Source organism: Heteronotia binoei, chromosome 15, assembly GCF_032191835.1.
Source record: "Heteronotia binoei isolate CCM8104 ecotype False Entrance Well chromosome 15, APGP_CSIRO_Hbin_v1, whole genome shotgun sequence".
NCBI lineage: Eukaryota > Metazoa > Chordata > Lepidosauria > Squamata > Gekkonidae > Heteronotia > Heteronotia binoei.
In genome coordinates this window covers 23,800,500-23,868,990 of record NC_083237.1, presented here as the reverse complement: position 1 = coordinate 23,868,990, position 68,491 = coordinate 23,800,500, and the positions used below count along the sequence as shown (strand labels likewise).

Here is a 68,491-nt window from a genome sequence, read left to right as displayed (position 1 = left end):
AAGGAGGATAGAGGGTCACACTCGGAGAAGAAGAAGGCGAAGAAAACTCAGAAGCAGAAGCACAGCAAGCCTGTTTCTCCAGTTTCTTCAACATATCCATTGGACCCAACGGCGCCGATCGTCCCTCCTCTGAAGCTCTTTGCTTCCCCGCGCCGTCGGCTAAGCCCTCCGATCCTGGTGTAGACTTAATTTGCGGGCTCATCTGACTCCGATTGCGACATCGACCCGGCACAGCGCTCCAGTACCGAAGGTAGCCCTCCTTGGACTAGTGCAGTAGCTGAGACGCCTCGATCCCGAAGCCCTCATCGAAGCCGACAACAGGATTCACACAGGGATCAATCTCCTCGAAGCCGCTCACCGGGATTCAGGACGGTTGAAGGCTCTCCATCGCGCCGCTTACCACCTCGGATTCCCTGGGATCAGCGCCAGTGGCAATACCTTTACTGGGCATACCCGATGCAACCATCCTTCCCTTGGTTTCCTCCGCGTCAAATGGAGTGGGACCAGTACTTCGAAGCTTCCGTCCGATCCCGAACATCTTACAGGATGCCCAGATGACCTCCTTCGAGGTCTCTTTCCAAACCGCTCGACACCAAACCTCCTCAACACCAAGCACCTTCGGAACCAGTGAGAATTCCACCTGAGGAACCTGCTCCCTCACCAACACCGCACCTGTCGGAACGTTCAGAGTCCCCTGAGGTCTCGCCTGGATCGGTCGAAGGGTCGGTACCGGAAGAGCAGGAGTCATCTTTTCCTGAAGAACGATCCCCATCTCAAAAGATTTCTGAGGAACAACCCATCTCACCCTCGGAAGACTTAAAGTCATACGGAGACCTGATTAAGCAAATGGCTCAATCTCTGCCACTTCCTACCGTCCAGCCGCAACCAGTAATCACCGATATGGTTTTTTATATAATCCAGATGGATGCATCTACTGCAATAGCCTTACCGCTCACTTCGGTCATGCTGCACACTACCAAGTCGTCATGGGAAAAACCAGCTTCTACTCCCATGTCATCCCGTAGGCTCGATCACATGTACAGAGTTCAAGAGTCCAGCGCAGACTTCCTTTTCACGCACCCAAAACCTAACTCGGTGGTGGTGGCCTCATCATCTAAGGCTAAAAAGACACATTCAACACCACCAGATAAGGAAGGGAAGAAGCTCAACGGTCTAGGAAGACGTCTGTACACTGCTGGCTCCTTAGGCGTTAAAACTGCCAATTACTCTGCATGTATGGGCCGTTATCAATATGCCCTCTGGGAACAACTTTCCAATGTCCTGCCTAGTCTTCCTGAACAAGCCAGGAACACCATTAAGAAGTTGCAGAAGGAAGGGATGTCTTTAGCCAAGCAGCAACTCAGCTCGGCCAAACTCTCTGGCGACATCTCTGCCAAGACCCTCACTACTGCTGTCACCCTCAGAAGGCATTCTTGATTGCATTCCACAGCTTTGCAACCAGACACACAACATATATAGAAGACCTACCCTTTGATGGCAACAGCCTCTTCAGTTCCAACACAGACTCGGTCTTACAGGAAATGGATAAAAGTATCTGAACCCCCAGGAATCTGGGAGTTCCTTCCTCCTCTCGTCCACAAAGCAAACGCCCATGGTCCAAAACATGGAGCAAGAAGCCTTATTCCAAGCCACCTATGGATCAGCCTTGGTGGCCGAAGGCTACAACATCCTTCTCCAAGCTGCCATATAGCAACAAGCCTAAATACTCTCCTACATCTACTCAATCTTCTCATAAGAAGGGCCCTAGACAGCCCAAACAGGGATTGCCTTTTTTGATTGCCTTTTTTCTTCTGTCCCTCTCCACCAGTCTTCTTCAGATCTTACCCGTCTCTTCCCCTTCTACCAGGCATGGTCCAAGATAACCTCAGATCAATGGGTCCTCTCCATAATCTGGCTGGGTTATGTGATCGAATTCCATCAGAACCCTCCAACTCCGACCTTCGTCTCCACCAGTCCATCAGACACACTATGAGAGGAAGTCCAATCACTTCTTCTCAAACAGACCATAGAACACGTTCCACCAAGTCAGGTCGGCCTAGGTTTCTACTCAAGATATTTCACAGTCCCGAAAAGGGATGGGGGTCTGTGACCCATCATGGACCTTCGAGCCCTAAACCTGTTCATCACATATCAGAAATTCAGGATGACCTCTACCCAACATCTTGCCTCTTCTCAATCCAGGGGACTGGATGGCGACTCTGGATTTGCAAGACGCTTACTTCCACATCAGTAGTCACCCATCTCACAAAAAATACCTCAGATTCACTATCGGAACAGCCCGCTACCAATACCGGTCTCTACCCTTTGGACTTTCCACAGCCCCCAGAGTTTTTACAAAAACTATGGTGGTCATAGCAGCACATCTGAGACTTCAAGGCGTTACGCTATTCCCGTACAGAGACGACTGGCTACTCGTGGCAGATTCCAAACCTCGCCTTCTGCACCACATCACCATCACTCTCTCCCATCTTCAGCAGCTGGGGTTGCGAGTCAACCAGAAGAAATCTCATCTTCTACCCTCTCAAAGGGTTCAATTCATTGGTGCCATAATCGACACTCTGGCCTGCAAAACTTTCCTTCCTCCAGGCAGGGCAGAGGACATTATATCCCTTGTTCAGATCTGTCTATGCAATCCCACTGTAAGAGCTCATCAGATCCAGCGTCTCCTTGGCCTTATGGCTGCCACCACTTCAGTCCTTGTCTTTGCCAGACTTCACATGAGGATCTTACAGCTGTGGTTCCTCAGCCACTTCAATTGCAACATCGACCCTCCCTCGAGGCTGCTGACCATCCCTCAGGGAGTGCTATCTTCCCTCACCTGGTGGCTTCAACGACATCATCTTTTGGAGGGAGCGCCGTTTCACAGACCGTCTCCATCAGTCACGATAACATCGGACACGTCCCTTTGGGGCTGGGGAGCACACATGAATGGCCTCTGCGTCAGAGACAAATGGCCCGAGCATCACTCACATCACCATATAAACTTTTTGGAACTGTTGGCCATCTTCCATGCAATTCAATCTTTCCAACATCTTCTCAGGAACAAAACTATAGCCATTATAAGAACATAAGAACATAAGAGAAGCCATGTTGGATCAGGCCAACGGCCCATCAAGTCCAACACTCTGTGTCACACAGTGGCAAAAAATTTTATATACACACATACACTGTGGCTAATAGCCACTGATGGACCTGTGCTCCATATTTTTATCTAAACCCCTCTTGAAGGTGGCTATACTTGTGGCCGCCACCACCTCCTGTGGCAGTGAATTCCACATGTTAATCACCCTTTGGGTGAAGAAGTACTTCCTCTTATCCGTTTAAACCTTTCTGCTCAGCAATTTCATCGAATGCCCACGAGTTCTTGTATTGTGAGAAAGGGAGAAAAGTACTTCTTTCTCTACTTTCTCCATCCCATGCATTATCTTGTAAACCTCTATCATGTCACCCCGCAGTCGACGTTTCTCCAAGCTAAAGAGTCCCAAGCGTTTCAACCTTTCTTCATAGGGAAAGTGCTCCAGCCCTTTAATCATTCTAGTTGCCCTTCTCTGGACTTTCTCCAATGCTATAATATCCTTTTTGAGGTGCGGCGACCAGAACTGCACACAGTACTCCAAATGAGACCGCACCATCGATTTATACAGGAGCATTATGATACTGGCTGATTTGTTTTCAATTCCCTTCCTAATAATTCCCAGCATGGCGTTGGCCTTTTTTATTGCAAACGCACACTGTCTTGACATTTTCAGTGAGTTATCTACCAGGACCCCAAGATCTCTCTCTTGGTCAGTCTCTGCCAGTTCACACCCCATCAACTTGTATTTGTAGCTGGGATTCTTGGCCCCAATGTGCATTACTTTGCACTTGGCCACACTGAACCGCATCTGCCACGTTGACGCCCACTCACCCAGCCTCAACAGATCCCTTTGGAGTTCCTCACAATCCTCTCTGGTTCTCACCACCCTGAACAATTTAGTGTCATCCGCAAACTTGGCCACTTCACTGCTCACTCCCAACTCTAAATCATTTATGAACAAGTTAAAGAGCATGGGACCCAGTACCGAGCCCTGCGGCACCGCACTGCTTACCGTCCTCCACTGCGAAGACTGCCCATTTATACTGACTCTCTGCTTCCTATTACTCAGCCAGTTTTTGATCCACAAGAGGACCTGTCCTTTTACTCCATGACTCTCAAGTTTTCTAAGGAGCCTTTGATGAGGAACTTTATCAAAAGCTTTCTGGAAGTCAAGGTAAACAACATCTATCGGGTCGCCTTTGTCCACATGTTTGTTCACCCCCTCAAAGAAATGTAACAGGTTAGTGAGGCAAGATCTTCCCTTGCAGAACCCATGCTGAGTCTTCCTCAATAACCCGTGTTCATCAATGTGCCTACTCATTCTGTCCTTGATAATGGTTTCTACCAACTTTCCCGGTATTGAAGTCAGACTGACTGGCCTGTAATTTCCCGGATCTCCTCTGGAACCCTTTTTAAAGATGGGGGTGACATTTGCTACCTTCCAGTCCTCAGGAACGGAGGCAGATTTCAATGAAAGATTACAGATTTTTGTTAGAAGATTCACAAGTTCAACTTTGAGTTCTTTCAGAACTCTCGAATGTATGCCATCCGGACCCGGTGACTTATTAGTTTTTAATTTGTCTATCAGTTGTAGGACCTCCTCTTTTGTCACCTCAATCTGACTCAGGTCTTTCAACACCCCTTCCAAAATTAGTGGTTCTGGGGCGGGCAAAAAGTTCTCGTCTTCCACAGTGAAGACGGAGGCAAAAAATTCATTTAGCTTCTCAGCCATTTCCCTATCCTCCTTCAGTAATCCTTTTACCCCATGGTCATCCAAGGGCCCCACTTCCTCCCTGGCTGGTTTCCTACTTCTAATATATTTGAAGAAATTTTTATTGTTGGTCTTTATGTTTTTTGCAATATGCTCCTCATAGTCCCTTTTTGCCTGCCTGATCACAGTCTTGCATTTGATTTGCCACAGCCTGTGTTCCCTTTTACTAATCTCACTTGGACTGGTTTTCCACCGCTTAAAGGAGTCCTTCTTACCTTTTACAGCTTCCATTACTTTGTTTGTTAACCATGCAGGCCTTTTCTTATGCCTGTTTGTGCCTTTCCTAACTATGATAGACAACACGACTGCAATGTCTTACATAAACAGGCAAGGCAGCACAGTCTCGCGCAAACTATGTCTACTGGCTCTGAGAATATGGGAGACCTGCAGAACAATGGGTGCATCGTTGATAGCAGCACATTTGCCCGGGGAGCAGAACACTTGTGCAGATTTCCTCAGTCGGGGGGGGGGGGGAAGCCTCCCTCCATGAGTGGGAACTGAACTGGGAGTTCCTCCAGCCCATCTTCCTAAACGGGGGGTTCCCGGAGATAGACGTTTTTGCCACATGCAGCAACAAGAAATGCAAGATCTTCTGCTGCAGGGGAGGGGCGGACCCATCGTCCATGGGCGACGGCCTTCTCTTTCCATGGCATCGACGTCATGTGTACATGTTTCCTCCCATTCCCTTGATTACCAGCGTTGTGCAGAAGATATCGAGGGAGCGGCCGACAGTAATTCTCATTACTCCGTGGTGGCCCAGGCAGCACTGGTTCTCCCCGATCCTTCACCTGTCCAAGGGGATCTTCCATCAATTTCCTCCGGTCTCAAATCTCCTCACCCACCAGGGTCGGGTGGTGCATCATGATGTACCCCATCTGAAACTAACAGCATGGCGTCTGCAGTGAATTCTCTGTCTGATATAGCACAACATAAAATTTTAAACAGCAGGAAGCCGTCCACTCGCAAATCGTACGCTTCTAAACGGTTGAAGTTTGTGCAGTTCGCTTCATCTTGTTCTCTAGATCCGCTGACAGCGGGTTTACCTGTTATTTTTGATTTTTTGCTTTCCCATCTGGACAAAAGGTTGTCACTTTCATCTTTACGAGTGTACCTGGCCGCCATTTCTGCCAACCATTCTCAAGTGGATGGTCGTTGAATCTTCACCCATTCAGATACAAAGAAATTTCTCAAGGGCCTTTCCAGATTGTATCCTTCCACAAGACTGCCTACCCCGGCCTGGGATCATCTTCTGTTTCTCCATGCGCTCTCGGGAAAGCCCTTCGAACCCATGGCCACGTGCTCACTTCAGTTGTTATCATGGAAAACAGCTTTCTTAGTAGCTATAACGTCTGCTAGTAGAGTGGGTGAGTTGGCTGCGCTACGATGTGATGCTCCATACCTGCGCTTCATGAGCGAGGGAGTATTGCTTCATCCTGACATCATCTTTCTCCCTAAGGTGATTTCTTCTTTTCATTTGAACACTGACATTTTTCTGCCTGTGTTTTTCCCGAGTCCAACTTTGGAATCTGATCGGAGACTGCATGCTTTGGACGTTAAGCGAGCACTCTCCTTTTACCTCCAGCGTGTAAAACCCTTTCGGAAGGATTCTAGACTTTTTATTTACTATGCTTCTACTTTGATGGGTCAACATACCTCTTCTCAGAGACTTTCCAAATGGATAACTGAGGCTATAAGACTGTGTTATCTTCTGAGCAAGAAACCCCTTCCAGGGCCTTTGTGAGCTCACTCTACCCGAGCTATGGCCACCTCTGCTGCGTTCATGAAGGGTGTTCCACTTCAAGATATCTGCAAGGCAGCTCCCTGGTCTTCTCCACATACCTTTATAAAGCACTATGCACTGGACTTACGTCTGCACCAGAGCTCTGTGGTGGGCCGTGCTGTTCTTCAATCTCTAACCTGCTGATGGACCGTCTCACCCTCCTCCAGGTAGGATTTTGGGTTTGCTAATCTCCCATAAGTGTGATGCACAGAGACCATGAAGAAGATAAACAAGTTTCTTACCTGTAACTGATGATCTTTGAGTGGTCATCTGTGCAGTCACACTACCCGCCCTCCTTCCCCTCTACTGCCGGTCCATCCTTTGGATCATGCAGCGTTCAGAAGGAACTGGTGGGATGTCCGCTCCAGTCTCGGTGGGCCTGCGCAGTGGGGCTTCTGCGCATGTGCACTGGGTCCTGGGCGCGGAAATCCGCAGCTTTCAAGTTTACCGATCGTGATTGGCGCCGGCGCCTATATCCCATAAGTGTGACTGCACAGATGACCACTCGAAGATCATCAGTTACAGGTAAGAAACCTGTTTTTACAGGTGTTTCTGCAAGGGTTATTTGCCCCAAGTTTGATGCTGTTGGGAAGTATTCCCTGCTCTCCCAATGTTTCCCCATAGCGTCATGGTGCATTTGTACACTTCCCCTGCTTTACTCCCAAGTTTTCTGAAATAGCACAACCTGGGTCACTTTCCTGTGAGTGGAAACGGATTTTCTAGACTGACCAATACTTTGGCCATTTCCTCTCCCTACTTTTCTTTCTTTTGTAAAACATCAATTAAATAGGATATCACTGTAATGTTATACCAAAATATGCATCAGGTTCTCTGTATTTTCACCTTCAATTTTTAAAAAGTAAGTCTCTAGCATCTTCCCTTTCAGGACCTATATGGTATAAAAAGGATATTTCTGCAACAAAATGGGCTAAAGACTTGTTTTTGTTTTAAAACTGGGATCTTCGAGAAATCTATATTAGTGCGGGCCTCATTTTGGGCAGGAGTGGAGATCTGGAACCTCTAAATTTTATTATGGTCTTTCTTTCTTATCCCCCCTCCCACAAAAGTATTTGCTTCTGAGCTCCATTGTTCAAACCCCCTGTGAGAATTTTGCTGAACTCTTAAGATTTGACAAGCTTTCTCATACTTTCCCCCACACACAAAAAAGGAAAAATAACCAAAACAATGACAGATGGAAATCTTCCTCATGCCACTGGCCACGTAGGAAAAAGTAATTTAAAAAATATGATGGAAGTAAGGGTTTTGTTTTTTTTAATGACAATTATAATTCAAGAAGCATCTGAAGGTAGATGCTGAGCTGATATAACTTAGTACACCTTCCGGTGATGTCAGGGGTGTGTGACATATGTAAAGTAGTTGTGCCAATGAGCTCTAGCACCTCTTTTTTCTATGAAATGACTTGCATTAGTTTAACTAATGAAATGCTAAGAAATCACTTAAAAAAACAACAACTACCAGATGGGCTGTGTGGAAGCTCTATTGCCACTGCACAACCACATAAGCCTGTCTCGGAGTGAAAAACGCCTACGTGTACTTTTTATGCTTTATTTGATAAATTGCCTCCAGCAGATTCTCTGATTCAGCATAGAACTTTCCATAATACCGTAATAATGACAAGAACATAAAACATGTCCTCTAATTATCATTAACTTAATTAACTGTGCAGCCCATTATCCCAATACCTTTTTATTTATTTTTTTATTTATCTGAGATTTATATCCCGCCCTTCCCACTAGGTGGCTCAGGGCGGCTTACAACATGTAAAACTAACATGAAATATAAAATTAAGCATTAAAATTAACATTACATAATTTATAGTTAAAAATCTAAACATTTGTTATATACATAAAACAGTAATGTAGTTTTGTATGGCTATTGTAATGTAATTGTATGCCTTAGTAATGTATGGCTATGATATTGCTGATTGGTGTTGAAAGGCTGTTTCAGAAGGACATCTGAGACTGGTTTAGAAGCAGTGGAAACTGCAGGGCAGTAACTGAAATTACACCCTCCTTATTGCATTGGGCACTGGGCACTCCTGTCTTTTATTCTCACAACATGCTTGTCCCCAATTTGCGACAAGATGAGCATCACCTGTTGAATGTCTGCCTTGATGCCCCAGCAAATAAAAAAACAGCCACTCCCAGCACTGACCTGGATTCACATGGATTAAAAACACCTCAGAGCTATGGGCTGAGGAGAAACGTTGCTGTTTTGTCTTTTCTACTTTTTGTAATGAAAAACTGAAGCTTTCCTCCATATGCCTGCTTTCCCTCAGCTAGATTTGTCAGCTCTGGGTTAGGAAATGCTGGAGACTTTGGAAGTGGAGCCTGGGGAGAGACCTCAGAAGGATATAATGCCACAGATGCCATTCTCCAAAGCAGCAGTTTCCTCCGGGGGAACTGATCTTGGCTGTCTTGGAAATTTTGGAAACTGGGAAATTTGTCTTGGAAACAGATCTTTTCTCTTGGAAATCTCCAGGTGTTACCTGGAAGTTGGCAACTTCAGCTTTTTGTCCAAAGTAAATATGACACTGTTCTGATCACACTACCAGTGGCATTTATTTCTTCATTTCATTCTCTTGACTTACCGGTGGCGAAACAAAAATTTGGCGCCACCTTGAACCCTAGAAGCAGTCAACCTCCTTTACCCAGGCCACTATGAGGGGGCCTGTGGGGGCACAGCCCCCCAACTTCTGTAAGAGGCCCTCTGACTCTGGGGCCTCTGCCATGGCTCCAGGGCAGCGGAGAGGCCGCTTCTGAGGTGGGGGGGGGCATAAGCAGTCCCAGCCTCTGGCCTGAGTTAAAGGGCCCGCCCATCAGCTGTTTCACGGGCCCTTTAACTTGAGGGGGCTGGGGGGCCCTTCTGCTGCTGGCCCACGTTTTAGTGGCAGGAAAGGGAGGGCTGTGGCAGCTCCCTCTCTTCCCCACCAATAAAATAATGTGCAGGCCAGTGGCAGAAGCAGCCCCCTGCCCCACCCAAGTTAAGGGCCCGCGAAACAGCTGATCAGCGGGCTCTTCAGTGCTGGGGGCTGCTTCTTCCACTGGCCCAAGCGTTATTTTACTGCTGGGAAGAGAGCACTGCCTGTGGATCAGCTGTTTCACGGGCCCTTAACTCCAGTAGGGGAGGGCTGCTTCTGCTGCTGGCCCATGCCTTATTTTACTGGTGGGGAAGAGAGGGTAGTGGTGAGCTCACCGCTGCCCTCCCTTCCCTGCCACTAAAACAGCACGTGGGCCAGTAGCAGAAGCAGTCCCCAGCCCCTGTGCATGTTAAAGGGCCCGCAAAACAGCTGATCCACAGGCCCTTAACTGTGGGAGGGGGGGGCTGGGGGCAAGTTGGTTGGGGGGGGAGGGGAGGGCGGTGGCAAGAGAGAGGCAGGCAGGCAGGGAGAGTGCCACTAGAGGGAAGGTCGTTTGGGGCACTGGGCAGCAGTGCCCTTAAAAATGTAAATGCCACCCCCACCTTCCAAATTCTGGCTACAGCCCTGCCTTTACCCGTTTCAAACATGGCGGGGGAGGGGCATGTGGCTGTCCCAGCAGCAGTAAAGATGGTGCCTTCCCTCAGTTCTTTGCCCAGAGCACGGAGGGGGGCTCTCGTCCCGCCTCCCTTTGCCAGTAGTAAAGATGGCACCTCGATTTCCGCCCCCCCCCCCCTTTATGCACGAAACGCTTCCCGGCTTAAAAACGTTGAGAATCGAAGATTTACTGCTGCTATGAATTTCCGTGGATCGAAAGGCTAACCTTTTATCGCAGTCTGAGCAAACATCCCACCCCATCCCCCCTGCCCACACTAAAAATGGCATCTCAGCGAGGTTCTCCGATGCTTCCCCGTCCCTTACCACTTGCCCACAATAAGGATGGCCACGATGCGACCGTTCATAGTCCTCTTTACCTCTTTGCCCACAGAAAAGATGGGTGCAGAGAGGGGGGTGGGGTGTCCTGTTAACTTCCACAGGGGCTGGATTTGAGGGTGGCGGGGACGCAGGCTGCAGCGAGAGGTCAACACCCCCGCCCCCGGACCGCTTGCTTCTCTGGGGGGTGGGAGAGGCTCTGCCCCCTTCCTCTGACGAGAAGCGACTCCCTCCGCTACGATGTCGGCACCTATAAGAAGTTGTGAGTACCGGGAGGTGGGGGGCGAAGAAGGATTCGGGGAGCGAGTCTCCTCAGCCTCAGGAAAGCAAAGGGACAACAGGGAGATCTCCCTTCTGTCATACTCATACGCACTATACAGTACACGAGAGGCGCTAAGTGGGACAGGCAGGTAGAAAGGATGCAGGGGCCAAGATTCCTGGGTTCTTTAGGAACGGGGCAGCATTAGAAGGGGTTTTTTTTATCGGGGGGAGGGACGTTGCTGCTCAAAACCACTTAATTCAGATTTGACACAAACACACTCCCTTTGCATACTTCTTTCATTGATGTAGCCCGGGGGGAGGGCAAAGGAATGATTTCCTCCATATCCTATTAATGTGTGATTGTAGTTAATGTGAATAGATTAGCGATCATGATCTCAACCCTCATGTGGCAGTAGTTATTCTAGAATAATGAACTGGAGGTGCCAGCAGGGGTGGCCTTAACGGAGCAAACAATGTTAATAGGATCATGACAGATGCTGGGTCTTTTGGATTCTTCTGAGGGAGAGGAGACTCTCAGGTACAGGTTTGCAGATGTCCTGACCTCTTCCCGTCCCTGGGTTTTTATATTGCTACCTCAATAAATGATTTAAACAGTGCCAGAACAGTAACAGTTACCTAGTCATCTGTTAGTACATCCTTGTACTGTTTTGCTCTGTCTTGTTCTGTTTTGTAATCCGTAGGACACAATACTGGCACTGCGAGCTGTTACTCCTGAACATATTTTTGTAGCGTTGCATCTACTGATAGGTTGCTGGAATATATATGCCTTGGGTGAGGGCATGTGACTTGGAACCTGGGTTCTTTGAGAGACAGTTAAAGTAGGATAATTTGGGAGTAGGGTGGGAGTCTGGACTTCTCTGTTTCTTGGACGAGATAGAGAATTTTGTTCCTGGTTTTAATCTTATAAACACAAAGCTCAGTCTCCTGTCTACAATCCCATAGCCTATCAAAGATATCAGGAACTGCTACCCTCAGAAGGTTTCTTAGCATATTGTTTTGCTCTTGCTATATTTTTATTCGTTTTCATCCTTACCCTATCCCTATATTTAGATGGTGTACAAAAAAAAATCATTGTCCCAATTAATTTCATACCAAGCTAGTGAAATTCCCTTGGGATCTCAGAGGGTGATTTGCCTGAAGTTAATTCCCATGGTGACTGGACATAGATTTGAACCTGGGGTCACACATGTTCAAACCCACTCCTGTATTTACTGACGCATACAGAACTGAGAAAATGAGAGAATTCCCCAAAAACCTTTGACTCAGCTTCCAGTTTTAAGAAAAAAAGCTGAAAGTGTAACTTCTTCATCCCTGGCCTGTACTGAAACAGGCTAAGAATATGAAACAGAAACAAACTGCTATCTTTTCCTCCGTCTCTTTCCCCCATGTTCTTGGATCCCTTGCATCAAATTATAGATTAGGGTAGGAACCTGGCTTCTTGTGCTTTGTAAAGTATTAAACCATCTCTTAACCAGACTATCCTGATGTATATTGTCCACCCCAATCCCTATCCCACATGAACAGCCATTTTCACATACATGCAAACTCTTAAAATTCCTGCCTTGGCCTCTTGTGTTAGTCAGCTAGAATGGTTCCCTTTCAACTACTGCAGCTACTGCTTTGCCTCTGCTGATGTGGATTGTATGGGTTAATGTGGGGGGGGGGGGGGGGCGGTGGCGATATGTATGCTAAGGATTGGGATCAATGTTCCCTCTAAGCTGCAGAGTCTTGTGAGCAAAAATTCTACTTTGTGAGCTACTGGCATTAAAGTTTTGAGCTACAGTGTAATATAATTTGCTCTGGGGCAATTTTTCCTGAGCTAAGACAAAAATGTGTGAGCTGGAGGCTAAAAATCTGCGAGCTAGCTCACACTAACTCATCTTAGAGGGAACATTGATTGGGATTCACTGGCTTTTCCCTCCCTTTCATTGCTATGATTCTATTACTGTCCCCTTTCTGCTGTTTAGAGGCACTGTTGGGTAAATGGAGAACTGCGATGAACAGTGGCCAGAGGGCCAGCGCCCCCTTGAGGCACCGGGAATTGGCACTGCCACCAGATCTGTGGAAGAGTGTGCGGTTCTGTACTCTGATACGGAGGACGATCCGTCGCTCCTGACAGACAACGGAGGCGGCGCCCGGGCCCCTTTCCACTGCTCTGAGTGTGACAAGAGTTTCCGCTACCGCTCAGACCTACGCCGCCATTTTGCCCGGCATACTGAACTGAAGCCTTTCCAGTGCCCTCACTGCATCAAGAGCTTCAAGCATTCCTTCAACCTGGTGAACCACATCCGGAGCCACACAGGGGAGCGTCCCTACCGCTGCACCATGTGCCCGAAAGGCTTTCGGGACTCCACTGGACTTCTCCACCATCAAGTGGTCCACACCGGAGAGAAGCCCTACTGTTGTCACGTCTGTGAACTGCGCTTCTCCTCCCGCAGCAGCTTGGGCCGCCACCTCAAGCGGCAGCATCGGGCTTCCCCTGCTGCCACAGCCCCTCAACCCCCTACCCCTCGCTGCCTAGCCTGCGGCAAAGAGCAAAGTCCCCTGGGACACCTCTGTAGTGCTGGGCGAGGTCGGGCTGCCCCTTTTGGTTGTGGGGCCTGTGGCCGGCACTTTCAGCTGGCCTCTGAACTGCGACGCCATTGGCTGGCTCATACAGACATCAAGCCCTTTAAATGCCCAGAATGTGAGCGGGACTTTAACGCCGCGTCCTTGTTAGAGCGCCACAAACTCACACATGCCAAGGACAGGCCCCCGCCTTGCCCAGTCTGTGTAGGGAAGGTCCAACAGGCTGACAAGGGTCTAGAACTAGAAGGTTTGGAAGAGGAAAAGAAAGAGGAGGAGCCAGAAGAAGGGGCCCTGCAGCACAGCAGAGGTTGCCCAAATCGCCACTCACCAGACACCCGGCCCCCAGAGACCTTGTACCAATGCGAATGCGGGACCTTTTTTGCTAATGGCAACACTCTCGCGGCTCATTTGACTGCCCACGGAGGTGAGCCCTCCTTCACCTGTGGCATCTGTGGCCAGCCCTTTGTGAATCTGCAGTCCCTGGAGGAGCACCAGCTGAGCCACGCTGTGGCCACACCTCCAACCCCTGGCTCGGGCAGCGAGCTGGAGCGCCACCTTTTGCCCCAGCTGGACCTCCGAACGTTCCCAGCCCGGCCAGGCAAAAAACTCTACAAATGCAGCGAGTGCGAGAAATACTTCCGCAGCCCCCGGGATCTCGACCGGCATGTCTTGGTGCACACCGGCGAGAAGCCCTACCAGTGCACCGAGTGCGGCAAGTTCTTCCGGCACGAATGCTACTTGAAACGGCACCGGCTGCTGCACAGCGGCGAACGGCCTTTCAAGTGCACCGTCTGCCACAAAGGCTTCATCACTCTGAGCAACCTTTCCCGGCATCTCAAGCTGCACCGTGGGATTGACTAGTGGGGGACTGGGAGCTCCTGAAACTATAGTCCTGCCCTGCTTTCCTCTACCTCCACCCTAGGGGCAGCCAGAAGTGATCCTGTTGTGGAGACACAGCTCTTGCCTCATGCACTCAAAACCCACACTCGCCTACCCTTCCCTCATGGTCCGTTAGCTTAGGGTAGAGGCCTTGCGATGTAAAGATGACAGCAATACAAGAAAGTATTACTTACTAGTGTTCCGTTTTGCAGCTGGTAAAAATATCTTGCACATACTCAAGAGCTGTTGAGTATTAGTGGTGCTTGCTTGGACAGGGAATTGAGCACTTTGGATTTGTTCCTGCAATATTCCAGGTGGAAGGAAAGGAATGCCAGGGACTTAACCCCTTCAGTCAAGGCGGTTGTCTCCAGGAGTGCTACCCAAGTGAGCCTACCCATGCCAAGGTTCCTTTATCCCAGATTAGTGTAAGTGCTCTAGGACAACTGTTCTTAGAACATGAGGATGACTTCCCTAGGAGGGTCTCCCATTGGTCATGGGAGACACAAGCTCCTCCCGGGGATGTGTTGAGCTTTGGACCAGGAGACCCATGACTAACCTACCACCAACACTTCCTTACCACCATCATGCAGGAGGCCTAGCTTTTGTGTTCATAGGCAGCACTATTGGTCAGTGTAAATGTATTCTTTTGCAGGAACCTTACATCATGCTGTTGGACTGCGTGATTCTGTTCCTCCCTCTCCCCCCCCCCCACCCCTTGATCTTCTCTGCCTCTGGACAAGAGTCACTGCAGTTAGGACAGACTTCTGCCTTCCCCATTCCATCTCTAGAGGCATAGCAGCATCCTGAACCTCAGACTGCCAGGATTTTCACTCCCCCAAGGAATTCTGGCCATGAGAATGGATGAGTCAGGTTCAAAAGATTCTCAAGATCCTCACAGAATTACATTTCCTGAGGCTTCCAGGGGAAAGGAAGGCTCATTGACCTGATGGAAAATCCATTTGTAGGATAACTGTGCCCAGCGTTATTTATAGAGAGGCTTGAAGGTTTAATTTAGGGAACCCCTGCTTAACAGCTGTAATATGTCTGAGTGCAAACACTTTTTTTAAAGTATCCCTTTTAAAAAATCATCACGTGTTCAGCTTAAAAATGGCAAGGTTTAACAACAAAAATAGTTTCCTTCAGCCCCCCCCCCCCCCCGCAAATTTCTTAGCTTTAGACAAAAGGCTGAAACTCTTGTTTTTCTTTTTTTCCCTTTCCTTAGCGGTCACGAGGACTAGCCACTTAGTTTTTCAATGAAGCAGCTCACACATCACAGTCTTTGCCCATTAGCCAGTGGAGCACAATTGTCTGAAAGAAAAAAGCATGCTGCCTGTAGAGTGTGCAGTCCTCATGTCTGCTTTAGGGTGCCTCATCTGCTTGCCTAACAGTATCTGTAGGCCTTCTGACATGGTTAACTCAAGCAGTTTTGATTAGAGTGCTCGAAGGTAGGTTGCTTCTGATCAGAGGTGCAGCTTGTTTTTTGGCTTCACTTTTTCTCTTTGCTTCTTGTTCACAACTCAGAAACACTTTCATTTCTAACAAATTTACTTTTTGTCTCTGAAATTTGGTTCAATGCTTAAAAGGATGTGTTTGCCTTCATGTTAAGGCTCAGCTGTTGGGGGGAAAGGTTAAGTGTTACAGTGTAAGGGCAACTTCGAACATACAATATTTGGTGAAGAGAGAATTACAACTTTTGTAATGCTCAATAAATTTCTCCTTTGTGCTCGGATACATGGGTTGGGGGACCGGTCGACTCTAGAGTAGATCCAGACTTGCCCGTCTGTATTCAAAGGAGTCTCCCAGAATGCCGAGCTTGTTCAGGGGGTTGGTTTTTCAGAAGCCATGAAGCTGTTGAAGAACAAGCTGGAAAAGAATGGCATATTCTACATACAGAGGCATTGTTGATTACTTCAGCACATCAGAAAGGAAAAACAGCTTCCTGTTCCCCTTGGCTTCTCTGCTGTCCACCTGTGTCTGTCTTGGTGGCACCTGGGCCGGACAGATTGGGCTCTGTGTGTTCTGTTCAATAATTTAGATTTCAGTACAGAAACAACTCTCTCCACCCTACACCCCCCACGAAATAATTTACTGACAAATAGTTGTTTTATTCTCTCTCTCTTTTGTTTGCTTCGATAAGCCCTTGGTAGGACCTTGAAAATAATCTAATAAAAGCCAGCTCCTGACCAAATTCCAGTTCCTTATCTTCTGTGGAATGCAAGCCTCTTGGCTGGGCATTTCTCTACAGCATACGTGTCTGTGCCCTTGTGTGTTTCGGAGGACAAGGCCATCCTATAGCAAAAGCCTTGCAGGGGCAGATGCCGAGCCGTTGCACACATGAGGCTGAGATCAGCTAAAGCAAAAACCACACATAGACTGAACCACACACCTGAATTAAAGGAGGATCTTGTACAAACTGAAAGAGTTGCTGAGGCAGGTAGCTGAGTCTTCTAGCTCTGTATTACTGAATCTTCTGTCTGGTAGCAGCTCTCCGTATTTAAAGGCCTTTTGCTGCCTTGAGATTCCTTCTCAAGATGCCAGGGAGTGGCCCTGGGACCAATATGTACTTTTGGGGCCCTCATCCTGCACAAATAACTTCTGACCAGTGTTCCTTCTAAGCTGAGTTAGTATGAGTTAGCTCACAGTTTTTTTAGCCTATGGCTCACACATTTTTGTCTTAGCTCAGGAAAAATGGCCCCGAAGCAAACTAATTTAGCTCACAACATTAATGCCAGTAGCTCACGAAGTAGAATTTTTGCTCACAAGACACCACAGCTTAGAGGGAGTATTGCTTCTGACACACTGCATGTAGGCTTTTAAAGGAACATTCCCAGTATATCTCAGACTGGGAATTGGATTCCAAAGTTGGGGCTCAGGTGTGCACTATCCTGTCACTGAGTGGCTTATTCTAATATATGTAGCTTCCAGGGTTTTACAAGAAAATTGGAATAATTTTAAAAGGGTTGTTCTTGCTGCTTTAAGCCCCCCACTCAGCCCCCGGAAATTCCTTAAAATAGAAAAGGTAAACCCATGTTGTTTCAACTGTGTACAAAATGAAGGACATTCTTCTTTGCAGTAAGTAAATAATTCTGATTAAAGATAAGATCACATATTCTTGCCTGACAATTCTCCAAGGCCAAAAAAATGGGTTCAGATGTTAATTACCATAATATTCCACAAGCTAAACATCCAGCGTTCCAAAGTGATAATGCAGCTGCTTCCAAAACCCATCAACAAGTTTGCCACTGATTACTGCTTTATTAAATATTGGGGTTTCTTGCAATAAGTACTTATATGCAGTGAAACGCTAAGGATTATGGAGCCACGGTCCCAGGGGAATAATAAGCTATCTGAATTTGTTCTCTCCATGCAGCCCCCTTTGAGCAATCTTTTCCCCCAGATTCTGCTATTCCTGTTTAGAATTCTGTTGCAGAATGCAGAATAGAAGGCTCTGGAGACGAGGAAGAAAGAGGTGTGCAGAAGAGAGCCTTTAAGGGTGGGTGTATGCTGTAAGCAAAGGGAAATCCTTAGAGAAATCTGAGGCAGCCCATGCACTTCAAAGTGTAAGCATCCCAGTGCCATGGTTGCCAACCTCTAGGTGGTGCCTGGAGATCTGCTATTACAGCTGATGTCCAATTGACCAATATAAGTTCCCCTGGAGAAAATAGATGCTTAGGAGAGTGGATTCAGTGGCATTGTTCCCCGCTGAGGTCCCTGTCCTCCCCGTGGTCCAACTCCAATTCTCCAGGAGTTTCTGAATCTGGCAACCCTACCCAGAGCATGTGTACACATGCAAGGCCACTGCACCTGGTATATACATATGAAGAGGGTATGGATTCATAGTACAAGGCTCCAGTGGAGCTAGTACATATGTGGGGGGTGGGGGGGAGAACATATGCACAGCAGAGCAGGACTTGTGTAATTTTAATGAACAGGTAAGTTGAGTCATGATGAGCCAACTGTCCAAGCCCCCTTGTCTTACAAGAAGGCTTTGGGGTGAAGGTCAAGAGAACATACACAACTGGGGTGTGAATCCTCACTGCGCAGGGTAATGAGCCACCACCTGTCCTGAACTGGCCACGCAGGAGACCCAAGTCTCCAGCCCTATTGGCTGTTAATCAATAAGTCCGCCCTGCAAGATAGGTCACTTGCAAGTTGAGTTCCACTGCTACTTGGTAGCTGGAGCCAAAATAAGCCAAGGTCGTGGGTTTTGACTGAAGCCCCAAAAGCCAAGTGGCACCACAGGAATATGATTAATAAAGTATATTAAAAGAAATGTGCAAAAGCATACAAATATAAGAGTTGTGCAAAGCAGGGAAGATAATAAAGCTAAATAACTATCCTAAAGTACATATTCAGGTATTAGTCCTCTGATCCAGATGTTACCTGATCAGACAGAAGACACAGATCCAAAATCCAGGAAGCAGGTGTTCCAACTGCATAAAACCCAACCTATAGCCAAAAAGATGCCCAGAAACACCAAATGGCCTTGCTTGAGGCCAGACTGCCTGCAGCTGGCTTGATCCTGTTTGGCCAATCAGGTTTGTAGCTAAGACATGTGACCAGGTACCTCTGTAGATGACCCATGCTCAGAGTTCCTTGTGCTATTGAGATGGAACTCCCTCTGGGTCTCTGACCAGCTCCATTATCTCACATGCGGCTGTGGTGGGCTTCATCTCATCCCTTGCCTCTTGGGCAAGTGCAAGTCATCGAGACATTAATTTCTCAGAGGGGAGTCTCCTGTAACTTACTAGTCTCACAGCCTAAAAGTCCAAGAAATGGCTAAACAAGGCCAGCTTCTTGACAGCAACTGAGTACACATAAAACTGCCTGCAAAAGGGTGGAAGAGTCCTGTCCCATCATAGAGGATAAATGGCCTTTTATTTAGGAGGCGCTGCTATCACTGTGAAAAAGCTTCAGTAGCCCATTCCCACATATTAAGACTCTGTTTAAGGATGATCCCCCCCCCCAGGCCAATTAGCAACCCGAGAGGCAAGGGACATAGGCTGGTGGATTGGAGAATGAGCGTTCACAATATCCTGGTTAACCCTTTTTTGTGTGTGAGGCCCATCCAATCACCCCTCTGCTTGAGGTAAGTAGGTGGTTTTTGTCACATGCCTGATGGCTGAGATAGCTGCAGTGCGTGCAGCCTGGTACAGTGGTTAAAAGCGTTGGACTAGTTATCTTAGAAACCTGGGTTTGAATCCCCACTTGTGCTATGGAAGCTTTCTGGGTGACCTTGAGCCAATTGCTTACCAGGTATAGGCTGATTCCGCATTTGCTGCGTCATGCCTGCTCCTTGTTCATGCAAGTTAGTTGTCCTGTGTGACTGGGTTTGCACGCAGTATGTGCCTTGGTGTAGAAGCATCAACCTCCTGTATGCATGGATAGATTGTATAACCCCCCCACACACCTTAAAGTTTTACAAGGCAGGGTTTTGCGTGTGTGTGTGTGTGTGTGTGTGTGTGTGGAGTTGCCTTGTGGGTGTATCTGATTTTATTTACATACACTCCCCCCGCCCCCAGCCACTGCCCTCAAAGCATTGTTCATATACCAAAGGCAGAAGACCAGGACTGATTTAGCACTAGGGCTTGTTCCTGGGGGAGACCCCTTTTGCCCCCGGCACTTCTCTCAGTTTTCGCACAAACTGCCCTGGAGCTGTGAGTTGGCATGCTGCTTTTCCATGGCAAGCAGAAACAGCTTGTAAGAGGATCTTGCTTGCTGCGGAAAAGCAGCAGACCAACTCGCAGCTCCGGGGCAGCTTGTGCAAAAATAGACAGAAGCACCAGGAGCAAAAGGGCTCTTCCTCCGGAACAAGCCGAGTGTGAAATTGGTCCAGGTATAAAAAAGAAAAAAAAAATCAAAGGCAATCTCTGCAGTCTGTATATATAAAAAAAGCACCAAACCTGGCAGAATCCAGGCAGGCTACCTCCTCCTCAAGCAAAGGTTCTCAGTTTTTCGGCCCTATGGGCACCTTTGGGATTCTGCCAAGGGATGGTGAGCACAATGACAAAATGGCTGCTGCAAGGGGTGGAGCCACATAAACAGGAAACCCAAGTGCAGGGCAGTAGAGGGGTAATTTAAAAATACACTGGGAAGGATGTGGGAGCATGTTTTATGTGGCAGCTACCCCTGAACCTATGTCATTTTAATCTGCACAGCCAATCAGATCTTCAGAGCCAAATTAGTGCCCTGTTGGGCAAGAGCCCCACCTATTTTCTAAAAATGCTTGGTGGGCACCAAGTAAGGTCCTGGCGGGCACTCATGGGCATCCTGTTGGAGATCCTGTCCTAGCTTAAGGTTTCCACCCAGAGTTTTATTTGTGGGAAAGCAGCATCTTTTGGGGAGGGATGGTGGCTCAGTGGTAGAGCATCTGCTTGGTAGGCAGAAGATCCCAGGTTCAATCCCCGGCATTACCAACTAAAAAGAGTCCAGGCAAATAGTGAAAAACCTCAGCTTGAGACACTGGAGAGCTGCTGCCAGTCTGAGTAGACAATACTGACTTTGATGGACCGAGGGTCTGATTCAGTATAAGGCAGCTTCATATGTTCATCTTGAGGTATTTGTGAATTTCCTGCATTGTGCAGGAGGTTTGACAAGATGACCCTGGAGGTCCCTTTCAACTCTATAAGGAGAGCCAAACCAACAGCCAGCAGAAGAGCATTCCAAGGCTCAGGGCCGCCACCGAAAAGGCTGTGCTTCTTGTAGATTCCCAAGCTAGCATCTACACAAAATGCTGTTTAGACCAGGACTTAATGGAACACCATATAAAAGAAGACTGCAGAGTGCTCCTGGGTGGGGAATCAGCTCACACGGTTGCGTTTCCCTGCTGCGCTGCTGCCTGCGCCCATGGCGCAGCTGTAGGGGAAGGGCTAGGGCCGGATGTCAGCGTTGCGAGGCTTGCGCACGTCGCGTAAACCTGCTTTGGGTGCCAACCGGGGGCTTCGGCGCACACGTGAGGGTGTCCCGGGCTTCGCCAGTGCTGCCCACGGCGGTGCCTGCCGGGAGGGGAGGGGTGGATCTGGGTGCCTGGATGTCTCGCCGAAGGACGACGACGTCTCTTGCGCCACTGGATGCCGCCACCCTCGCCGCTCGCTCTCCCAGCCCGGGCGCCTCCCCCTCCGGGCGGCAACTGCGGAACCAGGTACTGAGACGGGGACCTCGGCGATGAAACGTAGGGGGGTGGAGGATGGGGGGGGGGGGGTGCGGGGCAGATCGGGGAGGAGGGCTGCCCTTTTCTCCAAGAGCAGCCGCTGCGAACAAAGCCGGGAGAACGGCCGGGCAGGAGAAGGGGAGCGATCGGACAGGCGCCCCCAGGTGGCCTCGGGCTCCTCCAAAGATCCCTTCCGCCCGCCCTCTCTCTTTCAGGCTGAGTGCGCAGGTTTGAGGGTGCCGGATTTCTCCATCCAGGAATAGCTCCCAACACCCACCCTTTGAAAGACGCCTGAGTATAGGCGGGCGGAGAAAGGACCCCTGAGGGCCATGGAACCAAAAGAAGTCCTGTGGCGCCGTAAAAACCAACAGCTTTTGGGAAGAAAGCAGGGCGTCCGCTTTCCTCAGAGGCATGAAGCGTCAGGTATCCTCAGTGGTGGGCTTGCAGAGGCCAGTCGTGAATGGTGGGGACGCAGTTCCCTCGTTCTGTCATTTTGTCTGTGTGTATGCGCCTGTCTGTGTGAGCACAGGCGTTTCAGGCACCCAAGCTGTAGTCCACAGAACCGGTGGGCCGCAGCAAATCCTGTTACACTGCAATCCGTAACAGGGCTACACCCCTCTAAACCCCTTCTGAAGCCAGCAGATGTAGAAGGGTATATATACCTCTGCTTAAGATGGCACTGCAAGTTTTTCAGATGCCACACAGAGTTCCCCTTTTGGACATGCTCCAACAGCACTTGAGCCACCATTCCAAACCAACCAGGCCCCAGTCCTTTGTTAGATCATTCTAAGGCCTTCTCCTAGGATCTCTTTCCTTGCCCTTTGGGGCCCTCCCTTGTGTCTCCCCAAACAGCCTTTTCATCTGTGTAAAGAGGATAGAAGCCTGGGATTTCAGCCCTTTGCCCCAGAATCACCAATGTCTACACCAGACTTCATCTGTATCCCTCCCTCTCCTCCCTTCCCTTGTTATTTCATTTCCCTTTTTAGGCTGTAAGCTCCTTGGGGACAGGACCTCTGTTTTGTCTAAAGACCAGTGCATGATTCTGTATGTATTAACAAACAAGGGTGATAATTCCAGTGAGCCCGAAAAGGTTTAGTTTCCCATCTCTTTGGAAACCCAGAAGTTGTGGCTCCCCGTCTTCCTTTTTAAATGTGTTTTCTAACCACTCAAGTCCCTGCATTTCCATCAACATAAAGAGGCCTGATTCCATCCTGTAGCAGCAGAGTTTATCTTTAGAAGAGTGAGTGAACAGGGAGACCAAATGTCTTTGAAAAGTTGTGCCTCAGAGATGAGCGGAAAACCATTTCTCTTGTTCCAGAACGAAGGGAAGGGTCGTTTGGACCAGGGGAGCAGAGCAAATCTATGGAGCATAGTTGGTTCTGAAGGGACCCCACTTACACATAAAGGATATTATTTGCTTGCAAATTCCTTCTCCAAAAGATGCTTGATTGCAGTTGCTGCCATTGCACATGGACAGTTTCAGCAAATTGTGGAATTGGATTGTTCATAGTTTTCTCCAACCTGCATGTCATCTTATTTGCCCATCAATAGCTTGGGGTGTGGGGGAAATTAACTGCCTGGCATTATAAAATCTTTCCTGCCTGGTTGTCTAAAGGCAAGTGAGACTCACCCCAGGTGAGTTGGGGAACCAGCTGTTTGCAAGCCAGAACTTTAAAAAGCCTTAAAGGTATGGAGTGGAGGTTTTTTTTAGTAAGCTGGCACTGTATGCCTGTATGGTAAGTCTAAATGTAAAGGGGGGAAATGCAGTGCATAGTCATGTTGGCCCCATAAAACAAGAAACTCAGCGCAAGAGTGAAACAGGAAGGGAAAGGCTTAAATTCACAGGGCAGTCTGTACCATAATTTAGTGCCAGTGCAAAAGAGGTCTTGGTGCATTAAAACAAGAAAGTCTGAATGCAACAAAATTAATACCACGTTCCTCCCCTTGCTGTCATCTCCCACCCCCTCAAAAAAACCAACACATTTTGAGGAATAGTTCTACATAACTCAGATGACTGGGGAAGGCAATGGCAAACCACCATGTAAAAAGTCTGCCATGAAAACATTGTGAAAGCAACGTCACCCCAGAGTCGAAAATGACAGGTGCTTGCACAGGGAACTACGTTTACCTACATAACTCACAAGCTGGCTTTCTGCATTTTAAAATACTGTATCATAAATACAGCTCAGTGGTTTTGCCTTTTTCTTTCACAGGGATAACTCATGGAGTCTCCTAAGCTGCCGGACTCACCTGAACCAAACTCTTTGCTGCCACCCCCTGAGCCTGCCATGCTTGAAGCTCACCAGCATCCCACCCACCGGTGCCCAGCTTGTCATAAAGCCTTCCTTTCTGCAGCAGCTGTGCATGATCATCACTGCCAGGCTGAGAGCAAGAGCCAGAATTCCTGTCCCGTATGTGGGAAAGTGTTCAAATTTGCATACTACCTGGCACGCCATCGTCTGACCCACGGCAGGCAAAAACCTTTCCGCTGCAAACTTTGCCATAAAACCTTCAGCCGTTCGGCACATCTGGCCCGCCACAAATGCCCCGAAGCCACCAATCATTCTCCAGGGGGCACTGGCAGATCCCAGCCTTTCCAAGAGCCAGGTAAATTTCTTCCACAACAGGAACCGCATGAAAATAAGGTAGCGGCAGTGCAGATCAGCACGAACAATGGCAGGATGCCTGTCTCTGCTGCCCCAAATCAAAAGCAGGTGCTCCTGCAGGAAGACTGGACTTTGCTATGCCTCGCTTGCAACGAGGCTTTTGAGACGAAGGGTGAGCTGAAGGCCCACAAGTGTTTCAAAGAGGTGGCGAGCCAAGATGACCCAGATGATCAGGAGGGAGCCAAGCTGCACCAGTGTGGCGTGTGCCACAAGAACTTTGCTCGCCCGTGGTCTCTCTCGCGGCATTACGTGGTCCATACCGGCGAAAAGCCCTTCTCTTGCCCTGAGTGCGGAATGGCCTTCCGCCTCGCCTCCTACCTCAGACAGCACAGCCGGATGCATGTGGTCAATGGGGACTGCCCTCTGCTCGGTCAGGCCGACTCCCAGGAGGCGGAAGTGGTGTCTCCTGCGATTGCTTCCTCTCCCCCAGGGCCATCCCCAAAGAAGGCCTACGAATGCAGTATTTGCTATAAACTCTTCAAGAGTAAATATGATCTGGCCACGCACTTCCTCATCCACACGGGCGCCCTGCCTTTTCAGTGCAGCCGCTGTGGGAAACGCTTCCGCCGCCTCTCCCACCTCAAGCAGCACGACGTGACCCACACGGCTGCCCGCCCCTTCCAGTGTGTCATGTGCCAGAAAGAGTTCAAGCGCCTGGCTGATTTGGCTCGCCACCGGCAGGTCCACGAGGGAGACAAGCCACACCAGTGTGGGGTCTGCCACAAGTTTTTCTCCCGCTCCTACAGCCTCCTGAGACACCAGCGAGGCCACTTGCCAGAAATGGCCGCCGTCACCCATTCTGAAGACTACCTCAGCAGTTCCTGCTTTGACAGTCAAGATCACTCAGCCTTCCTGCCTCACCAGGAGGGGGAGGAGGATGAGGGGGAGGATGGGGTGGGGAGCTCTACAGAGGCTTCACATAGCTTGTGATGGGACCAGGAACTGGGGGATAATGTGAAGTGGTCACCTCAGCTATGAGGAAGGAAGGCAGCAAATAACTGACAAGGCCAACCAAGCGAACAGATGATTCTGGACAAACAGCACTCCCTCTGAGGACTGCCGTGCATGTCAATTATAAAAAAATAAACATGTGTAATTACAGATTGATTTTACCAATGTCAGATGTACTACCCCCAGTGAAACTGCAGATACCTGAACAGAACAACCTATGAATTGGGGAATATATTGCACTGCATAAAATGAAAACACAATTAAGATTATAGAGCACTATCCAACTTCACCTTGGCTCCATGATGAATGTTAAGAGATGCACCCGCTTCAAATGCCACTTAGAGGGTAAGAGGATTAAAGCACAGGTGGTATTTTGTAGGGTTAAAGTACTGGGCTAGGCTTGGGGAGGGCCAGGTTTGAATTCTGTCATGGAAACTCACTGATTGACTTGGGGCCTGTTCTGTCTTTGCCCTACCTCACATGGCTGTTGTTAGGATAAAATGATACTGAGAATGTTATAGTATTTCCATTTGGGAGCAATCAGGATATCCTTTTCTAAGAATATGGATAGATGGATGGATTTGGAACAGGTTGATGGTGTTGTCCTGAGCACAGTTTCTCCTTTTCTAAGTCCACCAAAGTCATTGAAAGTTAGAATTCTCAATGTTGCAGAGTAGGCTTGCCAATCCGCAGGTCCCAGCGGGGGTTCTCCCGCTTTCCCAGGCTCCTTCCCGCCCCCAGTCAGCTGGCCCACAGGGGAAAACCCCGCCCTCACAGCCCCCATGTGACTTTCCACTTCTGGAGGCTTCAGTCTTCAGTTGAAAGGCTTCCTCTTGGGATGGTGTGTCTATGTTACTTTGAAGAAGTTGGCAGCAACTCGTAATTAGAGATGCCAATCCCTCGCTTCAGAGTCGCCAGAAAGGGGGGGGGGGGAGGGAAATGTGTGCTGGGCACTACATTATTCCCTATGTGGAGATCGATTCTCTTAGGGTATAATGGGAAATTGATCTGGAAGTATCGGGGGCTCTGGGGGAGCTGTTTTTTGAGGTAGAGGCACCAAATCTTCAGTATAGCATCTAGTGCCTCTCCCCAAAATACCCCCCAAGTTTCAAAACGATTGGACCAGGGGGTCCAATTCTATGAGCCCCCCAAAATGGTGCCCCTATCCTTCATGTATCCTGGCTCCACCCCCAAAGTTCCCAGATATTTATTGAATTGGACTTGGCAACCCTATTGCAGAGCCACATGGTATGACTTGGATTGTGTTTGGATTTTATAGTGGGTTCATGTCATATTTTGAACTTGCCATTTTCCAGAAACAGATTATGGCTTCATAGGACCCTACAGTATGAAATGTTAGAAAAGGAGCCCCCAATGTGGTGCCTATGGACACTATGGTAACTCCTCCCCTCCCAACCTGAGTGCTCACAAAATGGTTTTAGAAAGTGGCTAGGGCCAGGTGGGTTTTTTACACAGCAAGGTTTCTCATTAAGCACTGGAGATTTCATTGGCTCTACAAATTTCAAAAAATTGTGTTTTGGTAGTAGCTGCCAACATAGCACTAGGATCTTCACTGCTTGACTGAAGGTAAGCCTCAGCAGCCATTTTGTGGCTGGTCCCGCTTCCTGCAGCGCCCACGTGGGAGCAGCCATTTTGTGATTGCACCTATCACACTGTCAAAATTCCAAAGGTGACCCCCAGGCTCAAAAAGGTTGAGGACCCCTGCATTAGAAGAACTTTAAGAGGGAGATTCTGAGGAAGCAGCCCGCCCCCCCAGGAATGCCAGCTTCCAGGTAGTGCTTGGGGATCCCCTGGAAGTACAGCTCATCTCCAGGCTACAGAGATCAGTTCCCCTGGAGAAAATGGATGTTCTGGAGGGTGGGCTCCTTGGCATTGTCTCCCAGAGATCCCTGTCCTTCCCAGGCTCCATCCCCAAATTTCCAGGTGTTCCCAACCTGGAGCTGGCAACCCTGTCCCCACATTCCATCTTGGCTTTCTTGGTACCACAGGATGCTTGTATCGGAATTTTTTTTTTTTGAGCTGAACACTCCTTAATAAAGGGACATGGTTGCTGTCAAGAAACTGGGACAGTAGCCGTACCAGGTGCCAGAACTAATGCAAGATTTGCTCCTTCTCTTTGTTTGCCTCTATAGCTGGTGCTGATTTTAGTCAGGGAATCCCTAGGTCCACACTCAAACTATCTTGTCAACTGGAGACAAGGCCAACACAAGATAGTGATTGGACTAGAATCAGGGGAAACAGATCCCTGCTCAGCCATAGAGCTCTTCTGGGTGACTTTGAGCCAGTCTAGTTCCTCTCAAACTAACCTACCTCATAGGGCTGCTGTGTTTGTAGAGTGAAAAGAGAACCATACGTGCTGCCTCAAGCTGCTTAGGGGTACAGTGGGATAAAAATGTGATAGAACACACCACTTCAGAAATCGTTACGTAGTGGATGTCTATGGGGGCAGGGTGTGGAGAGGGTGAATATGATTATAGGGCTATCTTTGGACAGCAGGCTTGCGGAAATACAGATACAGGGGTGAAGGCAGATGTGGAGGGGGGAACTGCCTTTCCTGGGCTAAGAGTCTAAAAGCATTCTCAGCAGATGTGGAAACAGCTGTTTTTGTTTATGCCTGTACAAAAAAAGCGAGTGTAATCTAATAAATTCGGGACAGAGTAACCTCACGGTGATCTGGTTAAGCTTCACTTGAACTGCTTACCACTGTCGTTGTTTTGAAAGTGTCAATAATTTTGCTGTTAAAACCTGAGTGTTGGCAAAATCTAAAACTGTGTACACGCTTAGTCCAGCCAAAGCACTTGGGCAGAAACTCAGGGTTTTGTTACTGATATCTGAATCCGCAGCAGATACATACACTCCCATGATACTGAATCCCAAAAACTGAAATGCTCATCCAAATTTTGAATTGATTTCATAGAATCATAGACTTGGAAGAGGTCTCCAGGGTCATCTAGTCCAACCCCTGCACAATGCAAGATTCACAAATACTTCCCCACCTGCAGTGACTCCTGCTCCTTGCCCAGAAGATGCCGGGGGGGGGGGGGGGGGTCCAGGATCCCTCATCAAATTGGCTTGAAGAAAAATTGCTTCCTGACCCCAAAAGTGGCAAAGCATTTCCCTGAGCATGTAAGGAAGGGCCACAAGAACTAAGCACTGATGCAGCCCTTCCTGCCCTCCATCTCATGATCTGCCTAATTTCACAGAATCAGCATTGCTGCCAGATGGCCATGTAGCCTCTGGTTAAAAACCTCCAAATAAGGAGAGATTTATTTATGATATATTTAGGGCATTTTTCCTGGGGGGATGTGGCGGAACAGAGTTCCAGAACCTCTTTGTGGAAACAAAATTATATTTTAAAAAAAGTTTAAAAGTTCATGAGGGGCACCCATGTGTGTCTCCTTCATTTCCCAAGAGTTCTGGCACCTCTTTTTCCAGAAAAAAAGCCCTGGATATATTTATATTCTGCCTTTCACACAAAGTATAAATCAGTACAAGAGAGGGTCTGGATTTGAAATCTGAAAAACAAATCTAATAGCGGAAATAAGAATGAAACAAGTCCATATATGTGACATGTTAAAACGAGGCAATAAAGTACAGCCCAAATTATAGTCTCACAACTAAATCAAGGGTAGCTGCATTATACCACTCTTCTCACTATATATGCCTTTTAAAAAGGAGCCCCGTGGCGCAGAGTGGTAAAGCTGCAGTACTGCAGTCTGAACTCTCTGCTCACGACCTGAGTTTGATCCCAGCGGAAGCTGGTTTCAGGTAGCCGGCTCAGGTTGACTCAGCCTTCCATCCTTCCAAAGTTGGTAAAATTGAGTACCCAGCTTGCTGGGGGGAAAGTGTAGACCAGGGGTAGCCAACGGTAGCTCTCCAGATGTTTTTTGCCTACAACTCCCATCAGCCCCAGCCATTGGCCATGCTGGCTGGGGCTGCTGGGAGTTGTAGGCAAAAAACTTCTGGAGAGCTACTGTTGGCCACCCCTAGTGTAGACGAGTGGGAAAGGCAATGGCAAACCACCCTGTAAAAAACGTGAAAGCGACGTCACCCAGAGTCGGAAACGACTGATGCTTGCACAGGGGACTTGTTCAGTCACACAGTTGACTCCGGCCCTCCACGACCCCATGGACAAAGTCACGCCAGGCCCTCCTGTTTTCTACCATCCTCTGAAATCTGCTCAAATTCGTGTTTGTTACATCAGGAACACTGTCCAGCCATCTCATCTTTTGCCATCCCCTTCTTCTTTTGCCTTCTGTCTTTCGTATCATCAGGATCTTCTCCAGTGAATGCTCCCTTCTCATTTGGTGGCCAAAGTATTTGAGCTTCATCTTCAGCATCTGACCTTCTAGGGAACAGTCTGGGTTGATTTCCCTTAGGACTGACTGATTTGATCTTCTTGCAGTCCACGGAACTCTCAAGATTCTTCTCCAGCACCACAGCGCAAAAGCATCTATTCTTCTGCGCTCAGTCTTCCTTATGGTCCAGCTCTCACAGCCATACATTACTACTGGGAATACCATCGCTTTGACTACATGGACTTTTGTTGGCAGGATGATGTCTCTACTTTTTATTATACTGCCCAGGTTTGCCATAGCTGTCCTCCCAAGGAGCAAACATCTTTTAATTTCATGGCTACAGTCACCATCTGCAGTGATCTTGGATCCCAGAAATGTGAAGTCTGTCACTACTGCCATGTCTTCCCTTATTTGCCAAGGTGTGATGGGGCCAGATGCCATGATCTTAGTTTTTTTATGTTGAGTTTCAACAGGGGACTATCTTTACCTTTTAAATGGTTTAAAATCAGTAAAGCATGTCTTAATTCAGTTGTGAGAAGTATGGATTCCAGTCTCCAGGGTAAACCTGGGGATCCATCGGAATTACAACTTCTCTCCAGACTACAGCGATCAGTTCCCTTGGAGAAAATGCATGCTTTGGAGAGTGGACTCCGTGGCATTGCGCCCCACTGAGGTCCCTGTTCTCCCCAGGCTCTTTCCCCGGATCTGGTAACCCTATTTAATCTCCCCCCCCCAAACCACACGTACACACCAGTGGCAGAACCTGGCAACCCTAAGGGAAGGCTATTAGAATCCTGAAAACTTGGCCGGGGCAGGGGGTGTTCAATGGCAAGATCCCTGGTCCCATTGCTTCGGGGATGGCATTTTTAAAATGCCTGAATTTGTCTTTGAAATGGTGTCTAGTTGGACCCTCAGTGCCCAATGAAATAATTTATCCAACAGAATAAATCGAGAGAGGCAGCCATGTTGGATCACAGTAGCAAAGTCAAAGAGGACTTTGCCTGCACCTTAAACATTAACATTGCTTATTTAAGCGTAAACTTTCTTGAGTCAGATGTCTGAACCTACCGTAGTGTGTCTTGGTAAAATCAGCTGTTGTTTTTAATATCAAAACCTTCCCTTGTTTAGTTAGAGCGATAACAATTATTCCGGAGGAACCGGGAAAGTGGAGCGAAAAAAGAAATGTTTATTTTTAAAATTCCCGCGCTTTGATAGGATTGGTCATGATCAGAAGAAAGCATTTCCACGGCCCTATCGACTTTTCTGCAAAATGGCGGCGGCTGGGTAGGGGGCAATGAGAACAGCCATTGTTGCTTCCGGCTGTTATTCTCCGAAAGAGAGATCAGTGGAGCTCTGCATTCGGAGCTGGGGTTACAAGATTCATTCCCCGCAATTCTTTAGAGAAATGGCTGGTTGGTGTTAGAAATAGAAGCGAGATGCGTTTCAACGGCAGAGCTGTTGTTTCAAGACGAGCGTTTCCAGCCGCTTCGTCCTCTTGGCCGACCTCCCCCCCCCCCCCGCAGCAGTATACTTAGACAAATGGGGGAAAAATAAAATAAGAGCGTGTGGCTCTCAGAATTGCAAAGTCAAAACCCAGAGAGGGTTCCTGCATCAGGAACTATAGTTCTCCTTTCCCCGCAAAATGGAACCAGTTTGTTACCTCACGAGGGCAAGCAGCATGCATGCGCGTTGCACAAGCGTCGAAGAGTATTCAAGCGCAGCTAAATTAACAAAGTCTTATGACACCTTGAAAATAGAAAGATCTTCCAGATCTTCGATGCACCATATGATTTGTTTGGGTGGGGAGTGTTAAAGGACATTGAAGAGGCTACACCCCTGGAATTTTTCTCCTATGGTGTTAAAGTGGTCTTATCTCTGATTGGATAGTTTACAACATCCCCTTTGGCTGATTGGCGGAAAAAGTATAGACTCCTTATTAAAGGTAATTAGAATGCTTTGGAGGCGGGGCTCTAAAATAGTAGTTTGGTTTCCACTGTGGTCGGATTCCAGTCTATAAAAACCGTGGCCATTACTTGTTAAAGTTCATTCTTAGTTTTTCTGGCCCGTTTGGAAGATGTCTGGTCGTGGGAAAGGCGGTAAAGGGCTGGGGAAAGGAGGCGCTAAGCGGCATCGTAAGGTACTTCGTGATAATATCCAAGGTATCACCAAGCCAGCAATTCGCCGTCTGGCTCGTCGCGGGGGAGTGAAGCGTATTTCTGGACTGATCTATGAAGAGACTCGAGGTGTGTTGAAGGTCTTTTTGGAAAACGTGATCCGAGATGCTGTAACTTACACCGAGCACGCCAAGAGGAAGACCGTAACTGCTATGGATGTGGTTTATGCTCTGAAACGCCAGGGTCGCACGCTGTACGGCTTTGGAGGTTAAGACTTCCCTGTGTAAACCGCAAAGTCCAAAAGAACCCAAAGGCCCTTTTCAGGGCCACCCCACAAGTTCCTAAAAAGAGCTGTTTCTTTTTAAAATGTGCTAATGCATGAATTCCTTGTTTGTACAATTGTGTAACTGGGTGTTTTCAATTCTGAATATAGTTTCAGAAGTAATGAGATTTGTTCTAGGCAAGTGTCTTTGAGATTTTGTGTGTACATAAGGAAAGGTAAGTAGTTTATATTGCAAGTGGAACCCTACTAACAATACCGTTGAAAGAGTTCTGTAAGCTATCTAGAAACACGCTTTGTATTGTGGTTCACATTCTAGTAAATCCAATTTGCTACTCTTGCTTTTTTAATAAACTCACATTTCTGTGTCGGAAAGTCTGCGTATGCTCACGAATAGAAATGGTTGCCACTTTCTGTCTTGGATATTTGACCTCTCTTTCCTAAACACACATCCTTCAGTTTGATTCTACTGCTGCTGCTCCAAAGAACAAAATCAGTATCAAGACTGGTTTCAGGAGGGCGGTTGAGGGACTGGTCTGCATTGCTAGTGGTCTTACCGAAGAACAAAGAAAAGGGGGGGGGGTGCAGCTTAACTGCCAGCCTCACATTATAAGAAGCAACAAAGAGCATACCAAAAGATGCAAGTGATGACAAATTAAACTTTGTTCCTTTGGAAAGATGGACTAAAAATTAGTCTTTTCCTGCTTTGCCCCACCCCCCAAGCACCTACTGGAGAAGTCCATCAAGTCACTAAAGCAGTCGATAGCTTGGAAAGCTGTGACAGACCTTGACTCGGATTCCTTTAAAACAAATGGTGGAAACTATGTAGGGGGGGAGTTTTCCAAGCTGCTATCAAATCAAGCTCACAACCAGGACAACAGTGCTGGGTACATGCATGTGATACATAGTACCCCCCCCACACACACACACACAAACACCTTTCAAAATCTTCCAAGATAGGAAAGTTCCTGATTGCAGTTCCAAATGCAAGATCTGGTCTTCCAGAAGAATACATTAGTACTGTATTTTAAGGGCTGAAAACTGTATTGAACTCTGTTTTAGGACTGGAAAAAACTGGGTTCCGTCAAGAAGCTCATTGGGTGACTTCAAGCATTGATTCTATTTTAGCATAAGCTACCTTAAAGGGGGTGGTGTAACTAAAAAGTGGAGGCATATATGCCACCATCAGTCTTTAGAAGGGTTGTGTGACAAAACATGGTAGACATACTATTTAATGTTAAATGTGGAAATAGCTTGGAAAAACCATCTGTGGCTGGGTGCAGCCACCAATGTGCAGCTACTGCAGACATGCACTTTTCTGTCAGCTCTCCAGTTCTCATTATAATCTTCCTGTAAAGATTTTCAAATTAAACAATTGTAATAAAAATAAACCAAAGCTGGACAGAACCATCCCTTGAGATTGCTCTCTGCTTCTGAAACAGCTTGTGCTCCTAATACCATTTCATGTGTGCATTTCATGTGTGCATTCTTCTGTAAAAGGTGGATTATTTACCCACTTCACTTCATTACCCACCTTGCTTGCTGAGACCTGGGGCAGATTTCAACTGAAAAGACAATGCCATAAGAACAGAATATGAACACCCCTCCAAATTAGAGAATATGGTGCTGAAACGCAATACAGTTCTAGTATTAAAGCAAGGATTGCAAGATTTTAGACTTAGAGCAATGCAGTGAAACATGTTACACACAATGTACTAAATCTGGATTACAGAATTAGAGAACAACAAACAGCATAACAGATAGCTTTACATTCCACAGATGTTAGTTGCAGCCTTGCTCACATTAGAAAAAGGAAACCTCAGAATTATGGACTAGAAAATATGTAAATCAATATTGGGGTCTTTTAAATCTCAGCAGGGGGTTGTTTGCACAGAGAAAATCTTTTGTGCTCTGAATCTGCCTAAGATAAAGCAGAAATATCAGACTGGTTTTGAAGTCTTTCCTGCTATATCCTCAAAGGGATTTTTAAAAATATTTCCCCACAAAAGCTTGGAGGATAGGTCTGTTAATAGATTGACTATTGTAGAGGATAGATCTTTAAGGCTAAATGAAGCCTCCAAGTTTCTCAGAGGGAGGGAGCTTGTTTTTCCTGTGTTGTTTGTGAACATCTTATAACCATTTGGTTGGCTACTGTATGAAACAGAAAGGACCTTCACTTTGACTCAGCAAAGCTGCTCTTAGTTTGCCCCACTCCCCAGTTAACAGTGAGAGAGAATAAGAGCTGCGCAGGGTTTTGGACTCTTCATATTCCATGCCTACATGTAAGACACTGTCTAGTGAGCCCTCTGACTTAAATCACAGGCTCTGATGGTACATAGTCCTGCTGCCCTACCTTCAATATAGTTCTAAGCTTCCCAGAGACTGCAAAACCCAAATGAAAAGGAAGCTAAATTATCCAGATTGAAATGAATTGATTTGTGATTATAGCTGTAATTTTCTGATGGCTCCTGTCCAATTAATGAGCAGGTTGGTTTTGAAACCGAGTTCTATGTAAGTGTGAACAAAGTGAACTAAATAGGTTTTATATCTTTTAGTTAACTTGGCTGTTAGCTGTTTAAACTGAATCCTGTGGACCACAGGGTGTGGTTCCCCCAATGTACAGATTTCTTGCAAGAGCTTGCAAATTGGGGGGTCAGGGGATTCAATTTAAACAGCTAACAGTCAAGTTAGCTAAAAGATATAAAACCTGCTTAATTCAGGAGCAAAACCTGAGTTTTATGTAAAGAATCCTAGCATCCAGAAGTTGGATGGCCCGCTGGAAACTGACTTGAGGTCCAATGGTGGATCAGGATCTATCTTCTATCAATATCTGTAAAGTCAGTTATCTGTTTTGACAAAAAGGTATGGAGATTAATGTAGCTGGCATTAATCTGTGATGTCAAAAGAAACTGTGAGGACAAAAGAAGTTGGGAAAGCAGTGCTGTTTAAAATCCTGGTCTTCGATTTGCATGGGGTTTTGTGTGTGCACGTTCCCCATTCATGCTGAGCTGCTTGGATTTAAGATATGTGTTTGTTGATTACATTTTTCTTATTGCAACCACAGAATATGGTCATTGGAGGGGGGGGAGGGTCTATCTATGTCCCCAACTTGAAAAATGCCAACAGATTTTTATTACACACACACACCAAGATATAATAAAACAGCCTGAAAGCTCCTCAGAATTCCTCAGGTGAGACGTTCAGTACCGAAGGGCAAAAAACTGGTGATGGAAAGGGGGGAGTGATTCCCAATGCATAACAGAGAATTCCTAGCCTGCAGTTTATATAGTCTTAATTGGAGTAGATCGTACTGGGTGTAAAGGGGGTTTCAGGATGCACCAGAGGTTACTGGAACTGAAAACAAAAAATGGCCAGTCACCTTTGAGCTAGCAAGTTTCCTTCCCATCAGACAGACCACCCTCCCCGTCCTTAATTGAGATGACAGCAGAAAGGGAAAGATGGCAATTAGCGACGGGGAAGTCTGGAGGTCCAAAATGCAGCCAAACCGCCGACCATCTTTGTCCCAGGCAGCAAGGCATTATGGCAGCCATTTCAATGCATATCCCTTGCTGCACAAGCGTTGGGCTATCTTTTTAAAAATTAGAGCAGACTTAAGAATCTAGCGGTACAAACTTCATCTTCGCCCATCAGCGCACAAAAGAGACCAAAAATAGAAGTATATTTTAAAATCTACAGCCTAAAACGAGGGGCATTTGTGGGCCAGGCATCCCACGTACTATCCCGAAGTTACTGAATGAATGTGTTACTTGAGTCACTTTAAAGGGCTTGGACGAGGCCACGACAGCTCCGGGGAGATCCGTTCCCTAACTGGGGAGGTCCAGACCCTCCGGAGATTGGCCTGCCCCCTTTGCCCGGCCCGGGAGCCCGACGAGGGCTTTTTAATTTGCAAGAAAAAGCCCAAGATTTGGAAGTCCGGGACTCGCCGAGCGGGCAGCCGCCGCCTTTCTGCCTCCTGGGCGCGCCCGCCGGGTCCCCGCCAAGCCCCCGCCGGCGCCGCCGGGCAAGGCGAGATCCTCGGCCTCCGTTTCCCCCGGGAGCCGAGGGCCTGGGCGGCGCGGCGGCGGAGCCAGGGGCCACTTTGTCTGGGTCAAGAAACACAAAGTGGCCGGCGGAGCAGCCATGTCTGGCGCGGGGAGAGCCGCGCGCGCAACGCACCAATCAGGGCGCAGCTCCGCCCCTATAAATAGCAGGCGGCCGCCGCGCTCCGGCTCAGACTTTACTTTCCGGCTCTGGGCGATTCTCGGAGAGGCACTTGCAGCTCCCTCCCAGCAGCAGCAGCCATGTCGGAGACGGCTCCCGAAGCGCCCGCACCCGCCGCCCCGGCCGCCAAGGCGCCGGCCAAGAAGAGCAAGAAGGCGGCGGCGGGGGGCGCCTCCAAGCCGCGCAAGGCCTCGGGCCCCAGCGTCACCGAGCTGCTGACCAAGGCGGTGGCCGCCTCCAAGGAGCGCAACGGCGTGTCCCTGGCCGCCCTCAAGAAGGTCCTGGCGGCCGCCGGCTACGACGTCGAGAAGAACAACAGCCGCATCAAGCTGGGCCTCAAGAGCCTCGTCAGCAAAGGCACCCTCGTCCAGACCAAAGGCACCGGCGCCTCCGGCTCCTTCAAGCTCAACAAGAAGCAGGCCGAGAGCAAGGACAAGGGCGCCAAGAAGAAGCCCGCCCTCAAGCCCAAGAAGCCCGCCGCCAAGAAGCCCGCCAGCGCCGCCAAGAAGCCCAAGAAGGCGGCTGCCGTCAAGAAGAGCCCCAAGAAACCCGCCAAGAAGCCCGCAGCCGCCAAGAAGGCCACCAAGAGCCCCAAGAAAGCCGCCAAGCCCAAGAAGGCTGCCAAGAGCCCGGCTAAGCCCAAGGCTGTCAAGGCGAAGGCAAAAGCCAAGCCTAAGACGCCCAAGGCCAAAGTGGCCAAGCCCAAGAAGGCGGCGCCCAAAAAGAAGTGAGCATCTTTCCTCGTGCGGAGGGGAGAAGACGCCAGACTTGTTTCTTATCCCAAAGGCTCTTTTCAGAGCCACCCACAATGTCCTCAAAAGAGCTGAATCCCTTCCCTGATTCTTTTGCCCCCTCCTGTTTGCTTTTTACTGCTCAGAATTACTTAAAAGCAATTTTCCTTCTTTAAACAAATGCGACTCCCTTCCACCCTCAAATCCCTCTTCCTCGGAGCCCAGGAACATGTCCCATTAGCTCTCTAAAAAAGGTAAAGGGTAGTCCCCCTGTGCAAGCACCAGTGGTTTCCGACTCGGGTGTCGTTGCTTTCACGTTTCAACGGCAGACTTTTAAGGGGTGGTTTTGCCATTGCCTTCCCCAGACATCTACACTTTCCCCCCAGCAAGCTGGGTACTCGTTTTACCGACCTTGGAAGGCCGAGTTAACCTCGAGCCGACTACCTGAGAACCCGCCGGGATTGAACTCAGATCATGAGCAGAATTTAGGACTGCAGCTTTACCACTCTGCGCCACGGGGCTTGTCTAGCTCCCTCTAGTGCTTCTTAATAATGTGTTTTGTACACTATTGAGCCAGGCAGGTATACGTTCACCCAAAGAAGTTTCTGTGCAGCAACATGACCAGAGACAGATTCGTGCAGAACCCTTAACTTAATCTACCACTCTGCTTGTTCCTCCCCTAGCTGGAGAAGCCCCGATCTCTGGAGTTAAGCAGGGTTAGCAATGTGGGAGCTAGAAGTTGGGCATGAGATCAGCGAGGAAATCCAGGGCAGAGGTAGGCAATGGCTGACCACCGCTGTTGCCTTCCCTTAAAGCCAAGCCCTCCATAATCACAGCACTTCCCACCATATACTATTTATCAGAGGGAGAACATACCTTTAAGTAATAGAACAAAGTAGTCAAGCAGCACCTTTAAGACCAACTCAGTTTTATTCAGAATGTGAGCTTTCCTGAAGTCTGCTTAGAGCACACTAAAGCTTAAATCCTGAATAAAACTGAGTTGGTCTTAAAGGTGATTCTTGACTACTGCTTTGTTCTATTCCTTCAGACAAACACGCCTGCCCACTTGGATATAACCTTTAAGGAAAGCACTCACAACCCAGGGGCTACATTAGCTTAGTACGTTGTTACTTTCACCAAAACAGAGCTCCATGCTCAAATGTAAGTTACTTGCCTTGCCTTCCGTTTTCTTTACTACTATAGCACTTAACTAGCACAGGCATTTAAAGTGAAAAGCGAGGTAGTTTTACATTGCTTGAGAATGTTTGAAGCGAGTTGCAGAGCCTACCTACTTAAGAGAAAAATCGCGGCCAGTAGGGGAAAGTGATGTGGAAAAATAGCAAAATCGAGCTCTTTAAAGTGAAAATATGGTGGCTCTTAAAAGAGCCTTTGGGTCGTTAGATTTCAGTGGGATTTTAAGCTCTCTCTCCCCGGATACGCCGGGCCAGCTGGATGTCCTTGGGCATGATGGTGACTCGCTTGGCGTGGATGGCGCAGAGATTGGTGTCCTCAAAGAGTCCGACCAGGTAGGCTTCGCTGGCCTCTTGCAAGGCCATGACTGCAGAACTCTGGAAACGCAGATCGGTCTTGAAATCCTGGGCGATCTCGCGCACCAACCGCTGGAAAGGCAGCTTGCGAATCAGCAGCTCTGTAGACTTCTGGTAGCGCCGAATCTCTCGCAGAGCCACAGTCCCGGGGCGGTAACGATGTGGTTTCTTCACGCCGCCGGTTGCTGGTGCGCTTTTGCGCGCAGCTTTGGTAGCCAGCTGCTTCCGGGGCGCTTTCCCACCAGTAGACTTACGAGCAGTCTGCTTCGTTCTTGCCATTCTTCAGCTAACCTGGATCAATTTCCAAAACCCTTCTGCTATCCTCTGTTAAGCAATGAATCGTAGAGCTGCTCCGCGGGCTCTTTATAGCTAGCTTCCCCTCGTCCCATTGGCTAAGAGTAGCGAGGCGACCGTTTACAATATTTGAATTTCCCGGGCTCTGCATTGATTGGGCCGATGATGTAAAATCTTTCTGATTGGTGTCTCCTTTTTCTTCCCCGCCCTACAGTCTTTGTTCTCTCTCTTCCTATCTTTAACCCCTCCCACGACTCTCTTTCCTTCTCTTTCTCTCCTTTGAATAAAGTTTCACTCCACTGGAACCTTTAAGTTCACACGAAACCTTATAGCCAGAATACGACTTTGTTGGTCTTAAAAGTTGCCACTGGACTCAAATTTTGTTCTGCTGTTTCAGACCAACACCGCTACACCCACCAGGATCTTTCTCCTTCGGTTATTTTAAAAGGCATTATACGACGAGGCGGGGGGAGAGCTCTTCTTTCTAGCAGCCACGCAGCCCGATCCTTTGCATGTGCTTACTCGGAAGTAAGTCCCACGGGGTTCAGGCAGGGCTTCAGCGCGCACAGGACCCTATCCCTGAAAATATGCTTCGTTACCCCTCCCCCCTATTGCTGTGCAGCTGCAAGGAGTAGAGAGTTTCTGTACCTTTGATGGAAAAAAAAAGCCTTGCAACATTCAACATGCGATGCGATTAAAGGAGAGAGAACCGGGGTAGTCTTCCCCCCCCTCCCCATTTTGACCAAGCATCCCTACTCCAAGATACATCCCAGAGAAACCCACAAGCGAGACGGACTGATGCCGTCCAGAGGGCAGTAATCTACTGAAACTAAAATAACCGAGAGCACTGTAGCACTTTAAAGATGTGAGGTTTCATTGTGGCAAAAGTTTTTATTTGTTAAATTCACTTCTGGTGCAGGAAGCATTTAGTTGCAATGGATCCAGGTAGGCAGCTGTGTTGGTCCAAAATTTGTTCATTTAGCTGCAATGTAATGGGGCAACATACCTATGTCCTGGGATGTTTGTGGGTGGGTGGAAAAAACCTTAGCTTGAGATCTGAACACAAAATAACCTATGCCATAGTAGATGTGTTAGTATTTAAGGCATGGGATTGATTTATTTTTTTAGAGGGAGAGAGAGAGAGTCCCTCATCCTCTGTTCCTTTTGAGAAACCATCTGAGAAAACTAGACTGCTCTTTAACATGGAAGTACTCTTCTACTCAAATGCAGGATGCAGATACTTCCACATGGAAATTCACTCTCTGCTTCACCTAACAACTATACTGTTTCTTTTGGGGAGGAGGCATCTACACAATCCTATTAGGGTTGTGGGCAGAATATTTCTTTCTTCTTTTTTTTTTGGGGGGGGGCAAGTTTTTTAACATTGCATCAATGCCCCAGATCATGTCCAGCACAAAACCAGAAATGATGTCACTCCCAATAAAATGTCACTTCCAGTTTTCCACCAGAAGTGAAGCAGCATATCAGCCTAATGCTAAACCAGGGGTGGCCAAACTGTGGCTCAGGAGCCACATGTGGCTCTTTCACACATATTGTGACTCTTGAAGCCCCCTCTCCACTCCATTGGTTGGCTTGGAGAAGGCATTCTCTCTTTAAATTACTTCTCCAAGACGAGACAGCTTGGAGAATGCATTTAAAGTTAAAGTTGATTTCTTTCCATCTCCCCTTCCCCCATATATCTTCCTTCCTTCCTTCCTTCCTTCCTTCCTTCCTTCCTTCCTTCCTTCCTTCCTTCCTTCCTTCCTTCCTTCCTTCCTTCCTTCCTTCCTTCCTTCCCAGCTCTCAAACATTCTATGTAGCTCTTACCTTAAGCAAGTTTTGCTGCCCCTGGTATAAGATTTCCCTTTATATATATGCAGTGAACAGAGTTAGTCTTCCCTTCTGCCCCTTTCTCTGCATTGCACCTTTCTAGCCAGACTATGCTGGTTTTGCAGTCTCAGGAATGAGCTTTCCCTGAGGCCACAAAGGACTAGTGGGGGTTGTGGGAAACATCTGTGATCCTTGCATCTGCAGATTGCAAGATCCAGCCTCCTGGGGCACTTCTATCCATATGAACTAACCAGAGGCTTGAGATCACGCCACAGGGGCTTCTTCCAGGAACCAGCTTTGGGGGCTGCTGCCCCCTTTGTAACTCCCTCCCCTGGGAACTGTAAGGAAGAAAAGGAAAGTTCCCCTGTGCAAGCACCAGTCGTTTCTGACTCTGGGGTGAAGTTGCTCTCACGTTTTCACGGCAGACTTTTTATGGGGTGGTTTGCCATTGCCTTCCCCAGTCATCTACACTTTCCCCCCAGCAAACAGGGTACTCATTTTACCTAACTTGGAAGGATGGAAGGCTGAGTCAACCTCGAGCCGGCTACCAGAAAACCCAGCTTCCGCTGGGATCAAACTCAGGTCATGACTCGTGAGCAGAGTTTAGGACTGCAGTACTGCAGCTTTAACACTGCGCCACTGGGCTCTCTAACTGTAAGGAAGGACTTGGCAAAACTCTTCCATGTGTTTTTGAAGGTTGTTTTCCAGGCTTTTGTGCTAGATGGACAGTGAGTATTATTTGAATAGCACTAGCAGAATGCTAATTGTTATTGACATATTAATGTAATGTAGCGCTTTCAACTGAAATTTTTGCTTACTAATAACCACCTTAAGAACTTCTAGCTGAAAGATTGTATATAAATAAATGGCATTTTGGGGGTTTTTTTAAGTCTACTAAAGCAAAACAAACAGCACTCCCCTAAATGCTTTAAAAACAAATACTCCACTACAATGGAAAATTAGATTATCACTTTCAGTTCCTAAAAGAGAAACATAAAAACCGTAAGTATTTTACAATTAACCCCCCCTTAAAGCTTCAAAAAAAAGCTGCACGTTTTGATAAAATTAATCATAAACTATTTTCCAAATTTACTCTATCAATCAGCAATTCATTTTTAATACTGGAAATTTGTGATCCCTGATCTATCACGGTGGCATAGAACCCTGATTTGCAAATGGTCCTTCTGCAAAAAAAAAAGAAAACAGCTCTTTCCACGTACAAGTAGGCGGCCCTGAAAAGGGCCTTTGAAAGTTTTTAGGTGTGAATTTAAGACTAACCCTTTAGCCTCCAAAGCCGTACAGGGTGCGACCCTGCCGCTTCAGAGCATAAACTACATCCATAGCAGTCACAGTTTTCCTCTTAGCGTGCTCGGTATAGGTCACAGCATCTCTGATAACATTCTCCAAGAACACTTTCAACACGCCGCGTGTTTCCTCATAGATCAATCCGGAAATACGCTTCACTCCTCCACGACGAGCCAGACGGCGAATGGCAGGTTTAGTAATGCCCTGAATGTTATCTCGGAGAACTTTCCGGTGCCTCTTGGCTCCCCCTTTCCCCAAGCCTTTGCCACCTTTTCCACGACCTGACATCTTCTCCTGCTAAGTTAAGCAAAGCTACCTGTAAGCGATGTATGACATAACAAACAGCAAAAGACTGGTGTTTATATAGTATAGAATCCGACCAGAGTGAAAACTTCAGCGATAACAAAGGGTCGGTAACATTTCTGTCCGCTTGGGAGGTCTAACCAATGAATCAGCAGGATTGGACTTTTAAATTAACCAATAAGAAATCAGTATAACGTCGTCAAAAGACACACAAAATTTGAGTCGTGATTTATATGTCTTGATTAATCGAGAAACCCACGTATAATGGGGAATGGCTTGCAAGTGAGCAATAACAAAACAAGGAGGCTTACTCCTTTCTGGGCATGCATAGGATTGCATGACAATTTTATGCTTGTTTATTCAGAAGGAAGACTTCAGGCGCGCAGCCTAGTTCTGCTGCGGCAGAGATACAAGGAGTGCAGTGCACGTTTTAGAGACTAGCCACTTATTTCATCATAACTTCTCGTGACTCAGTTACTTCAACGGATGCATCTGACTTCTTAGAAGTTTTTTTACAAATATATTTGGTGTCACTAGACTCGTTTTATTTCACATCACATGGCAGAAAATCTGTATGAATGCCTTGTAGTGCAGGGTGGTGTTATCCATGTTTGCCTCGAAGTATGTTCCAACAAGGTGAAATGAGTACCCAGCTTGCTGGGGGGAAAGTGTAGATGACTGGGGAAGGCAATGGCAAACCACCCCCTAAAAAGTCTGCCGTGAAAACGTTGTGAAAGCAACGTCGTGCCAGAGTCGGAAACGACTGCTGTTTGCACAAGGGACCTTTCCTTCCTTTTCCTTCAAAGTCAAAGCTTGTGATCTGGGCCGGCCCCAGACTAGAGATGTAAAATTTCCAGGGAAAAAAAAATCATTAAAAAAGGATGCCGTGAAAACGTGATGCAACACGTTTTCATGGCAGACTGTCTGAAACGACTGGTGTTTGCACCGAGACTACCTTTTTAAAGTTCTAACAAAACTGCCCGGTCAGAGTGCATAAAACTGCAACCTAACTTCTTTAAGGCAGTTACTAAATATACCTTTTCTCTGCTCTGTCCAAGAAATACTGCTGCGATTTTGGTAGGTCTGTATCAGTTTCATGACTGAATATCTTTCCCGGAGTGAGCCCTATTAAAGATTGCTTTTAAAAGGGGGGGGGGGGGCGGCTCAGTTTTAAAATTAGTATCATTGCTACCCAGAAGATAGATGTGTCTTTCATTCAGTCCGAGAAAATCTCTGCATAACCGATACGAAACAAATTTTCAAGGGAAATCATCCTGATTACTCTAAATGTTGTGACGTAGGGAATATAGAACATTTAAACTCCCCGCGCTGCGTTGTCATTGGGCAGAAATTAGAAGACTTTTTTTTCTCTATACCGCTTCTGCTTTCTTTGTTCACGGCTCAGATCACATTTTCTCCCCACCCCCACCGTGGGATGAAGTGAACCCAGCTTCGAGTAAGACTTGAAAACGAGTGGGGAGAGGGAGAAGAGACGGTTAAAAAAAACCCTTGAGAACCCGGGGGTGGGGGAAGGAAGGTTAAAAACACACCTTGTTGCAAAAAAAAAAAAATGAAAGCTTTAGCATCAAAGCAAGAAACTATCATTACAGAGAATTACTTGGGGAAATAGCAAATTGTTACCACTCCACTAGGCGCTTTTTACATTTTTTTTCTAATCTGGTTACGATGAACAGAAAAGTCACATATGGGGCAAGACCGATCTGATACAGCACAAAGTAGCAGCTATTCGGAAGTTACGACCGATACAAAAATTATGTAGCTACTTCCGACGCTATTAGAACTAACGACAACCAAGCGCTACACTTCCTTTAACAGTTACTGATGTGACCCTTTATCTAAGCAAAGCATGGATTTCTTAGAAACAGAAAAAGACAACACATAAAACCTTAACACAGGATAAGCAATATAATCAGCTCCTTTTTGGAAGATATGGGCGGCTCTGAAAAGAGCCTTTGTGTTTTTGTAAAAAGCAGGTATGAGAAATTTAACCACCGAAACCGTAGAGGGTACGGCCCTGGCGTTTCAAAGCATAGACAACATCCATGGCGGTCACAGTCTTCCTCTTAGCGTGCTCCGTGTAGGTGACAGCATCACGAATGACGTTCTCCAGGAACACTTTCAGCACTCCACGAGTCTCTTCGTAAATCAAGCCAGAAATACGCTTCACTCCACCACGACGAGCCAAGCGCCGGATAGCTGGCTTAGTAATACCTTGGATATTATCACGAAGGACTTTTCGGTGCCTCTTAGCGCCTCCCTTCCCGAGTCCTTTGCCTCCTTTTCCGCGACCAGACATAGCTGAAACACTATCTTAAGCTCTAACCACACAAAAAGACAAAACACGTTTAAACGACACAGCTGCCCGGCCTGCTTTTATAGCGCTGAGTCGGACCTGAGTGAAAACATGAAGGGGCAGTTACTGATTTCCCCTCCGCCCCTTTGCGTCATCTTATTCGCTACAAGACCTCGCCTCCTTACCCGCCGGAAATTTATTTCTGTCTTGACTCCTTCCTTCTTTACGAAACCTCAATTGAGGATATTTTTCGTAGGCACGAAAATATGCACCTTCTGTCAAAGGATCTTTCTTTTTAGTGGGAGGGCGATTTTTTAAAAATAAAAAATAATAATTTACAGTATCTAGTCTAAAAGATGCATCTCAACTGCTTTAGCATTTCTAAAAAGGACTTACTGTGAAGGAACAACACCTCCCACTCCGATCTTAAATTATACATTCAGAAGTTTACAGGACAAATTTTTGAGACTTGTGGCACTTTTAAGATCAACAAAGTTTTAAGATGGGACCTTTCGTGTGTACGTACAGTTCCTCACAAAATTTTACAATCCACTGGGGTGGGGACTGTGGTTTATTCAGTGTCTCCAGAATACCATCCTTTCAAGAAAAGGGTAAAAGTCGGATCTACACGGATCTTCATGAATTCATATGATTTTTACATTGAAATGAAATCAAACCACTTTAATTCTATAGATCCTGTCTTAGACTATAGGCAGGACCACAAAAATCATGCCTCCATGAATTCGTGGCGCCTCAGCAATGCAAAAACTGGGTTCCAAAGCACGGGTTTTTTTGCTTTGGGCCACATCTGAGGTGCAGCATCTGCCCATGGACATGATATGTGATTGGCTGGTTATCTTGGGATGGCCCAAAGCAAAAATCATGAGGATCCGTGGTTTGGAAACATGTTTTTTTTTTTCAGTGCTGTGGTGCCACAAATTCGTGGAGGCATGATTTTTCTGGTGCTGCCTATAGCCTAAGAGAGGATCTACAACATGATAGTTTGATTTCATTTCACCATAAAAATCATATGAATTCATGAGGATCCGTGCTTTGGAACCCAGTTTTTGCACTGCTGAGGCGCCACGAATTCTTGGAGGCATGATTTTTGTGGTCCTGCCTATAGTCTAAGACAGGATCTATAGAATTAAAGTGGTTTGATTTCATTTCAATGTAAAAATCATATGAATTCATGAAGATCCGTGTAGATCCGACTTTTACCCAGACCCTAATGTCGTCTCTGAAACCCGCCCCCCTCACGTTTTAACAGGCAGTCCTTAGTTCAAAATCCTGGTTTTAACATAATGGCTGAAGCTGAATAAGAGCAATTACTCTAAGGAAGTGAGCTTTGACTCTAGAAAGTGCATATTCCGGGAATTTTTTTGCTCCTTAAAGTACTACTGGACTCGAATCTTGGTGTGAAGACCAATACGACTACCCACATGAAATTATAATTATGTGCTATCATATAAACGAGATCCTAGTGCCTCATCAATAGTCTGCCGTGAATTCACATTCATTCCCAGGCAACTTTGCATGAGACACACAGGGTTTCGCTCTTGCGTTATGAAAACTCTCCCCACTAGCACTATTGGTAACATGTTGCACTTCAGTGCTACAAATAACTCTTTTCATGACTTCTCCCTACAAGATGAACTGTGAATATGAAGCAACTGTTCTCCTTTGTCGGTAGGAAACTAAAACTTGCAACAAAACAAAAATGGTTTCAAAGCGAGTGAGTGCAGCGCAATCATTTCATTGGTCGGGAGCTAACACAAACCGTTGACGACAGGAGGCGGGAAACACAGTTTCTCCAATCGATATAGAGCCCGGGAATTTTTAAAGAAAGGTATTTCAACCAATCAGGGAAGGAGGAGCGGGATTATAAATAACTTTCAGCGCTCTCTGCACCATTTCTTTTATAGCTTGAAAAAGGCTCGGCGGGTTTTGTAGCTCTCGCTTGACGATGGCCCGGACAAAGCAGACTGCTCGCAAATCCACCGGTGGAAAAGCGCCCCGAAAGCAGCTGGCTACTAAGGCTGCTCGCAAGAGCGCTCCGGCCACAGGCGGAGTGAAAAAACCACACCGCTACCGCCCGGGCACTGTGGCCCTGCGAGAAATCCGCCGTTACCAGAAGTCTACGGAGCTGCTGATCCGCAAGCTGCCTTTCCAGCGCTTGGTGCGCGAGATCGCCCAGGATTTCAAGACCGACCTGCGCTTCCAAAGCTCGGCGGTCATGGCCCTCCAGGAGGCCAGCGAGGCTTACTTGGTCGGCCTCTTCGAAGATACCAATCTCTGCGCCATCCACGCCAAGCGGGTCACCATCATGCCCAAGGACATCCAGCTGGCCAGGCGCATCCGCGGGGAGAGAGCTTAAGCCGCTCTTCGCAGTTTTTGTAGCGTTCATTCCATCATCCAAAGGCTCTTTTAAGAGCCACTACATTGCCATTTGAAAGTGCTGGAACACGCCATTTTCCTCCCAGGGAAGGCTGTTTGGGGCTTTTGCTTCCGTACTTGTACTGTGTAATGCACAAATTGCTTGCAGTGAACTCTTGGGCTACGCTTTTGAACGTGCACATAGGGGATTTACTGTGATTTTATAAAGGGGGTTGGGAGAGTTTGAGAGGGGGGCTTCTGCCCTTCCCTTTCCTCCCGGCGCTAAAAGGTTCAACAAAACGCGAAAGAATTTTAAAAAAAAATCTATTTCTCCCTCTGTTCTAAACCAGCTGGTTACACTTTGTATTGTACATCCTCTTTGCAGTAACCTCCCTCCTATTTTGCCTGGATAGAAGGGCTCTAGGGATTCTGTCCATTCCTAAGTGTGCTGGAAAGAGCTTTGATTTTTGAAAGTCCTGGGAACCATTTTGGTCTTTATGTGCTACTGAAATCGAAGCTCAGACCAACGCGAACTACCTAGTTGAAACTGCATATTCCCAGGGCATCTTAAAAGGGATAACTGAAATATTTAAGGGGGGGGGGGCGACGACAGCTCTTTTGTCCTGGCCTGAACAGCCCAGGCTAGTCCGATGCCAGAAACCGAGCAGGGCCGGCCCTTGAATAGTGGATGGGAGACCTCCGAGGAACACCAGGGTTGTGATGCAGAGGCATTGGGGTCCTCTCCCCATACGTGCGACTTTAGCCCCTCACCACTGCTTTTGAGGGCCTTATGGGCAAGTCTGGTGCCACTGCCTACTCCACCAAAGGGGGAAAGGCTTCTTTATGGGCTCCGCCTGTCCTGTCTATTATTATGCAAAACAAGCTTAATAGTATCAAGAATGGGTGAGTTTACTGGGCTCCCAGGAAGACCCTGTTGCTTAATCACCCAAGCAAAAGAGTTGGTTTGAATAACTCCTGGTGATATTCTGACCAGTGGAGAGCAGGTTTGGGGGTGGGGGGAGGGCAACAAACCCTTGAGAGGGACTCAGCTCTTTTGAGGACATTGTGGGTGGCTCTGAAAAGAGCCTTTGGGATTTAAAAAAGGTCTGGCGCGCTCTCCCCTCCTCACTTCTTTTTGGGCGCCGCCTTCTTGGGCTTGGCCACTTTGGCCTTGGGCGTCTTAGGCTTGGCTTTTGCCTTCGCCTTGACAGCCTTGGGCTTAGCCGGGCTCTTGGCAGCCTTCTTGGGCTTGGCGGCTTTCTTGGGGCTCTTGGTGGCCTTCTTGGCGGCTGCGGGCTTCTTGGCGGGTTTCTTGGGGCTCTTCTTGACGGCAGCCGCCTTCTTGGGCTTCTTGGCGGCGCTGGCGGGCTTCTTGGCGGCGGGCTTCTTGGGCTTGAGGGCGGGCTTCTTCTTGGCGCCCTTGTCCTTGCTCTCGGCCTGCTTCTTGTTGAGCTTGAAGGAGCCGGAGGCGCCGGTGCCTTTGGTCTGGACGAGGGTGCCTTTGCTGACGAGGCTCTTGAGGCCCAGCTTGATGCGGCTGTTGTTCTTCTCGACGTCGTAGCCGGCGGCCGCCAGGACCTTCTTGAGGGCGGCCAGGGACACGCCGTTGCGCTCCTTGGAGGCGGCCACCGCCTTGGTCAGCAGCTCGGTGACGCTGGGGCCCGAGGCCTTGCGCGGCTTGGAGGCGCCCCCCGCCGCCGCCTTCTTGCTCTTCTTGGCCGGCGCCTTGGCGGCCGGGGCGGCGGGTGCGGGCGCTTCGGGAGCCGTCTCCGACATGGCTGCTGCTGCTGGGAGGGAGCTGCAAGTGCCTCTCCGAGAATCGCCCAGAGCCGGAAAGTAAAGTCTGAGCCGGAGCGCGGCGGCCGCCTGCTATTTATAGGGGCGGAGCTGCGCCCTGATTGGTGCGTTGCGCGCGCGGCTCTCCCCGCGCCAGACATGGCTGCTCCGCCGGCCACTTTGTGTTTCTTGACCCAGACAAAGTGGCCCCTGGCTCCGCCGCCGCGCCGCCCAGGCCCTCGGCTCCCGGGGGAAACGGAGGCCGAGGATCTCGCCTTGCCCGGCGGCGCCGGCGGGGGCTTGGCGGGGACCCGGCGGGCGCGCCCAGGAGGCAGAAAGGCGGCGGCTGCCCGCTCGGCGAGTCCCGGACTTCCAAATCTTGGGCTTTTTCTTGCAAATTAAAAAGCCCTCGTCGGGCTCCCGGGCCGGGCAAAGGGGGCAGGCCAATCTCCGGAGGGTCTGGACCTCCCCAGTTAGGGAACGGATCTCCCCGGAGCTGTCGTGGCCTCGTCCAAGCCCTTTAAAGTGACTCAAGTAACACATTCATTCAGTAACTTCGGGATCGTACGTGGGATGCCTGGCCCACAAATGCCCCTCGTTTTAGGCTGTAGAAACAATTTTAAAGAACTTTTTCTCGTCCTGCCCTCTTCTTGTTTCTGAATTAACGTTTAGGTATTTCCATTAATTCACAATTATTATTTTTTCCCGGAATGGGCCAGTCGTTTGTCACTGGACGCTATTGGCGCTATTGATTCCTGTGAACTTTAACTGGGGAACGTTCCATGTATACTCTCTGCTCTCCTGATCTTTGCTCCTTCCTTTTCAACATAAAATGTTTTTATTGTGTGCTCGGAAGGGGAAAGCTTGATAGGTGGTGCCGCCTTAAGGTATAGTAGATTAATTCAAAGAATGGTTGAATTCCATAGGATGCAAAGAGGGTCGGCTTCATGAGTCATTTGCAGCAAGAAACCACCAGGAGTCTTGTGGCTGGGACCTAATGGCGCCCTGAGTTTTGCTTCTAGCATAAACTTTTTGTGCGCTCAAAGTGGACTCTAGTCCATGGAATTTTATTCTAGAATAAAGACATTAGTTTTTGAGATACCACTAGAGACCAGGGATGGACTGTAGTGGCATCTCAAGATAGATGCCCATGTCTAGCTACACATTGGCTGCAATCCTCAAACAAACAAAGAAACGAACTTTGCTGGGAGTAAACAACACTGAATAAAAAGGGACTTACTTCTCATTAAAGAAATTTATAATTGCTCCATGTCATATTGGTTTGGTGTATGTTAAAAATAAAGATTATTTTAAAAACAAAAACAAATGGAGAGGCTGGCTTGCGGATGGCTAGCAAGTTTGGTGTAGTGCTTAACTGTGTGGATTCTTATCTGGGAGAACCGGCTTTGATTCCCCACTCCTCCACTTGCAACACCTGGAATGGGCTTGGGTCAGTCATAGCTCTCACAGAGTTGTCCTTGAAAGGGCAGCTTCAGAGAAAGCTCTCTCAGCCCCACCTACCTCACAGGGTGTCTGTTGTGGGGGAGGAAGGTAAAGGAGATTGTGAGCAGCTCTGAGACGCTAAGATTCAGGGTGGAGGGTGGGATATAAAATTCTTCTTCTTCCCTCCAGCATTCTGGACACTGGTTTTAATTTTAAGCGCTTCCTTTTATTATTTTGGCATTAGAATTTCACTCAGCTGTTTTGGCTGCTAAGGAAAGGGTTAATGTCAGATGACTTCCAGGCTACTGGCAAGTAAGGTAGAGCCATCGCTGCCAACAGGACTCTCAAACTCACAGGAAACTGAAAAGGAAAGGGGCTGATTTGAGATAAGAGCGGTGGCTAGGTTTTATTTTTAAGGAAAGAGACTGTTCTCTCGTACTGCTTGATGAAAGCAAAAATCCACTCCTGTCCCTGAAATTTTGGGCTTCTCAAGTGTCACAAAGCAACAACAACAAAAATGTTAAAGGTAGTCCCCTGTGCAAGCATCAGTCGTTTTCAACTCTGGGGTGATGTTGCTTTCACGTTTTCATGGCAGACTTTTTACGGGGTGGTTTGCCATTGCCTTCTCCAGTCATCTACGCTTTCCCCCCAGCAAGCTGGGTACTCATTTTACTGACCTTGGAAGGATGGAAGGCTGAGTCAACCTCAAGCCGGCTACCTGAATCCAGCTTCCGCTGGGATCGAACTCAGATCACGAGCAGAGAGTTCAGACTGCATTACTGCAGCTCTACCACTCTGCGCCATGGGGCTCTTACATCACAAAACAAACAACTTACTAAAGTCCCCTTTGTCCATTGTGTTCATTTTACTGGAAAAGTAAGGAATGGTGTCAGCAATTTCAAACATTAGGCTATTTCCAAGAAAACGAACATGGTGAGCAACACCAAACCATGCAACAGTGTCCATGTTCCTGAGTCCCTGAGCTTGCAAGACATTGTTCATGGTTCGTGTTGTAGAACTCTTGGGGAAACAAAAAGCACAAACTTCTAGGGTATCTAGAGATCAGTGCTGAAGATGCTGTCTCTTCAGGTGGGGAGTTTCAGTACTCAGCGGCTGCTAAGGCTACCTGCTTGGACAGAGTGGGCAGTAAATGATGTGCACATATAAAGCACAGTGGTGGACAGAATTATCTAGGCTCATCCAGTTTACAGTTCATTCTTTTCACCTCTGTGTTACTCCATTATTCTTCCCTGTCAGTGGCTACAAGCTCACCAGGAGACTGTCAAGAGAGCTGTTCCACAACTGGTAGTATAATACTAGCTCACCTTACAGCTTTGTGATAATAACATGTGCACAGAAAATCTTTTACTATTATGATATTTCATTCTTGGCCCTTTTCTTATCCCCCCCCCCTTTCCCTCTGACCAACATGAGTTTGCTAGAATATCCCACACTCCATCTCTAGTTACAATTTTTTTGTTGTTGTTTCAGTGGCAGACAGATTACTGTCAAGGGTATAACCTTTGGAGGGAGGGCTCAGGTGCACAAAGTGGCGGACTGGCCAGGGTGTCAGCTTGCCCAATGGCAAGTGAGCCTCTGATGAAGTAGCCCCCCCCCACTTAAACTTTAGGCAATATGTTAAAAATGCCAATGACCTTTTAGTAGCTTGAAAATATAATGTACATTCCAATATTATTACTGTAATGCAACTAAAATGTATGTTGCATTTAGGCTGGCAGCCTCCAGGTGGGGCCTGGGGATCTCCTGCTTTGCAGCTGATCTCCAGCTGGCAGAGATCAGCTCCCCTGGAGAAAATGCAATCTGCATTTACATTTAGTATCTACTGTATACTGCCAGTAATATGTACAATATATGTACACTGTAATTACTAAAATATGTATATACATTTATTTTGCAAAAGTTTTAATTGTACCTTTTTTCTACTTACGTATTTTTGAAAATTTTATTTATTTCTTATAAAAATTAAATGATAGCCTTATAGTTGTGGGTGGGCCCCCTATGTCTCCTGGCAACCAATGTTCCTTCTAAGCTGCAGAGTCTTGTGAGCAAAAATTCTACTTTGTGAGCTACTGGCATTAAAGTTGGGAGCTACTGCATAAATTAGTTGGCTCTGGGGTCCTCCTTCCTGAGCTAAGACAAAAATGTGTGAGCTGGAGGCTAAAAATCTGTGAGCCAGCTCACACTAACTCAGCTTAGAGGGAACACTGTTGGCAACCAATATTTTTAGACCCAGTCCACCACTGGGTGCACATATTCTTACTCACCTTTGTAGCAAAAAGCCAAAGACCAGAGACACTGGCAGAATTCCCTGACCCCATCCCCCCCCACCCCGTTACAAAGGGGAGGGACGGTGGGTCAGTGGTAGAGCATCTGCTCGGTAAGCAGAAGGTCCCAGGTTCAATCCCTGGCATCTCCAAAAAAGGGTCCAGGCAAATAGGTGTGAAAAACCTCAGCTTGAGACCCTGGAGAGCCACTGCCAGTCTGAGAAGACAAAACTGACTTTGATGGACGAAAGGTCTGATTCAGTATAAGGCAGCTTCATATGTTCAAAGCATGGAGAGCTTCTAGTGGACTCAATTGAAAGGGCTGGTGGTGACCTTTAAAACCCTCATGGTAACTGTAGGGTAACCAGGGTAACAGCAGGGTTGGCCTTCTCCTCTGGGAGCCTGTCTGGCTATTGAAATTGTCATTTGAGGCCCATCTCTGATCTCAGCAAGGGAGGTGTGGCCATTGGTAGCAGCCCAGCTATGAAACTTCCTTCCATAGTATGTTCACTTTGTTATCATTCTTTAGGCACTGGGCAAAGTCTGTTCTCTTCACCCAATCCTTTGTTGCTCTGGTCTGTGCTTCTTGATGTTTTTATTACTGTATGTTTCCTTTAATGTTCTTTCCTTTTTAGCACTGTGATGTTTTAATATATGTGCATGGATTTTGACTCAAGGATGGCTTTGAAAAAAATTAACTAATGGAAAAATTATTATTCCATGCACATTTCAGAGTCTGAGAAAAGCAGAACTAGAGCATTTGGTAACAAGAACAAGGGCTGTCTCAGTGGCAGAGCATCTGGCAGTATGATAATACTAGCAATGGTGGACTGGGTCTAAAAATACTGGTTGCCAGGAGACATAGGGGGCCCACCCACAACTATAAGGCTATCTTTTAATTTTTATAAGAAATAAATAAAATGTTCAAAATATGTAAGTGGGAAAAAAGTACAATTAAAACTTTTGCAAAATAAATATACATATTATAGTACATATATGTACATATATCATACATATTACTGGCAGTATACAGTAGATACTAAATGTAAATGCAAATTGTATTTTCTCCAGGGGAGCTGATCTCTGCCAGCTGGAGATCAGTTGTAAAAGCAGGAGATCCCCAGGCCTCACCTGCAGGCTGCCAACCTTAGTTTTTTAATTGCATTACAGTGATAATATTGGAACGTCTATTATATTTTCAAGCTACTAAAAGGTCATTTTTAACGTATTTTCTAAAGTTTAAGGGGGGGGCACTTCATCAGGGGCCCACTTGCCATTGGACAAGCTGACGCCCTGGTCAGTCCGCCACTGAGGTGATATGAGCAACCTCCACCTGAAACCCCCAAGAGCAGATATTGCTGACCATGATAGATCAGTGTTCTGGCTCAGAAAAAGGTGGCTTTTTATGTCTTCATACAAAGAGCAGAATGCAGTGGAAAAACACAAACATCTTCCTAAGTTTTGAGATGGGTGCTGAAAAAACTGCATTTTATAAATGCACTAATGGCTAGAGAGTTGGACTAGGATCTGGGAGACCCAGTTTGAAATTCCCTCTTTACCCCAGAAGTTTGGTGGGTGACCTTGAGCTAGTCATGCACTCTCAGGAGGGTGGACTGACCATTGTGGCCAAAAAGATTTTTGCTGGTGGGCCAGCGGTCTTCACCTCCACCTCAGTGAGGCCATTTCAGTAGCAGATGGGGGGGGGGGGTCCATGGTGGCCTGCCCAAGCAGGCAGGCAGCCTCTCCTTCCCTCCTTTGGGAGGGGGCAGGTCCCTTTTCCAGAGCTATTTTCCCACCCCTCATCTACCTCACAGGGAGGCTGTAAGGATAAAATGAAGGTGTGGAAAAGGATGTACAGTGCTTTGCATCAGCATGGGGACCAGGGAGAAAGGTGGAGTATAAATGTAAATAAATAAGCCACATCAGAGTGACCAGAAGATCAAATCTAGTATAGGTTTGTGTGGCTGCCATCCACTAATGGTGTGAGGTTCACTGACAGGTACTTCCTCCCTTGCCAGAGTCCCAGGTCCTCCCTCTGTGCATGTGTCTGTGTGTGTGTGAAGTGCCATCAAGTTGTGTTCAAATTGAGTTGTTGACCTTCAAAATATCCTATCATTAACAGCCTTGCTCTGATCTTGCAAACTGAGGCCCATGGCTTCCTTGATTGAGTCAGTCCATCTCACATTGGGTCTTCCTCTTTTCCTGCTGCCTTCCACTTCTACCATTATTGTCTTTTCCAGTGATTTTTGTTTCCTTATGATAACCCTGTAAACCAGGGGTGTCAAACATGCGGCCCAGAGGCCGAATCTGGCCCCCGAACGGCCCCTATCTGGCCCCCCGAGCAACTGGCTGTCATCTGCTTCCTTCTCCCTCTCTCTTGCTTCCCTCTGCATCTGCTTGCTTTGCAAGGCTTCCTCAATTGCACAGGAGCTACAAAGCAAAACTTCTATTTTCTCCATTGACTGAGACTTCTCCCTTGGGGAGAGAGGAGGTGCTCTTAATCACACAACGGAGCTATTCTATTGGCTGAGGCTCCTCTCCTTCCTGGTCCCCTGGGGAAGGAAGGAAAGAGCCAGAGCTTCCTTTAGTTCCCTGGAACCCATGGGAGAAATACAAAGAAAACACCTTTAAAACTAATGAGTGCTAATGTTTTGGGCATGTTTTAAGGTTTTGTTTTTTTAGAAAATAAAATTAATTGTATTTGTCTGTGTCCTTTATAAAGTTTGTATCTCTGCTACCTAATCTTAAATACGTACACACATGGCCCAGCCCAACCCGATATTACCCAGCCCAACAAGATTTCATTTATATCAAATCCAGCCCTCATAACAAATGAGTTTGACACCCTTTTATGAAAATGTTTCTCTTAGGGTGCAAAAAAGGAAGAATCCACTAGGTGGCAGTAAGAAGCAAGACTTTAATGGTCACAGCCGCTGGCCCTGCTAGTCCCTTGGCAAGATTGTATTTAAATGTCAGTTCTCTTTTGCCATTGTTCAGTTAAAGAAAGGATTAAGCATCTCATGCACTCAAGTATAATGAAAAGGAACTAACAGTGAATGGCAAAGTATGTTGGGAGATGGAAGATCAGATTACACAGTTAAACCAACGTAATTGAATGTAATGCTATTTTTTTTTTTCAGGCAAAAACCAAGGATCGCTGATTGTGCCGTAGGTTTAATGGGGAGGAAAGAAGGGAAAACAGGGGGAATATATAGGGAAATGGTGGAGGTATGCATGAAATGAAGGGATGTTTGTAGGAGAGAGATTCTTGTGAGATTGCTGCATTACCCTGCAGCAAAACAACAACAACAACAAAACTGCCGGAATTTTGTGGCACCTCAAAGACTATGATGCTTTTATTGTGACACAGAACCTGCTCCATCAGCTGCATGAGAATGAATCTCACCTTGGTAAATACAATTATGAAACAAAAAACAGTAAACAGTAAGATCAAACAGGGAATGGAAAGGACAGGGTGTAACATTAATATTCTTATGGACAAGCAAAATGCTATCAAGGTAAGCACAATGGGTTGGATCCAATCAGCTTTTCTGCTGGTGAAAAAGGGAGATGAGGTCCCCTCTAACCACCAAAAAGGCTACGTTGGACAGTGTGAGTCCTGCAAAGGGAGGAAAAGGGTGTGGAACTCGGATGGGACTGTAGTAAGGACTGGAACGATGCGAGATGGGTTTAAAAACTGGCAGGATTTTGCCCAGTGACTTCACAGTTGCAATAATCAACAACAACACAGACCCCCAAGTTCATCTTTGTTTTGCTATGCTGATAAACAGTTGTGATGGCTGAGAGATGACTGGTCTTCATTTTAAGCCTTGAACACATTCAGATCCCTCAAAGGATTCTAATTGTAGGAGACAGAAGAAGGATGAAAAAGTATGGAAGGGAGAGGATGCTTTTTGTTGGTTGGTTTGTCTTTGAGCCATCAGCTGGAAACAGGATACCACAGGAAGACACTTGATGCTGCAGGCACTATAAGAAAATTGTATTTCTCTCATGCTGCTGGCTCCTCTTCTCTCTAGATCAAGATGGGAGATGCTGGGAGGTGCTCATGTCTCCCTGATCCAGTGCAGGAGTTTCAGATGAGTGGGCGAAATCCACACTTGGTGGGCACCACTTTTCCAGGTCCCAGAAGGGCATGCAAGGGTCATAGGGGGAAAGGACCAGACCCCCTGGTTCAGAGGTGAGAACAGGGCATTGGGCTGCAATTGGAAGGCAAGCATTTGGGTCCGTGAAAGTTCCAGAGGCTGCAGAACTCAGATAAGGCTGTGTATGGAGCTGGAGGTCATGTCCCAGCAAGCTGGATCCTAAAGAGTCTGGGTTAAACAAGGCGCAGCAATCGGCTGACGGCCCCATCTCTTTAGCAATGGGCTCAAACAGTTCGCCAGGATCTGGCACTAGGGAGTGGAGAGCAGGGTCCCAGCTGGGAATTTGGTCAGGAGCCACAAAAGCTTCAGCTATGCCCAGAAAGGAGCCAGGAGAGGCCACGATTGGCTGTGGAATGTGAGGCTTCGGAGGTGTCTGAGGGGGCGCCACAGCCTCCTGGGAAAGGATGGAGGTGGCCAAGCGTCGGGTCGCAGCCTCAATGTCCACAAAGCTCCTAAGGGAGGAAAGGAGATGAGGGTGAGTTGATCTGCCAACAGTGATATGAAAGCGGAGGTCAGGGCCAGCCCTGCCACTAGGCAAACTAGGCAATTGCCTAGGGCGCTGGCCTCCTGGGGGCACCAAATGGGGGGGGCAGAAGTTAGCCTTGCCTAAGGTGCCAGACAGTCTAGGGCAAGCCCTGGCTGACGTGGAAAAGGAGGACCAGGGAGGCTGCCCTGAACATCTTGGAGGGAATACAGGAAGGGCTAAGAAGGATAACTACTTAAGTGCCACCTGGAGGCTGGCATCCCCTAGCTGAAGCTTCTTTAATCTCTTCTGGATGGTTAGGTCAGACCTGTGAATTTCCTTACAAGTTCCAGCTTCCCTGAAGCAGTGCATTATGGGACACAGCAGAGCTTGTGGTCATCCCTATCCCCAATCGCAGCACCTCCAAGAGCAGTGACCTTCCCACAACACCCCTTCTGGTGAGCAAGAAAATGACAGATTCCTGGGCATCCTTACCTGCAGATCTGGTTCTGTAGAAACCGCCGGTGGTTCACCTTCCTCTTGCTGGGCCGGCTCTTGCGTGGTCTCTGCAGAGTGCGCAGGATGTGAGAGGCTGCTGTTGCCACGAAGGTACACAGGTCACGCCCACGCTCGTATGTGGCCAGGGGCTGTGGAGACGCCAGGAAAGGCAAGGCCACAGGACTGGTGCGAGGCATCCTCTCTACTTCTGGAAAGAGGCCACGTTCCGTGGAGCACAGAGAGACGCTCCAGCAATCCTGCGCTGAATGGCACAGATATTTCAGGCTCCTATTATCGCTTACTATATTTCTCGCCAGGTTTTCCTTGCTGCTCAACATCCTCTACAGTAAAACAAGCTCATTATAAACATTCCTTCGATCTTCCCTCCCACTCCAGTTTTTCATATTAGTCCTGATTATGGACAATCTTCAGGCAACAGCATGAATGCAAACTGGGGCAGTCACCAGACCGACACCTGGCCTTCAAGACATCCAAAAAGGAGGAGTCAGGAGTGGAAGGCACCAGCCCAGCTAGCAGGTGGAAATCTACACAGTTGTGGAAGGAACAGTTTGTGATGGAGGGGCAGAGACTGAGCCATAGAGGAAGGCCGATGAAGCACCTACAAATTCTTACGTCTTGATTTGCAAACCATCTACTAATGTAATCTAATGGCTTGTGAATTGGGGTGGTCCAAATTTTGTTTGGGGAACTCAGCACCATTCAAAGTCCTGTTCTGTTGTGTATGTGGACTCATGCGAGTGTTCTTTATTAGTGTTCCTGCCTGGCTCATTGGAGCCTTGAGGACTGAGCTTGGGGACTCTAGAACAGGGGTCCCCAACCCCCGGGCCGGGGACCGGTACCGGGCCACGGCCTGTTTGAAAAGGGCCACACAGCCTCACCGCCCCCCCCCCCCGCAGCCTCACTACCCCCCCCCCCCAGCGCCTCCTCTTCCCCCCGTTTTCACCATTTTAAGGCCAGGGAAGGGAAGGAGGCAAGGGCAGCATGGCTTGCTGCGGCGGTGGTTTTCCTGCCCATCAGCTGATCAGTGGGAGGGGAGTTGGCCTGGGAGGCACTTCACGGCCCCTTCCCTGGCCTTAAAATGGTAAAAATGGGGGGGGGGAGGCGAGGCTGCGCAGGGGGTGGTGGCGAAGGAGGGAGGAAAATGGGAGGAGGAGGTGGCGAGGCTGCACGGGGGGCGGTGAGGCTGCACGGGGTCCGAGGAGGGAGGAGGAAATGCTGTGGGGGGAGGCTGAATTGGGTGCTCCCACCCTGCCGGTTCTGGGGCCGTGGTTAGCAGGCTGGCCCTGGGGCCGGTCCCCGGGACCAAAAAGGTTGGGGACCACTGCTCTAGAACAATAGGCAGTAGGATCCAAATCCCTGCTGCCCTGGTCCAACCAGAAGCCCCCTGCTGTTTCAAACGATCCAATGGCGTCCTAGCGCAGGAACCCAGGACTGTATATAGTTGGCCGTGTTGGCCAGTTCAGTAGTCTTCTAGTTCAGCCGCTCCTATGCTGTACTGAATAAGAGAGCCATGACCTCTGCAACCACGTCTCCTTCATGCATTGCTGAACCCACTGTATTATATGTTCCTTATTCAGGGATTCCTATGTAATGAATACGAAGGTGCAACAGAGAGAGAGAGAGAGGGAGAGAGAGAACTTCAGCAGTGTTAAGCTCTGGAATGGATCAGGAATGAAGAGACATACAGAGACTGCCGGAGAAGAAAGACCAGTATGGTAAAGAAGTTACGGTGTCAGACGAGAATGTAAGAGAGCCAGGTCTGAAACCTTCCTTTGCTAGATCTCCACTTCTACTCCAGTTGTGTCTGGTGAAGGGAGCTTTGATTCTCAAATGTTTCTCCCAGAAAACTTTGGCTTGTCTCTAAAGTGTAACTGGACTCAGATCTATTCCACTTTTACGGAGGGACGGTGGCTCAGTAGTAGAGCATCAGCTTGGGAAGCAGAAGGTCCCAGGTTCAGTCCCCCAGTATCTCCAACTAAAAAGGGTCCAGGCAAAAAGGCGTGAAAAACCTCAGCTTGAGACCTTGGAGAGCCACTGCCAGTCCGAGTGGACAATACTGACTCTGATGGACCGAGGGTTTGATTCAGTATAAGGCAGCTTGGTATGTTCATATGTCATGGAGACATATGCTCATTGAGCCTGGCCTAGTCACATACTCTCAACCTCACCTATCTCACAGGACTGTTCTTCTGAGGATAACATGGAGAAAGAACGATGGTTTAAAGCTGCTTCAAGTCCCCTTTTTGGGAGAAAGTAAAAAAAAAAGTAGTCCCCTGTGCAAGCACCAGTCGTTTCTGACTCTAGGGTGACACTGCTTTCACAACATTTTCACAGCAGACTTTTTACGGGAATGGTTTGCCATTGCCTTCCCCAGTCATCTACACTTTCCCCCCAGCAAGTTGGATCCTCATTTTACCGATCTCAGAAGGATGGAAGGCTGAGTCAACCTGGAGCCGGCTACCTAAACAAGCTTCCGCTGGGATCGAACTCAGGTTGTGAGCAGAGGGCTTCCACTGCAGTACTGTGGCTTTATCACTCTGTGACACAGGGCTCTTTTTGGGGAGAAAAGCAGGATATAAATATTGTGAGGGTTTTTAAAAAAACAAAAAACAACCAGAATACCCAAAACATTTCGACTAACCACAAAATCTGAGTCTCTACTGCGGATCAAGCAAAAAACGCACCCACACCCACACACCCCTTCTCAATCAGATGAGACCTTGACACAATCTTTGAAAATACATTCATATGTTGTGCAAGACCAACAACGTATTATCAGGGGCTGCAGCGATTAAAAGGCATCCCATCTCGAATGTGTTCCCAGTTCTACATACCTGATCTTCTAGAGATGAAGAGGTTTGAAAAGGTGGATTCCAAGGAAAGGAGCCGATTTCCGGGGCTCCTCTGGTCCCTCTCCTCGTTTATATCTCTCTCTGCCCTTTCATCCAGCTTCCTGGGGTTTTTTTTGTAAATTCCCAAGGCGCTCTCTCTCTCTCTGGGTTTTTCTGTTTCTTTTCTAAAGCTCCGAGCTTGAGACTAAACTGCCTCTCCAGAGACTGGTACCCAAGGCAAAGTGAAGAGTGTTAGAGATGCTGAGGAGCTCCACCCCTTTCATCTTCCCACCCACTCCTTCAGTCAAAGAGGCACAGGTTTAGAATTCTGTTCCTATAGCAAATTCACTGATTGTTGATTAAAGGGCTCTGGCTGGCTCAGGTGATGCATCAGGAAACAAGGCACCGTCCCCCATCTGAGCCCTTTTACTGTTCAGGAGATGCCCAAGAATATAGGAAGGTCAAATTGTTAAGGAAAAAGGATGTCAGCAACCATCATCATCTCAGTTTATCCAGGTGGGCCCAGATCCTGTGGCTGTGGATGTCTTTGGTGTCCTTCCTCAAAACCCATGCCTTCTGCAATTTTTTTAAAACAAACCTCACCTCACTTGCATCCCTGTTGCCTAAGGTTACCAGCCTCCAGGTGGTAAAGACAAAAAAAACCCCCCAGCAGCCATGAAGAAATAACTACTGCTATCAATGTATAACAATAATTCCAAAAACATGTTATTTCCTACATCTCTATCAGCAAATCATGATATGAATACATACTCAAGTCCATATTAATGAAGTCTATGTACTGTATAATATACTGTAAGACTTTAAGATGCAACAATCTTCTCAACTTCCAATATTATCCCAACTTAGGGGAGGGATGGTGGCTCAGTGGTAGAGCATCTGCTTGGGAAGCAGAAGGTCCCAGGTTCAATCCCCGGCATCTCCAAAAAAGGGTCCAGGCAAATAGGTGTGAAAAACCTCAGCTTGAGACCCTGGAGAGCCGCTGCCAGTCTGAGAAGACAATACTGACTTTGATGGACCAAGGGTCTGATTCAGTATAAGGCAGCTTCATATGTTCATATGTTCAATGGGTAAAGATCTTCTCTGCTGCTTCTTCAGTTTTCACAGAAAGTGCTTGCACCAGTCCCCCAGAATCATTAACGTGCTTGTATCAGTCCTGTTGTTGAATTTTGTCAGTTTCACATTTGAATGTTGGCATGGACCTACATGTAAGCCTCTGATGTACTCATTTCTCCCCACGTCTTTATCAAAAAAGACAAAATCAGAAGTCAATATCATTCCAATTAGAAGAGCTAAGTCTCAAGCACATTTTGCGGAGAAAAACCAGGGCTTTGAGCAAGAACGCACAGGAACGCAGTTCTGGCTGGCTTGGTGCCAGGGGGTGTGGCTTAATATGTAAATGGCCTCATGCTGGGCTTTTCTACAAAATCCCTGTGTGAAACAATGGCGATGTCAGAGAGTGTGGCCTAATATGCAAATGAGTTCCTACTGAGCCTTTTCTACAACAAAAGCCCTGAGAAAAACCATACTGTTGCCACTTGTCAGTCTTTAAAAAAACCAGAAACTGTCAAACTTCCCACATTTTCTTTATGGGAAATGCCCAGTTTCTTAAGGCTGGTTCACACATAAAATCCTCCTGTCCCTTTCCCACCCCCATGTCTGCCATGAAACCTGCTGATAGACATGCTCCGGATGCTCTGCATTCAGAACTCCCCAAGGGCCTGGTTTGGATTGGGACCATGGTGCATGAAGAGAGGGAGATTAAGCCCCCCCCTGACCTGACCCCCGGATGCCCTGTCAGATGTTTGAGAGAAGGAAGGGAGGAAAATAGCTGAAGGGAGAGATGGAAAAAAAGTAACTTTAATTTTAAATGCATTCTCCATGCTGTTGGCTGGCTTGACTTGGAGAAGTGATTTAAAGAGACAAATGCCTTCTCCAAGCTGGCCAACGTGGGTGGTGGGGGCTTTGAGACCCGCACAATAGAAAGAGCCACCCCTGTCCTAGAGCATCATAGCTGTCTACACATTGGGGTAAGGTTGCCAGCTCTGGGATTGGAAATATCTGGAGATATGGGAGTGGAGTCTGAGAAGGGTGGGGTTCATAGAATGTCATAGAATCCAGCCTCCAAAGCATTCATTTTCTCCAGGGGGACTGGCCTCCGTTGCTTGGGGATCAATTATAGCAGAGGATCTCCAGGTACTACCTGGAAGTTGGCAAGTTTACCTGGGGGCACAAGGCCTTTATAATGTGCGACTCAAAGACATGGGTGGGGAGGGTTGGTAAGCCCAGTCCTTTCTGCGTAGCTCTTAGCACCATCTGAACCATCTTTTGTTTTTCCTAACCAAAATCCTTTTTGTTCAGTCCTTAGCCTCACAGCCTCCCCTTTGAGGTGATGGGTGACATCTATATCCAGTTCTTTGATGCCACCATCTTCCTTTGCACCCCCACTGCCCTCACGCCCAATTGTCCCTGCCTGGATATGTTCTCCCCTCCTTATTCTACAGTCCCAAAGTGATCACCACCAGCTTCCCAATTAGTGCATACTTCTTACCAGGATGTGGTCCCTATTGCTACCTGTACCCATTAGGGATGTTAGGGTCTTCAATGGTCTCTAAGCACTCAAGGTCTCCCAGAGACACCATTGCCCAGCCAGGAATTCACCAGCACAAAAGACACCAATTCCCACCCCCCTCGATCTCTTGAGCAAGTGCCCCAGTCACCAGCATAATACCAGCAATTATAAGGCAATTGGTGGCCATAATGATTAAATGCAGGTCTAGTGCTGCTTGCAGGAATGGAGGGAGGGGGAGGGCAGAGAAGACTGGAAACAATCTCTGATCTGAGCCTGGAATACAGCCAGGGGTCATTTTGTAGAAAAAGAGGTGCCGGAGTTCATTAGCACAACATAAGAACATAAGAGAAGCCATGTTGGATCAGGCCAATGACCCATCCAGTCCAACACTCTGTGTCACACAGTGGCCAACCCCCCCCCCTAAAAACCCAAGTGCCATCAAGAGGTCAACCAGTGGAGCTAGAAGCCTCCCACTGTGCCCCCCCAAGCACAAGAATACAGAGCATCACTGCCCCAGACAGAGAAATACGCTGTGGCATATGCCAGAGAAAGGAAGGGATGAGCAGTCAAGCTTCTGGCTCCCTGCCCTCCCCCCCCCCCAGCCTCCCGTCCCGGGTCCCAGGCAGCAGGAAGGAGCCCCTCACTCGTTTGCATATGCCAGTCATTTGTATATGCCACACACACACACACACACACCCGACATCACCAGAAGGTGTACTAAACTATATTAACTCAGCTTCTACCTTAAAATGCTTCATGAATTATAATTGTCATAATAAAACCTTACTCCCATCACACTTTTAAAATTACTTTCTCCTATGTGGCCACAGTAGCATGATAAAGATTTCCTTGTCTGCTTTATACGGTTTGGTTATTTTCCCAATATCAGAAAGTTTGTCAAATCTTAGAGTTCAGCAAAATTCTCACAGGAGGTTTGAACAATGGAGCCCAGAAGCAATTGGGGAGGGTGGGGTAAGAAAGAAGGAGCACAATAGTTCCAGAGTTGGGCTCTTGTGAACTTCTGCTCAAAATGAGGCCTGAATACAGCCCATGACAAACTGATCATTCAGTTGCAGTTGGAAGGGGGGATTTTATCAGATGTTTTGCCACACACTCCAAGGCAAAAAAGAGATCCACTTGCATTTTAAGTACCACCATTGTATGTGGGAAAATAGCTACATTTAATCTTCAGTTTTGCCAGGTGAGCTGCGGGGGTGGGGGGATGGGGTTGGAGAGAGAGGCAGAAGAAAAGAAAGCTGCTATATCTTCATGCAGTATTTCTCTGCAGACATGCTCAAGGTGCTCTAAAAGACTCTCATGTCCTTGCACTGTTTTTTAACCTATGATCCAACCTCCAATGAGCTCCAGACAACATACACTCAAGTCTTGCCATTTCCCTCCATTTTCTACAAAAAACCCTGTGTGAAACAATGGTGATGTCAGGGGGTGTGGCATAATATGCAAATGAGTTCCTGCTGGGCCTCACATTGATCCTGTGAGATGGTTTTGGCTGAAAGACAGAGGTGTTGATCCCAGCAGGCAGCTCTTCTGACAATGGCATTTCTGTTTGCAGAAGATGGGCTGGTGCTAGGGTTGCCACCTTCCAGGTGGGGCCTGGAGATCTCCTGCAGTCACAGCTGATTTCCAGACTACAGTGACATGTTCCAGAGCAGGGATGGCCAAACTTGCTTAACATAAGAGAATAAACGTCAGATATCTGAGAACGGCAAGACACGAATGTCAGATGTTTGAGAGCCACAAGACAGGAAGGGAGGCAAATTGATGGGGGAGGTAGAGGTGGAAAGACAGCAACTTTAACTTTACATGCCTTCTCCAAGCCGGCTGACAGAGTGGTGGAGGCTTCAAGAGCCACACAATATGTGTGAAAGAGCCACAGTTTGGCCACCCCTGCTCTGGAGAAAATGGCTGCTGTGAAGGGTAGACTCTGGGGCATTAGACCCCTCTGGGCTTCCTCCCCTCCCTTCCTCAAACCCTGCCCTCCTTAGGATCTATCCCCAAATCCTCCAGATATTTCCCAACCCAAAGCTAGCAACTCTGGTTCCTAGATATGCACAGTAAGTGCCCCAAGGGTACCCTGTGAGCCTTGTAGCTAAGGGGCATTCACCTCCCTGACTCTCAAATCCCAGGGAACTCAGTGGGACTTCTTTCCAAATAAACTTGCTGACAATCAAACTGTCTACTGTGTCCCTCTGAAGAGGAGAAAGGGGAATCTAGTTGCTCACACTATTATGAAATAAAACAAAGCAGCTATATGAAGTATGGGCCAGATAGCCTTGCAGTCCTTGAACATCAAGCCCCTGTTGGTTCCATTTAGGTCCCATTCCTAAAACGCGGCCAGCCTAAGCCAAAAAGTGAAGCTTCTGCTGTTTCCCACCAGGATGCTGCTCTCACACAAAGATGTACCAGATCTGCAGGCTCAGCCATTTCCCTCTGGCCTTGCCCTTCGGTTCCTCTGAGTACACATCTGGGTGCCAGCATTCAGCCTGCCTCTGCCTTCCCCCTCATCCCACCTCTGCCTGTCCGCAAACATTGCTCCCCCCCTGAAGGGTGAATCAAAGCCTTCCCTCCCCCTTCAAAATGCTTGTCACACACAGGTGGCAAAACAAACTCTGCCCATGAACAAAGATCCCTCTCATGTTCACAGGCTGGCGAGAGAGGCCAAGGCCTTGCACAGCGGGTGAGGCCAGCCAAGACATTCTTCTCCTCTGCTGAGACTATCCCTGGATTCGGATTCCCACTGCAGAAAGGATTCTTTTAAACCGACTGCATTTTACATCCATTCCTCCTTCCCTTCCCCCAAGGAGCTCAGAGCATCCTTTGGGGCTCTCTTTCCCATTTTATCCTGACAACAACCCTGGGAGGTAGGTTGGCCAACTTTACTTTACGAGGATCTGAACAAGGGTCTGTATCTTTCTAACCATTACACCACACAGTATTGGAAGAAGGTGGCCCAAATAGCAGGAGTGGGGAGGGGAGGAAACAAAGGGTGGGAAATATTTTATTTTCATAACACAGATTTTAAGTGTTCCTTGCCTTGAGAGGGCACTGTAAATTTCACCTTTTGAGCGTAAATTAATGTATTACATGTCTTGATATTGTTTTTATAGCTTTTATTGTTTTTGCAATTCTGACATCTCCCAGAGCCCCAAAATAGTGGAGATTAGGTGATTCAAAAATGCAAGAGATGATAGATAGATGGATAGACAGACAGACAGACAGACATTGTATATCACCCAGAGCCTGGTGCAGGCTGGGATGGGCAATTAAGCAGGTTTAATAATCAAACAAACAAATGTGAATTTTGTTAGATTTAGACCTGAGCTAAATCTTTATCTATACCTGAGCTATCAGAAAATCCTCCTTTGGTGCTTCACATCTGCCAAATAGAACAGATATACTGCAAAGGGTTGATATGCAGATAAGTAAAGCAAAGATCATGGAACACCTTGCATATCGAAAGTACGAGGAGGGTGAGACAATATTAACATGTGGACCAGGAAACAAAAACAAACAACAGCAAAGAGACAAGGGAAAATAATCCTCAAATCCAAGATTCTCCGATTTTCTAGGTGGAATGAAGTAGGGTAATGTGCTAGCTGGGGTGTGGGGCTCTTTGCCCCACATCTGGTAGAGGTGGTGCTGTTCCCTCTTGGTTTATTTTTCTGTGAGCTGCTGGCGCTCATGTACAACCCAGGCTTGGCAGCCAGGAGCCCCCTGCTGTCCTTGGACTCAGAGCAGGGAGGTGGCAGCCAAGGGAGGAGGTGAGCTCTTCCCTCAGAATCGTGCTCCTCTCAGCCCTCCCGCCCCTGTGCCCTGTCTGGTGACCAGGTGGAGATAATGGAAAATCGGAAACAAAAAAGAGAAAAGGGAGGGAAAGAATGGAAACCCATCTCTCCATAAGTTTCCTCTCACACTCTTTGTCTGCGTGTGGCAGTTGACTTCCCTGCCAGAAGACCAAAAGCTCATTTCTCAAAATGGAACTTGGTGGGTCAGTTAGGGGAGGAAACATGGTAGACTGTGGAACTGACTGGCTTCCAGACTGGTTACCCATTACCTGGTTATCTGACTGGTTTTACTAGCCAGAGCCATAAGGCCTGGCTGATAAACAGGACAATGTAAGATAGTTTCTCTTAAAAGGCATGGATTCTAGAAGCTCTTAATTTTACCACCATTTCTGCCAAAGGACAATTTAGTGAGGGAGAAATGTTTTCTGCAACAGAGCAAACGAGTGCTGCTGAGTCCACATCTGATTTCACCCAATTTGTTTTTCAGCACTGATTTAGCACAGCAAATGTCTTTCTCCCCCTGTCAGTTTACCCCCACCCCCATCCCGTGGCAACAGCTGACCCACATTCTGGAAGACAGGAGCCAATTAGCTCTATTCCCCCATCACAACACTGCCAAGGCTACCCTTCACAAGATCAGTTCCCACAGCAACTTGATGTGCCTAAAGGTTCTCAAACGCGGGGGGAAATTTTGTGAGGGAAACACTCTGCATATGCTCAGAGACACTTTATTATGGCTTAGAAGGCTGTGGTGTGTCATTCAGACTGGGTTCTTTGGCTGGGTGCTGCCCTAGGTCTAAACATTCCTTCACAGGCTGTGCTTGGCTCTTTGCTTAGATCTGTTAGAGTCTTCCCTTCCCTCCCAGAGGAGGGGTCATGGGGTTAGACAAACCCAGCAGCGCCAACCCAGTTTGCTTTGGCCAAGACCCTGGACTGCTGGCAAGGATTTCCCCCTCCACATGCTCCCCCCCCTCCTTTAGAACAATCCACACAACTTAGGCCAGGAATAACCTCTTTTCAAGCTAAGTCAGTGACCTACCAAAGACGAGGTGGGGCGGAGATTTCAGGCTGTGAGTGGTAGCAGGGTGGAGGCGGGGTACCAAAGGGCATAAAGAAGATGGGATGAGACTATATGCTACAACAGTGAAGAAAGGAGAGGGCATGTCTTACAAACTGTGTAGGCACAGTATGAGACAGTGACATCAAGTACATTTGACTCAAACACTACTGAACCACAAACTCTTCTCTCTCTCTCACACACACACACACATCCCTGGCTATAAAGATATATGTTTATTCAAGCCTAACACACATACACACAAGTTAATGCACAAACAAATGTCACTCAGAAGCACATATAAACAAAGACTGACCATGAACACACACAAATTACCTTCTTTTTTATTTATGGATGGTTTGACTTCAACCCTTATAAAATGAAAAATATATATATAATGTGTTTATTAAGATATCCTTGAATCCTTTTACAGACACAAAATTGAAGACACAAGCATATGATTAAGGCAGAAGGTATTTGAAAATGAGGCTTCTGTATTTTTTTCCTGCCTTGAGTCATTGTGATTTCTTATAAGTAATTTGAGATATCTCCTTAATACACCTTGTATATTCTTAATTTCTGACAGTATAATAAAAGGCTTTCTTTCTCCCCCTTTCTCCTCCAGAAAGTCCTATTTGATCCTATTTTTTGTAATTATTGTATTAGAGAGTGTGTGTGTGTGTGTGTGTGTGTGTGTATATATATATATATATATATATATATATATATATATATATATATATATATATATATAAAACCACTAAGGAAGGCAAATTGGCCAAAACATGTTGGTCTCAGTCACATGTGTTTTATGTTTAATACCTGCATATGATTTTATTCTGTTCTGAGGCTGCTATTGGGTCTGTATCTGTTTTTATCTAATTTGTAACACATAGGTGTATATTTGGT

The 68,491-nt window shown here is 47.5% G+C and overlaps 10 protein-coding genes across 10 annotated transcripts; 5 read left to right on the top strand and 5 right to left on the bottom strand.

Annotated features, from left to right (window-relative positions):
- The first annotated feature begins 10,553 nt into the window (after positions 1–10,553).
- FIZ1 (FLT3 interacting zinc finger 1) lies at positions 10,554–15,393 on the top strand. Its single transcript, XM_060256002.1, has 2 exons — positions 10,554–10,781; positions 12,769–15,393. The coding sequence occupies exon 2, from the start codon at positions 12,785–12,787 to the stop codon at positions 14,228–14,230; it is 1,446 nt and encodes a 481-aa protein (XP_060111985.1). The 5' UTR covers positions 10,554–10,781; positions 12,769–12,784; the 3' UTR covers positions 14,231–15,393.
- A 3,868-nt stretch (positions 15,394–19,261) lies between these two features.
- Positions 19,262–24,994, top strand: ZNF579 (zinc finger protein 579). The gene is made up of 2 exons (XM_060254981.1): positions 19,262–19,337; positions 23,612–24,994. Exon 2 carries the CDS (start codon positions 23,621–23,623, stop codon positions 24,992–24,994), a length of 1,374 nt encoding a protein of 457 aa, XP_060110964.1. The 5' UTR covers positions 19,262–19,337; positions 23,612–23,620.
- A 6,303-nt stretch (positions 24,995–31,297) lies between these two features.
- Positions 31,298–31,778, top strand: LOC132583689 (histone H4). The gene has a single exon (XM_060255314.1). It carries the CDS (start codon positions 31,409–31,411, stop codon positions 31,718–31,720), a length of 312 nt encoding a protein of 103 aa, XP_060111297.1. The 5' UTR covers positions 31,298–31,408; the 3' UTR covers positions 31,721–31,778.
- Positions 31,779–35,961: 4,183 nt separating this feature from the next.
- Positions 35,962–36,753, top strand: LOC132584430 (histone H1-like). The gene has a single exon (XM_060256306.1). The coding sequence runs from the start codon at positions 36,030–36,032 to the stop codon at positions 36,678–36,680; it is 651 nt and encodes a 216-aa protein (XP_060112289.1). The 5' UTR covers positions 35,962–36,029; the 3' UTR covers positions 36,681–36,753.
- A 1,297-nt stretch (positions 36,754–38,050) lies between these two features.
- LOC132584488 (histone H3) lies at positions 38,051–38,618 on the bottom strand. The gene has a single exon (XM_060256379.1). The coding sequence runs from the start codon at positions 38,504–38,506 to the stop codon at positions 38,096–38,098; it is 411 nt and encodes a 136-aa protein (XP_060112362.1). The 5' UTR covers positions 38,507–38,618; the 3' UTR covers positions 38,051–38,095.
- A 2,958-nt stretch (positions 38,619–41,576) lies between these two features.
- LOC132584489 (histone H4) lies at positions 41,577–41,986 on the bottom strand. The gene has a single exon (XM_060256380.1). The coding sequence runs from the start codon at positions 41,942–41,944 to the stop codon at positions 41,633–41,635; it is 312 nt and encodes a 103-aa protein (XP_060112363.1). The 5' UTR covers positions 41,945–41,986; the 3' UTR covers positions 41,577–41,632.
- A 1,926-nt stretch (positions 41,987–43,912) lies between these two features.
- LOC132584150 (histone H4) lies at positions 43,913–44,372 on the bottom strand. The gene has a single exon (XM_060255953.1). The coding sequence runs from the start codon at positions 44,274–44,276 to the stop codon at positions 43,965–43,967; it is 312 nt and encodes a 103-aa protein (XP_060111936.1). The 5' UTR covers positions 44,277–44,372; the 3' UTR covers positions 43,913–43,964.
- A 1,816-nt stretch (positions 44,373–46,188) lies between these two features.
- LOC132584119 (histone H3) lies at positions 46,189–46,713 on the top strand. Its single transcript, XM_060255921.1, has one exon. It carries the CDS (start codon positions 46,240–46,242, stop codon positions 46,648–46,650), a length of 411 nt encoding a protein of 136 aa, XP_060111904.1. The 5' UTR covers positions 46,189–46,239; the 3' UTR covers positions 46,651–46,713.
- Positions 46,714–47,718: 1,005 nt separating this feature from the next.
- LOC132583910 (histone H1-like) lies at positions 47,719–48,491 on the bottom strand. The gene has a single exon (XM_060255655.1). It carries the CDS (start codon positions 48,423–48,425, stop codon positions 47,775–47,777), a length of 651 nt encoding a protein of 216 aa, XP_060111638.1. The 5' UTR covers positions 48,426–48,491; the 3' UTR covers positions 47,719–47,774.
- Positions 48,492–56,191: 7,700 nt separating this feature from the next.
- On the bottom strand, positions 56,192–57,492 carry C15H19orf85 (chromosome 15 C19orf85 homolog). Its single transcript, XM_060254980.1, has 2 exons — positions 57,275–57,492; positions 56,192–56,768 (listed from the first exon to the last, which is right to left on the bottom strand). The coding sequence occupies exons 1-2, from the start codon at positions 57,472–57,474 to the stop codon at positions 56,192–56,194; spliced, it is 777 nt and encodes a 258-aa protein (XP_060110963.1). The 5' UTR covers positions 57,475–57,492.
- Between the last annotated feature and the right edge of the window lie 10,999 nt (positions 57,493–68,491).

Excerpts from the sequence above, each read along its gene's own strand:
- FIZ1 (XM_060256002.1), top strand. The coding sequence starts at position 12,785 with ATGGAGAACTGCGATGAACAGTGGCCAGAGGGCCAGCGCCCCCTTGAG.
- LOC132584430 (XM_060256306.1), top strand. The coding sequence starts at position 36,030 with ATGTCGGAGACGGCTCCCGAAGCGCCCGCACCCGCCGCCCCGGCCGCC.
- LOC132583910 (XM_060255655.1), bottom strand. The coding sequence starts at position 48,425 with ATGTCGGAGACGGCTCCCGAAGCGCCCGCACCCGCCGCCCCGGCCGCC.
- ZNF579 (XM_060254981.1), top strand. The coding sequence starts at position 23,621 with ATGGAGTCTCCTAAGCTGCCGGACTCACCTGAACCAAACTCTTTGCTG.
- LOC132584489 (XM_060256380.1), bottom strand. The coding sequence starts at position 41,944 with ATGTCAGGTCGTGGAAAAGGTGGCAAAGGCTTGGGGAAAGGGGGAGCC.
- C15H19orf85 (XM_060254980.1), bottom strand. The coding sequence starts at position 57,474 with ATGCCTCGCACCAGTCCTGTGGCCTTGCCTTTCCTGGCGTCTCCACAG. Across the intron at positions 56,769-57,274 it reads CTACAGAACCAGATCTGCAG|GAGCTTTGTGGACATTGAGG; the intron begins GTAAGGATGCCC and ends TTCCTCCCTTAG.
- LOC132584488 (XM_060256379.1), bottom strand. The coding sequence starts at position 38,506 with ATGGCAAGAACGAAGCAGACTGCTCGTAAGTCTACTGGTGGGAAAGCG.
- LOC132583689 (XM_060255314.1), top strand. The coding sequence starts at position 31,409 with ATGTCTGGTCGTGGGAAAGGCGGTAAAGGGCTGGGGAAAGGAGGCGCT.
- LOC132584150 (XM_060255953.1), bottom strand. The coding sequence starts at position 44,276 with ATGTCTGGTCGCGGAAAAGGAGGCAAAGGACTCGGGAAGGGAGGCGCT.
- LOC132584119 (XM_060255921.1), top strand. The coding sequence starts at position 46,240 with ATGGCCCGGACAAAGCAGACTGCTCGCAAATCCACCGGTGGAAAAGCG.